The sequence below is a fragment of the Somniosus microcephalus genome, chromosome 21 (genome assembly GCF_052327205.1).
Source record: "Somniosus microcephalus isolate GS21.2 chromosome 21, FLI_Smic_1.0, whole genome shotgun sequence".
Taxonomy (NCBI): Eukaryota; Metazoa; Chordata; class Chondrichthyes; order Squaliformes; family Somniosidae; genus Somniosus; species Somniosus microcephalus.
In genome coordinates, this window is record NC_141007.1 from 69,395,310 (window position 1) to 69,467,398 (window position 72,089).

Genomic DNA, 72,089 nt, shown 5'->3' on the forward strand with positions numbered 1-72,089 from the left:
GATGCTCCTCCTAAATGGTAAATTAACCTACCAGTACTCACTACAGATTTACAGATGAGTGACAATCACTTGGGAAGAGAGAGGAGAGTACCCTTGGAACCAAAGACCAACAAGAAATGCATCAGGCCCCTGGCAACTCAACTAGAACCCACTCCAATGGATCAGAATTTTTTTTTTTTTTTTTTTTAAAGTTAAAAAATAGGTTAGACCTAGTTCTGTCCCCAAACAGAACATGGATAAGCAGGTTAATTACTCAAGGTAAGCTGCTTATCAAATACAGCAGGTACACAAAGAATGGAGTCTTGATGGGGAAATTGTTGGCAAGGAGAGCTAGCTGGCCCATCATTCAATCCAGTGATGATACACTTCACCGATTGTGTTTTCAGGGATGGGATTAAATTAAATTCCTGTTGCAAACACAGGCTTTTATTTTATCCTTCAGACACAAGAAATTGCAACTCATTTCCTAGAGTTTTCCTTTCCTCAAAGACCACAGACTTGGTGTACAGTACTTACTGATGTTGGATATACCAAAGCCACACACGCTGCATGTCCCACATGTAAAATTGAAAGAGTGATAACTGAACAAGTCTCTACATGGCCAGCACAGCCAGAGGCATTGAATCACCACCCCATGGATTGGCCAAAAAAGCCTTCTGGGAACTTGGAAGACAAGTGTATGCTGAATATACAGAGCATTTCAGACCTTGTAATAACTCCCTTCCCCCCCCACCCAACTGAATTGTTCACATGATCTGGCACCATCAGGTTTGCTATGATGCAGTAAAGTATCTTAACCGAGCCCAATTTCATCCTCGTCCACCATTCACACAGGCACTTTCCAGCAAGGGTCACTGGACAAAGTGTGGTCCCTGGCTGACCCAGAGTGCCAGCTGTGGCTCAGTGGGTAGCACTCTCGCCTCAAGTCAGAAAGTTGTGGGTTCAAGTTCCACTCCGGTGACTCTAGCAGAATAATCTAGGCTGACACTCCAATGCAGCGCAGAGGGAGTACTGCACTGTCAGAGGTGCAGTCTTTTGGATGAGACGTTACCCATCTGCTCTCAGGTGGACGCAAGACCCCACAGCACTATTTCGAAGAGCTGGGGGGGGGGGGGGGTGGTAGTTATATCCCTGGTGTCCTGGCCAATATTTATCCCTCTAACAACATTATCTGGTCATTGTTACTTATCACATTGCGGTTTGTGGGAGCTTGTGCGCAAATTGGCTGCCACGTTTCCTGCATTACAAGTGACTACACTTCAGAAAGTACTTAATTTGCTGCAAAGCACAGACGTTTTCAGTGCTCCTGAAAAGGGACTATATAAATGCAAGTCTTTTTCTTTACTTTGCTAGGAGTACAGCGACAATAGTACTACCCTTACTATCCCGAGCACCTGTGAAAAGTCAAATCTTGGATTTTATTCAGGTTTATTCCAGCTTGAGCTCAGAGGTAAACACGGAGGGAGACTCGCCCTCGATATGCCTCCACAGCTGGAACCAAGAATCTTCCACATCAGCTCCAAAGCACTTTCTATGAAGAGAGACGGGACAGGCTGGGGTTGTTTTCCTTAGAGCAGAGAAGGCTGAGGGGGGACCTGATTGAGGTGTACAAAATTATGAGGGGCATAGATAGGGTAGATAAAAATAAACTTTTCCCCTTAGTAGAGGGGTCAATAACCAGGGGGCATAGTTTCAAGGTAAGGGGCAGGAGGTTTAGAGGAAAAACTTTCACCCAGAGGGTAGTTGGAATCTGGAACTCACTGCCTGAAAGGGTGGTAGAGGCAGGAACCCTCACAACATTCAAGAAGCATTTAGATGAGCACTTGAAACACCATAGCATACAAGGCTACAGGCCAAGTGCTGGAAAATGGGATTAGAATAGACAGGGCTTGATGGCTGGCACGGACACGATGGGCCAAAGGGCCTCTTTCTGTGCTGTATAAATCTATGACTCTGACTGGATAACCCTGCAAGCTATTTCCTCAGATAGTGGTCTTGTGGGCAGGTAGCAGCCTGGTTTGGTACTGGTTCTGCTCCAGTAGCGACCCAATCCACCGACTTCTGCTGCAAAGCACATGCGTGAACAAGACTGGGCTCAGCTCCCCTCAGTGAACTAGCTTACTGGGGCAAAGCAGCTGCAGGAATTCGCCCCTTCAAAAAGAAAACTGGCGGGGGAAGTTAAAAGCTAGGATCAGCTGCAATAATGGACAGGGAAACAGGACAAGTCTGCTTAGTTTGTAGGCTGCTTGTACTTCAGCTACCACCAAAATTTCAGACTCCAAAGGCCAGAGCCTACTAGCCCCATGCAGTCTGGATTACGATTATAAAATAATGGGTTAGAATTGTGAATATCACCTCCAGGTCACAGATCTATAAATGTCTTACAGCCCAGGCATTGATTGTTTACACTCAAGTGGTGGAAGTCCAAATGTGTGATGACTGCAGAGCCAAACTCACTGGGAGTTGCACCATAGGAACAGGAGTGGGCCATTCAGCCCCTCGAGAGATTGTTCCGCCATTCAATTCAATCATGGCTGATCTGCATCTCAACTCCATCCACCCACCTTGGGTTCCACAACCCTCAATACCCTTGCCCAAGAAAAGTCCATACACCAGCTTGACAGAATGCAAACAGAAGTCACAGAATGGAAAAGTTTAATTTTTCTTTAATTTCATCCTGGCCACCAAATCTTTGCCTCGGTTTAAACAGGTTGGAATGCTCGAAGAATTGCACAGTTCACTTACGAAGCTTCTGCTCCCCACCCTTCATCTGTTGCACCCCCCCCACCCCCCCCCCCCCCTTTAACCAAAAAAAACCAAAAAAGTTAATCATCTTGGGTCCAGATTCAAAAAAAAAAAATCAGGAAAGAGTTTACTTTGAAACAGGAGAAGAGTCCCTGAGCTACAAAACTAGAAGCCTCTTCCTTTTAACAATACTGCTTCTGAAGGATTCCAATAGCCCGTATGTTTTTTCTTCCCCCTAGCAGTGGCCCCTAGTTCACTCATCTCCAGCTAGGCACGCGGACACACGAAGTGCGCGACAACCTTCCATCACCAGGCAAATACGTAATGTTAATACAAAGTTAAAAATCCTGTACAAAAGTACATTACATGAATCAGTAACAAGAAACAAAAAAAAGTTCCCAAGTGTAGATATCAGTTTGTGGCTTGAACAATTAAGGATGATGATCCCTAATAAATTAACAAATTGATGGCAACTGCAGTGTGCACTGACAATTGGTTGGATATTCCCTGGTTTATCAACTCAGACTTGATGTTAAATATTTCACCTTTACTGCATTTTTGAATTGTACAAAAAACTGTAGTGTTTTTTGGCTGTAATTTATTTTTACAATTCATCTTTAAAATGATCAGCTTCTTCATCCTCTGGCTCCAACTCCTCCTCCTCCTCCTCCTCGAGATCTTCAAGGTCCTGTGCAAACAGACAGAAGCAGGTGTAAGCACAGTACCAATTTCTGGACCATGAGCTGTTTACAGCATTACTTCACCAGCCTCCCCATTTCCAGGAACAGTCCCACACATGCCAATGCAGACAATATATTACTAGCCTTCTGTTAGTGGCATTCTAGAATGGGAAAGGCATCTAGGGACATCACATGCTTAAAATAGGACAGGACCAATAGTTTAATTGCACACTCTTTAGGAGCCAAAACCAGCAGTCAACTTCACCACCTGTTTACAGGGTGATCAATTCATGACATCTATGCGCCTCTGGTAAACCTCAGCATTCTTCGTCTTTCCCACCCTCCCATTAATAGCTCAATGTGTAAAGGCACTGCCCATGTGAAACCGAGTCACGGAAGACCAGAAGGTTCAACTCCAGCCGATCCAGCCTGGGGAACAGTTGTGATACTGCAACTGGCCACAACACGCCAAGAGATGTGGTGGGAAGGGAAAATGCCCAAGGGTACACATCCCCAACTGCTCCCCATCAACTCCTACTGGAACATTTACACACAGCATCAGCAAGGATAGCAATTGGGTTCAGATGGAATACCTCTCCCCACACCCCATGAAGATCAGCTACTTGCATGACATACTAGAGGGCAGCCAGCAGGAGGCAAGGGAACCACACTCCAGAACAATAGGAAGAAAAAGTCAGGGGTCCATGCTCCTGATCACCAAGTTTTCTTGCCAGGCATCTATAGTTTCACTGGACAACTAATACCCCTTTCCCTTCACCGTCAAGACAGTCAACACATTTAGAATGCATCGAGAGGGGTACTAGAAGGCAGCTGGCACCCATCAAACTGTACTCCAGCACAAATCAGTACTTTCAGGAGAGATGGGGCCAAGGAGTTTTATTCTGAAAGTGCTAATCGTTTAACAGACGTGATCTGGTGAAGCCAGCAGGGATTCACAAGCAGCAAAATTGACCAGCATGGACAATATATAGTTGGCAGAGGACACATGCACGTATTTAAAATTGAAACTCAATACACTAAATGGAGAAAGCAACAGACATTTACTGCGAGCTGCCTTCACCAACACGATTAGCTCTGGCTACAGAAAGAGCTTTTAACTATTCTGGGAAGATAAAAATGTCTAAGCATTAAAGAATGCAGTTTGCAAGAACCGTTCAATTTCTAATGAGGCCAAAAATATACTTTGTACTTTTAAAATAGTATTTAAATGGCCATTTCTTTTCTCATCTCTTAAACCACCCCATCTCCCATAGTGGTGCAGAACATAGTCAGTACGCAATATTTAAACAGGACTGACTGCGAAGTTCCAAGAAATTAAGCACATGTGGCAATGTAGCATTACGGCAAATAGTAAGTTTTACGTGCTGCCCACAGCTTAGTGTTTCCCAATGCAATAAAACCTTGTGATGGACACTCAACTAATACTTCTACCTCTGGCACTTGACAAATACTCCAGACTACATGATCTGGTAAGCAGCATCACCTTCCAGCCCCAAGTTCCCACTGAAGTTAATTACATACAGCAGAGTTGGCCAGAAGATTCCTGGATAAACCATCCCACACCCCAGGTTTAAGTACAGAAGCTCAAGATTGCCACCTTTCAGTGTGACTAGCCAGACTGACAAGTGGTCTTTGCCAGTCCTGTATATTCCGATGCTGTACTCACCTCATCAACAGCACCACCATCTTTTCCTCCACTCTCTATGAATTTGATAAAAGATTCAAGTGTCCTCTCACCATTGAAATCTATAATCTGCAAATATAAAAAAACTTAAGTGGAGGCGTTCATGGAGAAATGGTAAACACATTTAAAATATTCAGGTTACCGTTACACACATCATGGTCAGGTGAGGTTTGAACTTTAGTAATTAGAGCATTTATTTAGTAATTAAGTGGCCTTGTCGAGAAACAACTCTAAAGAAAACTGCTTAAAACCACAAGTTAAGATTTCCAAACAAATTGGAATTGTACATGAACTGTCCCTCCCAGCCTAACTCCCTTTTCCAGGGACAAGAATTTGACAACATTATAGGAATGGGAGTAGGTCATTCAGCCAGTCGAGCCTGCTCCGCCATTCAATAAGATCATGGCTGATCTTTGCCCTCAACTCCACCTTCCCGCACTATCCACATATCCCTCGATCCCCCTAGAGTCCAAAAGTCTATCGATCTCAGCTTTGAATATACTCAAAGACTGAGCCTCCACAGCCCTCTGGGGTAGAGAATGTCAAAGATCCACAATCCTCTGAAGGACTTTCTCCTCATCTCAACCCTAATGACCAACCCTTTATCCTGAGACTATGCCCCCTAGTTCTCTACTCCCCAGCATCTACTCTAGCAAGCCCCATACACCTCATTCTTCTAAACTCTTGGGAATATAGGCCTAGTCTACAATCTCTCATTAGGACAATCCCTCCATCCCAGGAATCAGTCTAGTTCATTGAGGTTTGTTAAAATAAATCACCCTACTGCAAAACACTTTTGCATCTCCTGGGAAACAGCAATGCCCCATTTCAAGATTGCCTTGAAGTCAAGGTTTAAATTCTGGATCAACGTCCAATACAATATTGAAGAGGCAACAGCACCAATAACCTCCCTCCCCCTCCAACTAACCTCAGCCCAAGTCAAATGTACCATTCTTAAATATTGGCACAAGAGATGCAGACATGATTTGCAGCAATGTCAACCTGGATAGATATCTAGCACAAGTTTAAAATAAATATTCACTTCTGCAAAGATGCAGAGCAGTTTCGTTTCAGAGTAATTTATAATTCAAAAAGGCGCAACAGGGCTACTTTATTCCAGAAGTCAGTCGCATCCAGATTGAACTAGATGCTATTTATGGGCTGGATCTAGCAATGGTGGTTTAAATAGGATCATGTAAAAACTGCCAGGAATCCAAACTAGGTCATCTCATCTCAACTGTACAGGAGCCAGTGCCCTTTAATGTGTCCTAAAGTAGAATCTGGCAGATGGAAATGATCACATGACTCTACTCACCGTTCGTTCCGAGCCCGCAGGGAAGAACTTCAGGGTCGGGAAACTATGGATCTTCACTGACTCAATTTCATTGGCAGTAGAATCCATCTTTCCAATAATTATTTTGTCATTATCCTTGTACTTTTCTCCCAGAGATTCCCAGATAGGAGCTAGCTGTTTGCAGTGACCGCACCATGGAGCATCTATGTGCAGCAAGAGAATGTTTTACACAGGTAAGCGATCCCAAATTTAAACAGGAAGAGTACAAACATTATACAGGTAGACTACCCTTTATCCGAACTTCCGAAAACCGAAACCCTCTAAAAACCGAAGGTTTTTTCGTTCAGCGTAAGTCGTGTGCACGACATGACCAGAGTGGCGCATGACTTACGCTGAGCAGGGCAGAGGGTCAGAGTTCCCTCCTGGGTAGGAGATTGCAGGCCGAGCCGGGCAGTGTGAAGGAGGTATACCGGGAGAGTGAACCCAACAATACAGCGGCCTGTCCGATACTCTTTTCTCTTCCCCCCCCTCCCTCACCCGACCCCCACCCTTTCGGATAAGGGATAGTGTATCCTTTATCCACACTTCCGAAAACCAAAATCCTCTGAAAACCAAAAGTGTTTTCGTTCAGCGTAAGTCGTGCGCACGACCCCCACCCCCGACAAATTTCCCAGTCTTATAAAATACCTTCCGAAATCCGAAATATTCCGAAAACCAAAACACGGCTGGTCCTGAGGTTTTCGGATAAAGGATAGTCTACCTGTAGTTAAAACAGTATTGCAGCTTCTGCTCTCATGCCCCATGCCACTAATCTCAATCTTAAACCAACCATAGCACATTTTTATAAGGGCCATAAAGGTACACATGTACTGGTCAACATTCAGTGATCAAAGACTATCTAGCAAATTTCAAGATCGCAGACCTTTCAAGAGGCATAGTGAACACAATGAAAGGATCAAAGGTTAACCGAGAGAGAAATGCAGTACATTAAAGCTCAGACAAGCACTCGTCATACTTACAGAATTCAATAAAAACATCCTTCGTTTCATCAAAGGCAACTTCCTCAAAGTTTTTGCCAACTAGGACTTTGACAGAAGTTGTGTCCCAGTCTTCAGGAACGTCTTGGCTCATGAGGTGAGGCTAAAGGTAGTTAGCACAAAAAATAAAAAACTTTGTATGCATTCTGAAGCTAATGGCTTACAATGTGTTGAAGACCAGAGACCAGGACCTCAAACCCGGCACTAAGCTCATGGTCTATAGAGCAGCAGTGATACCCGCCCTGCTTTATGCCTCAGAGACATGGACCATGTACAGCAGGCACCTCAAAGCACTGGAGAGGCGCTGCCTCCGCAAGATCCTGCAAATCCATTGGCAGGATAAGCACACCGTCAGTGTTCTCGCTCAGGCCAACATCCCCAGCATCGAAGCTTTGACCTCGTTTGATCAGCTCCGATGGACGGGTCACATCGTCCACATGCCCGATACGAGACTCCCAAAACAAGTGCTCTACTCAGAGCGCCGACACAGCAAGAGAGCCCCAGGTGGGCAGAGGAAACGCTTCAAGGACACCCTCAGAGCCTCCTTGAAAAAGTGTAACATCTCCACCGACACCTGGGAATCCCTGGCCCAAGACCGCACAAAGTGGAGGTGAAGCATCCGGGAAGGCGCCGAACACAGAGTCTCTTCGCCGGGAGCAAGCAGAAGCCAAGCACAAGGAGAGCAACCCAAGCACCCCACCCACCCGCCCCTTCAACCACCGTCTGCCCCACCTGTGACAGAGACCGTAGGTCCCGCATTGGACTAGTCACCTGCGAGCTCATTTTTAATATGGAAGCAAGTCACCCTCGGTTCCGAGGGACTGCCTAAGAAGGAGCTTACTATAACTTAAGTTAACATTTATTCCACAATATTCATTAGGCAAATTTAGATTTAAACTTCAGCAGCAATCTCCATTGATAACGCACATTAATGAAACCTGCATTTAGCAGTATTTACTGTGACTGCGATGCAATGGGTGGTTGCCCAAAGGACAGAGTCTCCATATAACGCAACTTTTCTTCCTGTAGCCCTACACCTCAAATTATATTGCATGGGGTTTTATATTCAACTTCAGGATAAGATGATAGGAAAACTGCACTGATTGAAGGAGGAATTTGCCTTTAGCCTTATGAACATTGAATGACCTACACAACCACAGGACAGAAGATCAAGTTTCTCAAGTATTCTATTTTAGAATTTAATATTGCATTTTACAATCTTAAAACTGGTTCTCTGTTCCACCTCTCAACACAGGTTTGCATCATCTTGATCCACCATTACTCACCAATACACCCACCTTTGTCCCACTCAATTCCTCCCATTATTAATCCACACTCAGCCACAATTCACTGCCCTCCCAATGTGAATCCTCTTCCAGTTTCTGTTCTGATTTGCTCCAGGTTCACTGGCCCATCACTTTACATCATCTTGCCCGTACCCATCTGTCTTCACACTTCATCCTGGTGCTGTCGGTTCTACAATTGTTTAACTTGCACATTGCATCCTTGAAGGGGCCTGTCCTACATCCTAACTGATCCTGCAGGCTAGGGAGGGCAAGAGCTTTCTGCTCACAAATGCTAAAATGATCACAGCTGGAAAATGGAGCCTGGTAACACTCCAGAATCAATGCTCACTTGAACATGGTAGCAGAAGTCTGCCAGCACCTACAATATACACCCCAGAACCAGGTATTGCCCCCATGATAAGGGGAGATCAATGAGGGGAAAAAAAAAACACTGACTTCTGGTACCAGGAGGAATGCGATACCCAAACAGCTCATCTGCTACAGAAACCCTCGTCCACGCCTTTGTTAACTCTCGACTTGACTATTCCAGTGCACGCCTGGCCGGCCTCCCACATTCTCCCCTCTAAACTTGGTCATCCAAAACTCAGCTGCCCGTGTCCTAACTCGGGGACACCAAGTCCCATTCACCCATCACTCCTGTGCTCGCTGACCTACATCGACTCCAGATTAAGCAACGCCTCGATTTAAAAATCTCATCCTGGTTTTCAAATCCCTCCATGGCCTCACCCCTCCCTATCTCTAATCTCCTCCAGATATTTGCACTCTAATTCTGTCAGAGCATCTGATTTTAAACACTCCACCATTGGCAGCTGTGCCTTCAGCTGAAAACGCTCCAAGCTCTGGAATTCCCTCCCTAAACCTCTTTCCTCCTTTAAGATGCTCCTTAAAACCTACCTCTTTGACCAAGCTTTTTAGTCATCTGCCCCAATATCTCCTTGTGACTTTCAATTTTTGTTTGATAAAGCTCTTGAGGCACCTTTACTACGTTAAAGGTGCTACCAGTTGGCACAGAAACAGGCCATTCAGCCTAACTGGTCTATGCTCCATAGGAGCCTCCCCTCACTACACCATCTAACCCTATCAGCATATCCTTTGATTCCTTTCTCCCTCAGGTGCTCATCTAGCTTCCCCTTAAATGCATCGATGCTATTCGCCTCAACTATCTCATGTGGTAGCGAGTTCTACATTCTTTATCTAGTTTAGTGCTTCTATTAGGACAAATAGTTCATCTAGCAGACTTCCCCAGGTAGTTGGCACTTAGGGATTGGGACGACCCCTCACCTTCAACTTCCCTTCCAAGAACTGGTTGCAGAAATCTCGGACATTCTCGGCAGTGATGTCCTCAGTCCCTGGCTTGTATTTGGTCATCTCCTCTTCGAGGGTGATGAGGCGAATGGCCGGGCATTCCTCTTTCTTCAAACCGAAAAACTCCAGAACTCGTTGGTTGTCCTCAACTTCGCTGTCGATGTAGATGAACAGGACCTGTCGGGAGAGTTTTAAAGGGGCAAATTATTTTGAGCAGTTAGGTAGAAGGAACAGCTCCAAATGCAGAATGAAAAATATTTGTATTTTTAAACTCAAACCTCGAGTTAAAAGTAGAGACTCAGTCATTTCCCCAGGCATATGGAGGGCAGTTCATTTCAAATTCACTGATTTCAGTGGGGGGTTAGCACTTGGGCAATAGAATTAACCTCAGCAGCCCTAGGTTAGGACAAAGGAGGAAAAGAAAAGCACTAGAGCCCCTCACACCTGATCACTATCCAGTGACCTTTGCTGGAAAGCACACACACGCGGGTACAGTAGCAGAGTTATGTTATGGGACTAGTAAGCCAGAGGCCTGGACTAATGATCCAGAGACATGAGTTCAAATACCACCGTGGGGAATTTAAATTCAGTTAATTAAATATATCTAGGATAAAAAGCCAGTACCAGTAATGGTGACCATGAAACTACCAGATTGTCATAAAAACCCCCATCTGGTTCACTAATGTCCTTTAGGGAAGGAAATCTGTCGTCCTTACCGGGTCTGGCTTATGTGACTCCAGACCCACAGCAATGTGGTTGACTCTTAACTGCCCTCTGAAATGGCCCAGCGAGTCACTCAGTTGTACCAAACTGCAACTGTTCAGGAAGATTGATCACCACCATCTTCTCAAGGGCAATTAGGGATGGGCAATAAATGCTGGCCTTGCCAGCAACACCTACATTCCATGAACAAATTTTAAAAAAAATTGGGCTGAAGAGTCTTATTATACTCCACTAGGCTCATGGGGGAGGGTGGATGTCCTTTGGGCTAAGTTTTAGTGGGCTGTCAGCACCTGTGTAACTGCACAGAAACAAAAAGTCATTACCTCAAGCCTGTTCCACCAATTAGATTTGTCCCTCAACTCCCGTTTATCCCTCACTACCGTTATGCAACAAAAAATCAAAATCTATCTTAGCCATGAAAATTTCCATTGGTCCAGCAGCCACAGCCTTTTGAGGGAGAGCATTCTAGATTTCCACTACCCTGTTTTTAAAAAAAAAAAGGGTGCTTCCTGATTTCACTCCCAATGGGCCTGGCTCTAATTATAAAGTTATGCCCCTTTGTTCTGGATTCCCCCACCAGAGGAAATAGATTCTCTGTATCTACACTATTGAATCCCTTTAATCATTTTAAATACTTCGATTAGATCATCTAAACTCGAGGGAATACAAAGCAAGTTGGTGCAACCCGTCTTCATAACTTAACCCTTTAATCCCTGGTATCATTCTGGTAAATCTGCACTATACTCCCTACTGAGGTGCAGTGCCCAAAACTGAATGGCATGGGGTCTGACCAAGCGTCACTTGCTCATTTTTGTGATCCAACCAATTAAGAGAACGGACAATATTCCATTAGCCTTTTTGATTACTTTTGTACCCGTGCACTCAACATCAAGACAACTGTCTTTCTCGGATCCAGAGTGGATGACCTCGCACTTCACCTTCAGATGAAGTGAGAAAATAAGGAAAGAACTATGGATTACGTATAGGAGATATACTGAGGTTTTCTATTTTCGTTAATTGAGTTTTGGTATATAAGCCGCAGATAAAAAGACGCTCAACTTTCCAAGAGCAGGACAAAGATTACCGGCACAGTGCCCACTTACATTTCCCTTGAAGCTTTCTGCTGCTTTCTTGAAGTTGCTCAAATTGTCCTGGAAGCTCGGTGAGCTCTTGGGGATGAACAGCAGCATGTGGGTCTTGATATCACCGCCAAAGATCTTTGGAGCAGTCTGCAAGAGAAGAACCATCATCGACCCAGTTACTGACTTAGTGTTGCAACATAGGATTTCACTGGAATAACAAAATGCTGGAAAAACTCAGCAGGCCAGGCAACATCCGTGGAGAGAAAATAGAGTCGACGTTTCGGGTGAAAACTCTCTCTCAAGACTAAAGAAGCACAGGAAATGAAATAGATTAAGAGGCCAGGCTGGGAGAGAACAAAACATTAAGAGGTATTCAAAACGAGACGAGATGGTGATAGGACTAGTGGAGACAAAAGACAGCTTCACTGGAGCAGCCACCCAACTTTAATGCTTCACCAAAATTACACTGTTAGTTCCAACTGTACGTTATTCAACCCGGTCTAATAGGGCTATTTTCTTGCATCCGCTGACACATCCTCAAAGGACTAGCTGTTGCCAGACAAAAAACACAAATCTGTGCACTAGTGTAATCCACTTAAAGCAACAGTACCGTCACGTGTAATGTCACTAGGCTGCCAACAAGGGAGCGTGTTGATGCTTTCAGACTTTAGTTTAGTTTTATGCTAATACTCAGTACCTCCGTCTCCTCGCCATGGGCTACAGAATTGTCATCTTAAAGTCGTCTCATTCAAAGCACTACAGACATGATAAAAGATTATCTCCCCCCCCCCGGCTCTCAACATACCACGGATAGCACATACACCAAACTGTGTTAGCAGACCAAAGCTCCATTTCTAATGTTGAAGCTGGGCTCGAAGAAATGGATTGCTGGGGAGTCCCTAGTTCAAGAAAGTATTCAAAAAGGTTTGCCTACCTGCTCAGTGAACTCAATAACCAGAGGCAGCTGGTTGCTCTTGATAAATTCGACTAGATTCTCCTTTGTATATTCTCCATCATAGACATTACTACCCTCATCGAACTGAAAAAGAGAAGCGACACAATTAGTTAGCTAAAACAAACATTTCAACGAGTACATTCATCTAAACACCTGGCATCATATAGGCACAGAATAACACCTTCTTCATACAATACCCCATCTATGCAAGTTCCTTTGAATACCAGTGTAAAACGCAGGCACACCGTGCACTAATTGGGCATTACAGGCTATCCAATACACCCGAAAGTCCCAGCAATGCAATGGATTGATGCAACTAATCTGGTGATTACTTTGCCTGCCAAATTCAAACTCCTGTTGTGTGGAAAGTCAAATTCATTTCAGTTTGAATTGTTCAGCCTCTAGAATTTTCCCCCTAGGCTGCATGATGGAAACTGTCCTTCCATCTTTCCACCACCTCTCCCATTCTTTAAACCCACCCACTACACTGCTGCCACATTGAGCTTCAGCCACAAGTAGTAATTTGGGATACAAATTGCTCCACAGCCACCACCCATCATACTTCAACTACTTGAAGACACAAATGTTACTGCATTTCACTTCATTGTAGACACTAAATATATTGAGTAAGAGCATAACTAAAAGGGTAGGGCCTATTAGAGATCATGAGGGCAATTTGTGTGGAGGCGGGAGACGTCGGTAGGGTTCTTAATGAATACTTTGCATCGGTTTTCTCAAAGGAGAGGGGCAAAGCAGACATTGCTATTGGGGGGGGGGGGGGGGGGGGAGGAGTGTGAAATATTAGATGAAATAAACAGAGAGCAAGTATTATGGGGTTTAGCAGCTTTAAAAGTGGATAAATCCCCAGGTCTGGATGAAATGTATCCCAGGCTGTTAAGCAAAGCAAGAGGAAACAGCAGAGGCCCTGACCATTTTCAATCCTCTCTGGCTTCAGGTGTGGTGCCAGAGGACTGCTAATGTGGTACCCTTGTTTAAAAAGTGAGAAAAGGATAGACCGAGTAATTACAGGCCAGTCAGCCTAACCTCAGTGGTGGGAAAATTATTGGAAAGAATTCTGAAGGACAGGATAAATCTTCATTTAGAAATACACGGATTAATCAAGGATAGTCAGCACGGATTTGTTAAGGGAAGGTCGTGTCTGACAAACCTGATTGAATTTTTGAGGTGGTAACAAGGAGGGTAGAGCGTTTGATGTAGTGTATATGGACTTTATGGCAGACTGGTCACGAAGTTAAAAGCCCATGGGATCCAGGGCAAAGTGTCAAGTTGGATTCAAAACTGGCTCGGAGACAGGAAGCAGAGGGTAATGGTTGATGGGTGTTTGTGACTGGAAGGCTGTTTCCAGTGGGGTTCTGCAGGGTTCAGTACTTGGTCCCTTGCTTTTTGTGGTATATATCAATGATCTAGACTTGAATATAGGGGGTATGATTAAGAAGTTTGCAGAGGATACTAAAATCAGCTGTGTGGTTGAGACTGAAGAAGGAAGCTGTAGAATGCAGGAAGATATCAATAAATTGGTCAGGTGGGCAGAACAGTGGCAAATGGAATTCAATCCAGAGAAGTGTGAGGTAATGCATTTGGGGAGGGCTAACAAGGAAAGGGAATACACATTAAATGGTAGGACACCGAGTAGTGTAGAGGAACAAAGGGACCTTGGAGTGCATGTCCACAGATCCCTGAAGGTAGCAGGCCAGGTAGATAAGGTGGTTAAGGCAGCATACAGAAGGCTTGCCTTTGTTAGCTGTGGCATAGAATACAAGAGCCGGGGGGGGGGGGGGGGGTTATGCTTCAACTGTATAAAACACTAGTTAGGCCTCAGCTAGAGTACTGCATGCAGTTCTGGTCACCACATTACAGGAAAGATGTGACTGCACTAGAGAGGGTACTGAGGAGATTTACAAGGATGTTGCCAGGAGTAGAGAATCTTAGCTAGGAGGGAAGACTGGATAGGCTGGGTCTGTTTTCCTTGGAACAGAGGAGGCTGAGGGGAGACCTTATTGGAGGTGTATAAAATTATGAGGGGCCTAGATAGTGGATAGAAAGGACTGATTTCTCTTGGCAGAGGGGTCAAAAACCAGGGGGCACAGATTTAAAGTAACTGGGGGAAGGTTTAGAGGGGATGAGGGGAAATTTCTTCACCCAGAGGGTTGTGGGGGTCTGGAGCTCACTGCCTGAAAGGGTGGTAGAGGCAGGAACCCTAACCACATTTTAAAAATACTTGGATGTGCACTTGGGATGCTGTAACCTGCAGGGCTACAGACCAAGAGCTGGGAAGTGGGATTAGGCGGGATAGCTCTTTGTTGGCCGGTGCGGACATGGGCCAAAATGGCCTCCTTCCGTGCTGTAACTTTCTATGATTCTATGACTTCATTGTAGACAACCAGGAAAAGGTGTCACGCCGTTCAGGAATATACGAACTCAGGAACATGAAACACTGCTTGGCAATAGTGGTACAGATACAAACTCCACTCTAACCTCTTCATGGATGGCTCCCAACTCAAATGAGGAAATTACTGTGATTTTACACACTTAAAGATAACAACCAGAATTCTTGCAGGCAAGACCAGAACTAGGGGCCATAAATTTAAAATAGTCACAAACAAATCCAATGGGGAATTCAGGAGAAACTTCTTTACCCAGAGTGGTTAGAATGTGGAACTCGCTACCATAGGGAGTGGTTGAGGCAAATAGTAGATGTATTTGAGAAGCTAGATAAGCACACGAGGAAGAAAGGAATAAAAGGATATGTTGATGGGGTTAGATGAAGGAGGAGGCTCTTGTGGAGCATAAACACCGGCATAGACCAGTTGGGCCGAATGGCCTGTTTCTGCATTGTTAATACTTTGGGATTAAACAACCGCCTTCTGTACAATATTTGCAGCTACTGACTAAGTTGCTGGACTATCAGGGGCAGGTTCCCAGTTACATTGTTGGGGAGGGAGGAGGAGGAACAGAGAAGAACACAACCTGCCCTCAACTCGGCTCCAACTAGCAGAAGGAACAGGCACGGTCCGAGTTAACTCTTGCTGCCCCGCCACTGCATGATTAGCCCACATCCTCTGCGTTGCCAACAGGCCAAAGTCTGACATTTGCAGTACACAAACCAACATCCAAGCAATCCACGGTGCTGTGTGTAGGCACACAGTACCTGGGGCTACACCAACTTCATGCCGTCATGAACTAGATGCAAACCTGTGGTTAAAGTATTCACCCGACGACGGAGCAGCGCTCCGAAAGCTTGTGGTTTCAAATAAAGCTGTTGGACTATAACCTGGTGTTGTGACTTCTTACATAAAGTATTAGTGGTTCAAGTTGAACGTGTATACAAGTAGACCAACCACTACAATGATCATTTCCAGCCAAAGGGACTTCTGCAGAGCACGTTTGTAACTAGCACCGTGCTCAAATACCGCTTATAGACTCTTCCCCATGTTTGTACATTACACCATGTGAAGTAAAACTACAATTCTCAACATATGCTGCATCCAACACAAGTAACCTACTGCCTCTACATTACAACCCCAAACAGTATCCCCATTAAAAGCAACCAAACAGCAACAATCTACATATAGTTTTCAGCCAGACATTGGTTCCCCAGTTTAGATGGGAAATTATGTACATCAACACATCCCTACAGTGCACTAAATCACGTTAAAGGCGTAAATCTATCAGCGGTGTGAAATTACACACTCTCCACCAGATTTAGCACCGGAGCACAATCTTCATTTAACTCTAAAAATAAAGGCTCATGATACCACCTCTTTACACGTTTCTTATCTAGCATGTTTAAAGAAAAACTCCAGTCACCTTGCATTCTCTACCAGTGGCTGAAGGGCAACAATCCAAGCCTCTCCAGGAACTCTGGATTGAGCACTCCCTGGAACATTGGTGCCCAGACCCAGGAAAGTGCCACCCCTGCATGTTTCTGCATACATGCACCACCTGACAACAAGCGAGTCAGGCAAGGGGAAAAAGTTCAGTCTCCCAATCCCCTCCACCCCTTTAACCCAACACCCCAATGGCTTGTAATTGCTTGAAGACAACAGAAACAAGCCTTTTAAAATGCAACCTTTTGTACAACTCCACCTTGCAGCTCAATTATACACTCAGTCTCTTCACCCAAACAAGTCAACTTGCTAATCAAGAATTTTAATCCCAATTACCTTTCCCACACTCCATACCTGTTCTTGCCCCTTGCAACCCCCACCCCACCATGTAAAATCCTGAATGAAATTCTCAGCTACAATCAAAGATTGAGACCATCGGATCAGCTGCCTCTGCCACTTCCCTTCCTTCCCCTAGCCCACCAGGCCAAAATTCCTCCAAGGTTCCCCCCTGCCCTAGCCCTGAACTCTCCTCTTTCTCCAGTTTCTCTCCGATCTCCCCTCATGACCTCTCCGCGCTCATCTTGTCCATGAGATCCACTTCCTGCTCCCTCGACCCTATTCCCACCAAACTGCTGACCACCCAACTCCTTTTTCTGGCTCCCATGTTAGCTGACATTGTTAACTGCGTTCTCTTCTCCGGTACTGTACCCCTCCCTCACATCTGCCGTCATCACCCCTCAAAAAACCAAACCTTGACCCCTCCGCCCTTGCAAACTACCACCCCATTGCCAACCTCCCTTTCCTCTCCAAAGTCCTTCAACTTCTTGTCTCCTCCCAAATCTGTGCCCATCTTTCCCACAATTCCACGTCTGAATCCCGCCAATCAAGTTTCTTTGCCACAGCACCGAAACGGCCGAGTCACAAGTGACATCCTTTATGGCTGACAAAGGTAAACTATCCCTGTTCGGCCTTCTTGACTAGTCTGCAGCCTTTGACACAGTTGACCACTCCATCCCTCTCCACCGACGTCCAGCTGGGTGGGACTGCACTCGCCTGGTTCCATTCTTATCTATCTAATCGCAGCCAGAGAATCACCTGCAACCACTTCTCCTCCAGTTACCTCTGGTGTCCCCCAAGGATCTATCCTTGGCCCCCGCCTATTTCTCATTTACATGTTGCCCCTCGGCGATATCATCTGAAAACACAGCGTCAGTTTCCACATGTACGCTGACAACACCCAGCTCTACCTCACCACCTCTTCTCTCGACCCCTCCATGGTCTCTAAATTGTCTCACTGCTTCTCAGACAGTTCTGGATGAGCAGAAATTTTCTCCAATTAAATATTGGGAAGACTGAAGCCACTGACTCCGTTCCCTCGCCACTGACTGTTCACTCTCCAACATCCATCCCTCTCCCCAACATCTGTCTGAGGCTGAACCACACTGTTCGCAACCTTGGTGTCATATTTGACTCTGAAATGAGCTTCCGACCACACATCTGCAGCGTAACTAAGAACGCCTATTTCCACCTCCATATCACCCGTCTCCGCCCTTGCCTCAGCTCATCCGCTGCTGAAACCCTCATCCATGCCTTTGTTACCTCTAGACTTGACTATTCCAACACTCCTGGCTGGCCTCCCACATTCTACCCTACTTAAACTTGGTCATCCAAAACTCGGCTGCCCGTGTCCTAACTCGCACCAAGTCCCGTTCACCCATCGCCCCGATACTCACTGACCTACATTGGCTCCTGGTTAAGCAACACCTCGATTTCAAACTTCTCATCCTGGTTTTCAAATCCCTCCATGGCCTCGCCCCTCCCTATCTCTAATCTCCTTCAGACTCAACACTCGAGATGTCTGCGCTCCGCTAATTCTGGCCTCAAGCATCACTAATTATAAATCGCTCCACCATTGATGGCCGTGCCTTCAGCTGCCTAGGCCCTAAGCTTTGGAATTCCCTGCCTAAACCTCTCCACCTCGCTACCTCTCTTTCCTCCTTTAAGACGCTCCTTAAAACCTACCTCTGACCAAGCTTTTGGTCACCTGCTCTAATTTCTCCTTGTGGCTCGGTGTCAAATGTTTTTGTCTTTGAATACACCTGTGAAGCGCCTTGGGGTGTTTTACTACATTAAAGGAGCTATATAAATACAAGTTGTTGTTGCACATTAGCAAGGTGAATGCATGGCCACACCAGCATGCTACCACCTTAGGCAAAACACTTCCTATTTGGTAAAATATCAACTAGAACATGAAAATGCTCTTGTTCACTGACTGACTCAATCCAAATAAAAATTATTAAAACTGGCAACAGAAAAATGAGTGTCTGGTTTCATTTCCCTTTTAAATTATGGCCTGATGTGTCCTGTTAGAACAGATTATCCCTTCTGACTCATTGCAACCAGTTTGAAGCTAATATTCTAAATCTGTACACCTCGGGAGATAAACCAGTGATAAGTGGACCTAACTAATTCAAAGCCGTGGGATCAGCATCTTAAGTCACCGCTCCTCATTCCTCCCTCTGCATGAAACTTAAAACTATAACTGAAGTGATCAAGAATTTAAAGTACTGCCAAAACTTAATGGCCAAATGCATTACTTGTCGTGGCAGGGAGACAGAATCAGGGAAGTTCTAAGTCAAGCAGAGAACGGGAAGGGGATAGGCCCAGATTGGTATCGAGCACCCCTCCTGTGAAGTACTGTTGTGGATTTTGGACAAGGACAGATCCAAGCTCAGCTGTGATGCACTCCACAGTCAAATAACCTGCTGATGCTCACCGCTAACATGAATTGCATCTCGAGTAAAGGTGTTGAATAGTATTAAATGAAGTAATTGCATTAAGCGTCAGGCAGTTGGCAGCCCATCCACCACCGTAAACATTTACTCCCCCACCACCGACACATCATGTCTGCAGTGTGCACCATCTACAAGATGCACTGCAGCAACTCGCCAAGGCTTCTTTGACAGCACCTCCCAAACGCGCAACCTCTACCACCTAGAAGGACAAGGGCTGCAAGCACATGGAAACACCACCACCACACCTCACCATCCTGACTTGGAAATATATCGCTGTTCCTTCATCGGCACTGGGTCAAAATCCTGGAACTCCCTTCCCAACAGCACGGTGGGAGTACCTTCACCACACGGACTGCAGCGGTTCAAGAAAGTGGCTCGCCACCACCTTCAAGTGAAGCGAGGGATGGGCAATAAATGCTGGCCTTGCCAGGGGCGTCCACATCCCGTGAACAAATAAAAAAGTTCCCAGCATATCAGCTACAGCAGAAATGAGAACCAATTAAACTCTGGTCACTGGAAACGCCTAAAATATTAGACGTGGCCAAATCAAAGCTAGCTTTCTGACAGCAACACGCTCAAATGTAGAGATGCCAACATGTAACAATGATCTTAATCTTTATAAAATAACCCTCTCCTGGGGCTCAGCTCAACCAAACCAGGGCTGAGCTTCATTTACTTGAAGCTCAAAGTACAGCAACTTAAATTCTTTTAAAATATCAACAGCCCACAGCAAATATCGGTTCTGTAGTTAGCATCTCGTGGAACTTAGCTCCCTCAAGAGGCCAGTTGCACTTGACAACCCCAGCACATGTACAGTTTAGAGACAGCGCTGTATTTCTACATAGAGGCTCACATTTCCCTGCGACTGACACTACGATTAATTTAAGAGGTAATGAGATGAGAGAACAGACTACCATGAGCTATTCATACGCATGACACGACCATGCACCGCTTTAATACATCATTTTCTGGAGTCAGTTTCTTAAACTAGAACATGTACGCTTACAAAAAAAACTGCTACCCAAGGTCAGATATCACTAACAGTAATGTTATGAAAAGTGCTGTCACAGTCACTAGCATTTTGGTACCAGTAAAGGGGAAGTGGGGGAGGGAGGGGAGAAAGAGCAAGAATGAGAGCAATCAAGAAAACACAAACCACCACAATACTCTGCATAAATTAGTGTTTACATATGTAACAGTAGATTATCAATCATTTCAAACCGTTGCCACCAGATCATCCTTTAATCCAAATAAGAACACAAGAATTAGGAGGAATACAGCCCCTTCGAGCCCACGGCACCATTCAATAAGATCATGGCTGATCTTAGACCACAACTCCACTTTCCCACCCGATCCCCATATCCCTCGATTCCCCCAAGTGCAAAAATCTCTCACTCCAGATATAACCCAAGTTTGGAAGGACAAAAATCCATATTGCATTCCTGGGTGTTTCAGTTCAAGAGGACACAGCATGAAAATTCAGCCACACCTTTACACCGTTCTGAAATCCCAATCTTAGAACCACAGGACTTTACAGCACTGAACCCACCGTGTCTGTGCTTTTCTTCTGCTGGAGTAATTCAAAACTAATCCCACTAGTTCCTCAATTTTCCCATCACACAAAGCACTGCATACCCCAACCCACCAACCCCCAGTAAAGAAACCCCCCCCAACCCCGGTGACTATTTTAAATTGACAACTCTGTTTAACGTTTTAAGATTCGGAGAGGGATTGACAGGGTAGATGCTGAGACTGCTTCCCCTGGCTGGAGAGTCTAGAACTAGGGGGCATAGTCTCAGGATACAGGGTTGGCCATTTAGGACTGAGATGAGAAATATCTTCACTCAGGGTTGTGAATCTTTGGAATTCGACCCCAAAGCACTGTGGATGCTAAATCGTTACGTTTATTCAAGGCTGAGGTCAATAGATGGCCAACTCCTGCTCCTAATTCTTAGGTTATGACACTGACTGCCCAATGAAAGGAAGGTATTTCCCTATTCACCTTGATCAAAACTTTTCCTAATGTTAAAAACCTCAAATCTCCTCTTGGCCTGTCCTGCTGTAGTGGAAATAGCCCCAACATCGGAAGTCTCTACTCGATAGTTGCCCAACCCTGGCACCATCCTCGTGAATCTCTAAAGCTTCAATTCCTTTCCATAATGGGTGCCCAAAACTGTGGGGGGGGGGGGGGGGGGGAGGGGGAGGAGAGAACTGGAGTGCTAACATTTAAACCATCCTCATCTTATCCATAATCAACTGCTGCACACACCTACAATAAAACCATGCTCACCTACACTGCAGTGATTTCCAAACTGACTTTTAAACACAATGATTGAAGCCACTGCAGACAGTACAGAACTGCCTTCCCATCAATATTCAAATACTGCCACCTGCTGCTAACACAAGTTCAAGATCCTAGGCCCCATCCAACCTACAAAACAAGCATCAACAGCTGCACGTTAGATGTGTGGCAATAATGGTTTGCCTGGGTGGGGATTACAGGGCTGTTATGGGTAATTAACTTGGCTTTAAGAAACGAAATCTAATTTAGCATTTAATTTTACACAAATTCAGCCAAATACCAAACATGTTAACTCACTTCCAAATAAGACAGTAAACAGGCCCGAGATATTCATAAACTGCTAGTGGTTCAGGGCCATAACCGTTAGTGATCAGATCATTAGAAGTGAATGCGTCACACCACAAACCAAAATCATTAATACCTGGGGTTCTTTCTGTAACCTAGGGTGGGGCCAGTTATTTACCGTACAACCCATAAATTGGTTAGTCATTGAAGTTATGGACCTGAATTCAGAATTTAGTGCAGTCACTGGATTTAATTAGTTCGTTAGCAACAATATGCGTTGGGAAGGGGCAGGAAGTGCACTTCCAGTATGGTTTTTATGAACACATCACCTCAAACTGCTTCCACCATTTCCAGCGAAAGAAAGACAGACAGTCACTAGATCTTGGAAACGCAGAATGGGAGTAGGCCATTCAGCCCCTCGAGCCTGATCCGCCATTCAATTAGATCATGGCTGATCGACATCGTAGCTCCATATCCATTAATAGCTTTGCCTAACAAAACACCATCAATCTCAGTTTTGAAATTTTCAATTAATCTAGCTTTAACAGCTTTTTGGGGGAAGGGAGTTCCAGATTTCCACCAGTGAGTGTGAGTGCGTGCGTGAAGTAGTACGTCCTGAAGGGCCCAAGCTCTAATGTCAAGGTTCTGCCCCCATGTTCTGAACTCCCTCACCAGAAAAAATAATTCATCTAGTGTTGCAGATAACCAAGTTTAAAAAAACAATTTAACTGCACTGCTGGGCATTTCAGTCTTTATATTGGGCATCAAAATTCCCATTATAAGCTGCACAGGTCGGAGAAGAAACGACAGTCCAACTGCAGCAAATTATCACATGTCCAATGGCCCCTTTCATTTTTTTTGGGTGCGCTGCCCATTCAAATTTTCACACATCTGCAGTTTTTCCATTCAAAAGCCGGCGAGCCAGCTGCGCGGGAGCTCCAGACAGCTGCACGCGACCCGTTACCTTGAATCTTTGACAATATTGCAGCTTTGCATAGACTGCAGCTTGCAATGTTTATTACCAACTCGGGCCAATTGGCAGCAATGAGTGCGATGGGGTCGACAACTAGCAAGCATTTGGCTCCAAAACACACAAGAGCCCAAGGTTGTCGACAATCAAACCCCAGTTGAGGGGTCAAAAAACCAAACTGTTACTCTGCAACTACAAACTGGACCAACTGATCAATGGTCACTTTACCTTCTTAAAAAGGACAACGCCATCCTCCTTCATATCATACTTGGTAAAGATGTCTGCATCTGAAGTGATTCCGAACGGCACCTCGTCAATGGCCTCTGCAGCCTGCAGGAATATTTTGGCATCGTTCCCTTCCACATCCTGAAAGCAGACAAGGCTTTATTCAGACACATTTTCATTCCACTCAAAACATTTGCAAGAGCTGCAAATTTGAGTCTGTTGCACTGAAAGCGAACGGCAAGGTTTACTCATGTCTTGCTGTAATAATCGCGTTTAAATAAACCCGGCACTTTTAGCTTCAAGGGGTTCAAACAAAAATCAGATTCCTCCACTCCAGACTGCAAGAACTACCGATGACCCCATCTAGTGACATCTGCACACACACACACACGTTCCCTCCAGTTACGAGTGTTAAATGCAGAGCCCTTGCACTGACACTTTATATTTAAGAGATAAGTCAAGGGATTTCACGTAAACTATTTTAAACATTACACACTTGGTGCTCAGAACCACCCACTTAAACATCTGGTAGGGAATAAATGTTTTTTTAAACTTGTTTCTTTTACTCCTTGTTCAAATTAGCTTCAGTAAGTGTTGACATCAAAATCTAAAGTCTTCAATTACCATAGTGATCCTATTGTGGTAACGGAACGACAGAGACTCCTGCAAGATATCTCGGAGAAAACTGAAAAGACTCCAGTTCTGCAGCAAGCCAACGTGTCGGGACCAAATTGAGAAACTGGCTTCAAAAAGTTGCAAACTTTCTCAGCACAAATGCAGAGGCAGCCAAAGCAGAGGGATGTACTCGAGGACCAGGACACAGGATGAAGACATCTCTCCCAGGGAGTGCAAACAAGCCACTTCTACACCAAAGGAAGGGGCAGGAAGAGAACGAGCCTAAACAGAACAGCATTGGCAGAAGCAATAAAAACTCTGCTTTCCCATCTGCCCTTTTATCTAAGGGTAGTGCCTAGTCAGAAACTAAATATCTAGCTACTTTTGTAAATTCAGGTCTTAATGTCTTAAAAAGTCAGCTCCATTTGCTGTGTAGGAATTTTTAAAAATCAGAATTCGGCCCGAGCTACAGCAGTTGTGGCGGCTCTACAATGAGCTCTGCCTTTGTGCTAGGTGCAGGGTTTTAAAAGCCAAGCTACCACACAGTAATTAAACAACTTGCATTTCTACAGCATGCCTCACACGCAGGAAGTGCCAAGTGCTCAAAAATGGGAAAAGGAAAGGCCGAGGAATAGGGGTGCGGTCAAAAGCAGGAGGGGAGTTTGAAGGTGGCAACACAGCATGGTCTGACAAGTATGTAGTGGCTCAATGAGCAGCCATCAGGGGGAAAGCTGGGAACAAGGAGAAACACTATTAGTGGAGGATATGTGAAGCGATACAAAGCTGAATGTTCTCAGACAGGATGGGACAAGGTGATGGAGGGAAGAAAGAAACTTTGATGTCAACTTGCTAGCGCACAGGAGCAGGTGCAGATTGGAGAACGGAAGTGACTGGACTGAGATTGTGCGAGGTGCGGGTGAGAATATCAGTTGTGGCGAGTTTTAAAAGTTAGGAGGGTTGCTGCAGAGGTGTCGTTTTGGGAAAGTGTTGAATCAAGACGCCAGGTGACAAAGGCATGACTGCACGCAACCATTTATGTACGGGACAGAGGGGGAAGAAAACAGTCTTGGCAAGAGCAGATTGTGTGGGCTAACAGTGGGGGGGCAGAAGCAGGGATCCCAGTTGAACAGTACGCCCCAGACTCCACAATGCTGAAATTAGTCTGCAGTGGCAGTCTGAGTCATAGCCAGAGGCACATGGACGCTGGCAGGAGCCAGAGAGGATAATTTCAGTCTTGCAGGCATTAAACAATCTAATCATCCAGAAGCTGGTGTCGGGTAGTTGAAGATAGTCAGTGGAAGAGACAGAGGGATAGCACTGGGCCTCAGTGTACACATGGAAGCTGACTGCATATTTCTAGGCAACAAGGGAGGAGGATCCAAAGATGGGAGCCCGAGCAACACTACAGGCAGAGAAGTCGCAATGTTCCATCTACCTGGTACAGACATTTCTTCTAAGCCCTGCTGGAACTTTTGCCGTGATCTTAAATTTGTGGACTTTCATTACCGTGGCAACGAGCAGAACCAAATCAGAATCCTCCACAACCTCGATCTCCACTCTAGTGTGGTTGGGGGGGGGGGGGGGGGGGGGGGGGGGCGGGCGGGTGGAGGAAAGCCCCAACTTAAAGTCTCAATATAACACTTGTTTGGCAATATTTTCCTTTGCCTTCCAAATCCCAATCATTTCTTTACTATCTTGTCCAGCTCACCCTCTCAATTTCCTATACACCCAAGGCTCACTTTTCCTCGCAAGCTGCCTATTCTACTCTTGCTTTTCCCTTCCCCCTGCCACGTTAGATTAATCCTGTCCCACAACGACATTGGTCCCAGCTCTGTTCAACGCCAGGCCCTCCCACCCACAATGCTCACTCGTGCAAATATCCCAAGAATCAGAACAAGTTCCCTCCAACGGCACACCAACGCCTTAATATGGCTGTTCTTGTACTGACTAGTGTATGACGCTGAATCTTGCAATCAGTACCTCAGTTTCTTAATGCTTCACCTAACTCCAGAATTTATCGGAGATCTCCAAATCCTGTGTGTTGTCACCAGTTCACAAATGAAACGAGACTTGCCAGCTGATCCGCTTCCTTAGCCAAGAGCTTTCACCCCCCACCCCAATTGCCCACTTTTGCTGCATTTATATTGCAGCACTGCCATTGGCAACCCCAACTTTGGTGCCAGTTGCTGCCTCCAGCAGCATGCAGTACCCCCTCAAAGGGATTAACCCACTGCAACTTGTGGCTATAAGCCAGAGTCCTCAGCCCACCCATACGCAGCAGCAGTGCAGTTTTCACACTGCCATCTGTCGGCCCATGCCTTATTTTCCCAATTCTGTGCACTAAAACTAAATTACTAACGTAACAGTTCCCATTTGCTTTCAGATCATTTTGCACTTCATTCCACCTGGAAGCCACTTAATTTAAAGTAATGGTTTTGCATTTCATTGGGTTTTTTGGTAAAGTTGTAAAACCCAGTGCTATATTTAGAGGCAATTCTCACTCAGTCTTTTGCTACTGAATGATTCTTTAATTCTTTAATTAAATGTTTATTAAAAAAAAAAAGAATCCCCAAGAGGCTTAATAATCACTTGTTATTCCATTAGCTCCATACCCTACTGGGCTTTAAGTGGCAAAGGACAAGATAATTAGGGTAAATCTTGTTCACAATTACATAAAGCAATAGTCAGTTACCATTACATAAATGATTGGCCATACACTAGTAGTAACATGTAAACAGCAGTGCAGCTGTTGGTTAGCAGCCTGTCCGCCATTCAGGTTCATGTAACTGCATGCAGCAGTTACAATGCACATCGGTCATCGGTGCTGCATTGACAGTTCAATGAAAGGGACTCGTGTCAGTTTTCAACCCATTTTTCCAGAAATAATTCTTTATTCAATTCTTAAACATGGAAAAGAATGGACAATTTTGCCAGTTCTTTGCACAAACACATCACTTGCAGTCAGTGGCTGGTAAGTAGGACTCAAAACACATGGTCCGTTACATACATTGAACACTGGCTTTCACCACTCACGTTACACGAGCAGCCAGAAAAACCACAACTCTCTTGCCCACATTGCCCTCGCTGTGGTAGAGCTGCATTAGTTTGCCCATGTTGCACACAACAAATCTTTAATAATCAGTACCTTGAAAAACCCAATGACAACCACTTCGGATGACTCCACTAGTTTCTCAGCAGCAACTGCTTCAGTGATGGTGTCTGCTGCGGGTCCCGTGCGTTTCTTCAGCCAGTTAACAATATCTTCATGCTGTCTTCCAGCTACCAAAGGAAAGTCAAAGCATTTTTTTTTATAAAAGGGAGGAGTACTTGCTCAAGGTGAAGCTAGCTCATGAAGTAATAAGGGATGTTACTCATCGGGTGACCCTATATCGTGTGCCCTTCACACAGAACAGAAAGATCGCTGGGAAGAGGCGAAACCTTGGCCAGAGATCCTGGTCAAGTGATCCAAACTGCAGAGATTCACATAATTGGGCATCAGTAGGATTGGGATCAGCTGTGATGCCCCCACCCCTCAACATCACAAAGCTACTCACTGCCATGGTTTATACCTAAATAATACTTACTGGGTAAGGCATCAACTATCAACCGGTGCCCATGGGACCACCCCAGCCAAGGAGTCAATTCATTCAGGAGAGGTGGGAAGGAAGTTTCTTGCTGGGGCAGTGCACCGAAGCTTCAATTAGTCTCTGACCCACACAATAAAGAGTGCATTCACTTGGTACAGGCAGTGGTGGAAAAACAGTTCCCACACTTGCAAATTTCATCAAAAAGGAATCAATTCCTGCACAATATGTGGATACATCTATCTACTGCAAAGGTCTATCAGCATTGCACAGTTTCAGTCTGAACCATTTGATGAATGGAATCTGGATCTGAATCAATCATTCAGTAAGTTATCGTCCCCTCAAATGTAGGTTGAAGTTGAATAGAGATATAGGCTTTTACCAAAAAAATTTCTACTTAAAATACAGACCACCACAGATTCCTTTGTTCAGAGGACAGATGTAATTTTTTTTACAAATGTTAAATCATACAGAAGCGTTTAGGGATACAACAATCATGAATGTTATCCAATACCGAAATGATACTTACTATTTTGCATTGAGTTTCATAAGGTATGAAACTGAGGCATCAATTTCACTTTCAGATAGTGACAAAGTCTACAGGAAACCCACAGCAACCAGCCTGTATTTTCCCACCCAGCATTAACCTTCTAACATGTCTTAGCCACAAAAAAGTGAAACAAAGCTTGTTTATACTGGACTAAAATAAGATACAATTCAGTTTTTAAAACACTTCATGAATGAAGGTGCAGGTTGCAAATTCCTCAAAACATCCATACTACCAGACTGAAGAAATACACATGATAAAACAGTGAAGTGCCCAAAAAATGAACTTTGAAATATACTGGCTTATATGGGCAAACACCACAAGTTTGCACTAGCCAGAGCCAACAGCATGAAGAATGACAGGTCTTTTTCGGAATATAAACCAGCATACAGAACTTTTACTTGGAACTTGAGCAAATTACTTTTATTGACTCAATGCTGTGTGGGAGCTTTCATTCAGAAAAAAAAAATTCTTGTTTTATGGGCGTCGCTGGCAAGGCCAGCATTTATTGCCCATCCTAGTTGCCCTCGAGAAGGTGGTGGTGGTGAGCCGCCATCTTGAACCGCTGCAGTCCATGTGGCAAGGGTACTCCCAGTGTTAGGTAGGGCATTCCAGGACTTTAACCCAGCAACGATGCATATCCACATTAAAAAGACAGATTGGACCCAAGTTTAACGTCTCATCTGAAGGACAGGGTGTTGAACAAAGACTAGGTACATCCCGCAGTACAATTGCTATTCCAAGCAGAAAGCTGAACACCAAGTTCAGAAAGCGGCTACTAATTGGTCACTGATGGCAGTAGCAATATGAACGATGAATTAAAGCAAATGGAAATTAATGTATTGCTTTAAATGTAATTTTTGCTATACAATTCACCAGTAAGCCCAGTTACAACACTGAACTACCTACAAGGGCGGTGCAGCCCAATTCTGGTAACCTAGCTGCACTGTCAACTAAGTACTTTGCTCAAGTTCCAAGTCAAAAGGAACAGTTTTTAAAAAAATTAAAGATATGGGGACAGTGCAAGTTATTTATGCATTCAATGTACCGTTAGAACAAGAATCTTCATTACCTGCATAGTCCTTAGGATTGCTCTTGTCTCCATTTTTAAAAAACTTAATGGTCGGGTATCCCCGCACTGAAAACATCTGCGCTAGGTCGGATTCCTCGGTGGCATCTACTTTTGCAAGTCTGATCTCAGAGCCTTCTTCTTTCAGTTTTGCAGCAGCTTTGCTATATTCAGGGGCAAGGGCCTTGCAGTGTCCACACCAGGGGGCATCTGTAAGGAGAACAGTCACGTCAGATCAAAAACTAGCAAATGTGCAACGGGGCAGTGTTTCAGGACAAAGTTGAAAAGTTTACCAATTTTCTCAGATGCTGCATTTACAGCAAATCCCCCCCCCCCCCCCCAAAACAACGTTTCCTCGAATTCCTTTGTGGGGCCGCGCTGTCCGTTCAGGAATCTGCGCAGTTTTTAATATTTAAAAGCCGGCTTACCAGCTGCACAAGACCTCCAGAGCGCTGAAAGGGAACACTGTGGGCTGACCCCCCCGGAGTTTCAAATCTAAAGCCAAAACATCTGCACGTGAGGAATGCACAGGAATTTACCCCAGTCACTGTAAAACACATGCTTATGTTAAAAGCCATGGAAGTTGAAATCAGCCCTTTTCACATTCAAGAAGTGAAGATGGGATAGATACTGCAAGAGATTAATGGCTGTGATCGGTTTATTAGGATGCGTTGAAAGTTAGTTAGATTCAAACCATTTAGATACCAGAATGATTTTACTGAAATGGAGAGAAGATGGTAAATTCACACTACATACTCGAGACACTTACCAGTCTAAAACAACTGTTCGGGTAGGACGAGTTGAATTTTTAACAGCCTCCAGTGTTGCGATACAGTACTGTACATTGCTATGCCAACGTGCAGCAACATAGAACAGCAGGACAAACAGGCACCCAGATATCAGAGACTAGGCACTTGTCATATATCCCTATATTCATATTCTTTCCAGTACAGAACTCAGCAAGAACACCTGCATCACATTCCCATAACTCTGACAGTAAGCTCCTGGAGCAGGGCTTTCCCTCAGACCACCAGCAGAAATAAACAACAAGAAATGTGGAGCAGGCAGTCAGCCCTTCAAAAGGTCACAGGTCCTTTGGCATAGCGGTCACTCCTCTTCCTTGCTGCATTATTTCCCCCCTCCCCCAAAGACACTGGGGTTGGCCCGTGACATGCTTAATAGCATTAATGACAAAGGAGAAACTACATCTGCAGTGTCTACCCAGTTTTCCACCATTGCCAAATTTAGCCCACAGTACAAATGGGGCAGATTTGACAATAGAAACCAGTGCAATATAAAAGGGGGCAGCAATCAGCTAGTCAGCCCCCACAGCCAGAGAAAGAGAAAACTCCAGCAAAAGCCAGGCAATGAAAACAAAAAAAAGCTAGGAACTTCCACTGGAGTAGAGTGGAAAAATTGAGAAAATTCTCATCGATGAGGCAGCCATGATACATTTGAACACCACAAGATTCCAACAAGCATTCAACTATAGCACCAGATAAAGGCATCCTCAGTCAGTGCAGCCATTCCATAAGAACCTCCCCAATAAGCAGCCCACTGCATCGCACACTATCGGCAGCAAATTACATTACTGCACTGACAGTATTGCATATATTCTTCCTGATGATCCTGCACTGACAATCGGGAAACCCAAGTACAGCTCACCCACTTTAAATTCAGCTCACTAACTAGCTACAGTGCAGCATGAAAATGTTAGCCTTCAGGTCAGAAGAAAACAAGCTTGCAAGTCACACTAACCCAACACCTGGACATCTACTGCAATCATTCAGATCCTGACCGACATGTCCTCTGACCAGCAATCACAATACCATTTTAATATGGTTATGAATTAATTCTTTATAAACACGGGCTTGTGCTGGGTGGATAACCTTGTCAAAACATTCCAATACCATACTGCATGTGGGAACAGTCACTAAAAAAGGCCGAGGAATTAAGAGGCAGCCGGCCAGTCAATGCATTAACCAGTGCACAGTGGTCCTTTGCTCAGCAGTGGTGTACAGGCAGGGAAGTGACCTGCGACCGTTTGCTTACACTGGGCTGTGAAAATCTGGCAGCTTCAATGGGAGCATAGAATGACACCCAGCGAGTTGACAGACTGGTTTTAATACGCTACCAACAATTCCTTCACATTACTGCAAGCAGCTGGCAACAGTAAAACCTGCATTTACATTTATTCCCTCTCCTCAACAGTAACTGATGTTAATTATTTCATATCCCCACAGCTCTCCATTCTTCTGAAAGCAGGTGATCTTTATCAGGCAGACTGTCTTACAGGGAAGGGGGGATAAGAGGAGGGGACGAGAATCCTGTCCTCATCAGACATCCATACACATGCACTTTCCAGAGAAGGACATCCGATACTGAAAGGAGCCAAAACACCAGATAACTTTGCCTCCGGCAGACTGCAACGTCTCAACCATTCCCTGACCAAATTAGTCTGCGATACTCTATTGCATCGCATGTGGTGCATTCACCAGTGAGCATTTTCAATTCAATCACTCCAGTGCAGTACTGCGGGAGTGCTGCAATACCGGATCGTCTGGCAGATGAGGCGTTAACCGAGTCTGCTCTCAGGTGGATGTAAAAGATCGCATGGCACTATTTCAAAGAGCAGCAGGGAATTAGCCCCGGTGCCCTGGCCAATATTTATCCCTCAATCAACATCACAAAAACATCTTGTCATTATCACATTGCTGTTTGTGGGACACAAGAAATAGCAGGAGTCGGCCATTCGAGCCTGCTCCGCCATTCAATATCATCTCCACTTTCCTGCACTCTCCCCATATCCCTCGACTCCCTTAATATTCAAAAATCTAGATCTCAGTCTTCAATATACTCAATGACTGAGCCTCCACAGCCCTCTGGGGTAGAGAATTCCAAAGTTTCACCACCAAGTGAAGACATTTCTCATCAGTCCTAAATGGCCGACCCCTTATTCTGAGACTGTGACCCCTGGTTCTAGACTCCCCAGCCAGGGGAAACATCCTCCCTGCATCTACCCTGTCAAGCCCTGTAAGAATTTTGTATGTTTCAATGAGATCACCTCTCATTCTTCTAAATTCTAGAGAATGTAGGCCTAGTCTACTCAATCTCTCCTCATAGGACTATTTCCCCCCCCCCCACATCTCAGGAACCAGACTGGTGAAGCTTCATTGCACTCCTCTACGACAAGTACATCCTCTCTTAGGTAAGGAGACCAAAACTGTACACAATACTCCAGGTGTGGTCTCACCAGGGCCCTATATAATTGCAGTAAGATGTCTTTACTCCTGTACTCAAATCCTCTTGTTAAAGGCCAACATACCATTTGCTTGCTGTACCTACATGTTAACTGTGATTTGTGCAGAAGGATTCCCAATCTCTCACCATTTAAAAAACTCTGCTTTTCCTACCAAAGTGGATAACTTCACATTTCTCCACATTATATTCCATTTGCCATGTTCTTGCCCACTCAGTGTCGAGATCCCCCTGAAGCCTCCTTGCATCCTCCTCAAAAAACTTACATTCCCACCCAGCTTTGTATCATCAGAAAACTTGGATATATTACATTTGATCCCCTCATCCAAATCATTGATGTAGATTGTGAATAGCTGAGGCCCAAGTATTGATCCTTGCGGTGCCCCACTAGTTACAGCCTGCCAACCCGAAAATGACCCATGTATTCCTAGTTTTCTGTCCAATAACCAATCCTCAATCCATGCTAGTATATTACCCCCCAATCCCATGAGCCCTAATTTTGTTTAATAACCTCGTGTGACACCAGAATGCCTTCTGAAAATCCAAATACCCCACATTCACTGGTTTCCCCTTATCTATTTTGCTAGTTACCTCAAAACTCAGATTCGTCAAACACTATTTCCCTTTCATAAATCAGTGCTGACTCTGCCCAATCCTCAAGTGCCCCGTTACCACATCCTTGCTGTGTGCAAATTGGCTGCCACGTTTCCTACATTACAACAGTGACGATACTTCAAAAGTACTTCACTGGTTGTAAAGCGCTTTGGGACATCCTGAGGTAGTGAAAGGTGCTATATAAATGCAAGTCTTTCACCCATTGCGCATTTTCAATTCAATCATGCAATTTAAAAAATAACAGAAAATGCTGGAAAAACTCAGCAGGTCAGGCAACATCCGTGGAGAGAAATTTGAGTTGACGTTTTGGGTCGAACCCTTCTTCAAAGCTGGAAAGAAAAGATAGATCGGAGGCAGGGCTGCGATCGGACAAAAGAAACAAAAGTAGTAAGAGACAATAAAAGGTATTAGAAGCTAGACGAGATGGTAATAGGCTGAGATTGGGTGTAAAGTGTACTGGCAGGGCAAGAGATAGCTGCCAGGTGCGAGAGAAACAAGGTGGGGGGGGGGGGGGGGGGGGGGGAAAGGAGTGGAAAAATTACAGGAAAAAATGAAATAGGGGCCGAGGTGATGATCTGAAATTGTTGAACTCGATATCGAGTCCGGAAGGCTACAGAGTGCCTAATCGGAAGATGAGGTGCTGTCCCTCGAGTTTACGTTGAGCTTCCGTGGAACAATACAAGAGGCCAAGGACGGTGAGGTCCGAGTGGGAATGGAGTGGTGAATTAAAATGACAGGTGACCGGAAGCTCGGGGTCACCCTTACAGACTGAACTATTCATAACTCCATATGTATCCTAGTCAGTTTAATCACAGCAGTCAGTCCAACCTTACAAGTGGCGACCAAACGCAGATTGGGTGACCGCTTTGCAGAACACCTCCGTTCAGTCCATAAGGGTGACCCCGAGCTTCCGGTCGCCTGTCATTTTAATTCACCGCCCCATTCCCACTCAGACCTCACTGTCTTCAGGCTCTTGCATCGTTCCACGGAAGCTCAGCATAAACTCGAGGAACAGCACCTCATCTTTCTTTTAGGCACTTTACAGCCTTCCGGACTCAATATCGAGTTCAACAATTTCAGATCATAACCTCAGCCCCTGTTATATTTTTACTTCTATTTTTTTATCCACACCTTTGTTTTGACCCTTCCCCCCCCCCTTTATTTCTCTCCCACATGGCAGCTGTCTCCCATTCTGCCATCGCATTTCACACCTAATCGAGAGCCGTCTTTTGTCTCCACTAGTCCGATCACCATCTCGTCTCGTTTTGAATACCTCTTAATGTCTCTTCACTTCGCTTTTGTTCTTTCATCCCCATTTCCCAGCCCCCAAACTGGCCTTTTATTTGTTTCACTTCCTGTGCTTTTTCAGTCTTGACAAAGGGTTCCGACCTGAAACGTTGACTATTTCTCTCTCCACAGATGTTGCCTGGCCTGCTGAGTTTTTCCAGCATTTTCTGTTGTTATTTCAGATTTCCAGCATCTGCAGTATTTTGCTATCGTACATAAGAAACTTGCCTCTTGGACAATACTTTTATCAGCAGCATTCCCCAGTGAAGGTGTGAAGCAGAGGTCAAAGAGGGTGACCGAAAGGGACCCAAGCGGTTTGGGTACAATTACTCTTCCAGCCTTGTGTGCAGAATTATGCACAGAAATAGAAACAAACTTTAAAAAGCTGCAATTAAAGTATTAAAGCCACTGTAGAATCTCAATTCAAGATAAACATTAGGAACACTGGCATTTATGATCACAGCAGCAATAATAATTAAACTTTATTGTCATTGCACAAGTACATGAATGACAAAATGTGATCTTGCAAGCTCCCATGACTGGGAGAAGCAAAGCCGCTGCGTGCCGCCATTCCATTTCCACCATTCCTCCTGTCCGACAATCTTCAGCCCACCGCCCGGGCCTGCTCACCAGCCGCTCCTCCAGTGGCTCCCTCCCACCAACCGCCCCTCCTCGGGGCTCCTTCCATGACCTTCTGCACCTGGTCTTCCCTGATGGTCACCCCTCCAGGTACTAACCAGGCCTGGCTCTGCTTAGCTTCCAAGCCTTGCCAGTGGCCCTGTCCCTAGTCCCAGGAACAGGGAGTTGATTATATTTAGAGATTTTGTGTTTGAGAATATGCTATTATCCTGTATCCCTGGTCTACATACTTCCTGTAATGAACATGCCTGTGAGGCTTAAACTAACCACTAGGCGAAACAAACCTCAGCAATAATTCCCCCCTCAAGCCCATGGACGCACCTGGTCCAGTCACCCTTCACCTCAAAGCAGCACAGGGAAGGTCAAAAAAGGTCAGTGCAGCACTGAATTGGCATCTTGCAATGCAGCGAATCAGGCTACATTTAGTTTAGTCCTGGAAATCTAAACACAAATGCACATGGTCCATTTGTATTGGGACCCTTCCTTTAGTACAGGTATAAGCTGCTGGGACAGACATTAGAGTGCCTTATTAAACAGGAAACAAAGTAACTGCCCACCACATGCTTTCACACTAAACATTCTTCCACCAATCCAAGCTTTTTGGGGGGGGGGGGGGGGGGGAAGGAACAGTGCATTTTGATGGGAAAAATGCCAAAAATATAAAGGATACAATCTGTGTTTCATTACACAGCAGACTACTGTTATTGGTGGTTTGGAAAAAAATTAAAATCAAAAACAGTGAAAACAAAGCTTCCTCAAACATTTGACTGGAACGTAGCTGGTCCATGCATCAGGAGAACATGCAGAGATATTTCTTGGGTCTGGTGGAGATCCCAAAATGACACCTGCAAATATTTATAGTCAGTGATAAACACAGGCCGCCCTTTGCCCTTTTCACAAAGAATCACAAATGCCTGCCTATCCGTGCCACTTTACATCAACTTCAGATTAAAGTTGAAACAAAATATCACTGCATTCCAAATGCTTTAAGTCCTGATCCCAGTGTCTGCAGATCAATAAAGCTAAATATTCTACATGCAGCAACTTCAGGCAGAACAGGATAGCATATTGTCCAGTAGGCAACATCTGGAACTGGACAATTAGGTACTCCCTGTGGGAGAAAGATGCCTTCCACACATCTCTCTGCTACCCCACCCCCCACCCCCCCTGGATCACAGGCAAGATCAGTAACTCCGCATGCAGAGAATAGCCAGCATGAGCCCTCATCCCTTAAGCTATCACACTTCACTATCACTCCCATCTACAGCATCACTTGGAATTTAGCTACTCTTACAGCATGCAGCTCCTTTCCAGAGTCCATTCTCCCTTTGAATATTTGAAACAAGCAATTTGAATTTTAAGTATTTAATTACTGGTAAGGCAGAAGCTGTCAGTACTCCAGTCATAAGAATGTTAACACCCACAATGGTTTAGTGGGGAAAAGTATCTAGTTCAGCACAGCCCCCCCGTTTAATCCCCAAGTCTGTGCCAAGTTGGCAGATCTCAGCCATTACTACTGATCTCACCACCCATGGCCTGGAGGAAGAGCCACACAGGGTCCCAAAATCCCAATCCCTTTCCAGTTGCCACTGCTGGGAAGTATGCACGAGAATCAGGACCTGTAGAATTGTCCCCTAGCTACTTTACAACCAGCGAGAGTCTGCACCCTCAGAAGAGGGAGCGCACAAAATGGATGCAAATATCGATTCCAAGGGAAGATTGGGCCTGAATTCGCAGTCAGAGGCTTCCTGCAGGGAAATGCCTCCGATCTGCAAATAAAATCCACGCCTACCTTCTGCCTCGGGATCCAGAGCCTCTACGTGTAGACATGTAGAAGCCCACGCATCCCAGGGGTACAGGCGGTTCGCAAGTGCCCCTGGGATCACGTGGGCCGGCCCAACTAATGAAAGAAGGGGAATCCCCAGAAGCAGGAATGGGGATCACAAACACATTTACGTACCAAATAAATTAAATTATTTAAAAATTAAAAATTTAAACATTTAACAAGTATTTTTAATGGGCTAAATAACTTATTTTACAGGTGTTTTAATGTTTAAATAAAAAATTTTAATGTATTTTTATATTCATTTAAACTCATGCTGGTAAAAGCACGCCTTACACGCCTGCTTTTACCAGGTGTAAGAATTTCAGACATTCGCTGGGCAGTAGTTGAGCAAATAGCCCAACTCACCACCCGCAGATGTCTATGCTTGACAGACTGCAAGTTCCGGGTTTTTGCGCATGCGCTTCGCATGCAGAAGTCTAGAACTTGTGGGGCCCTTATGGATGCACGCGCACCTGTAAAATATGGACCATTGATTCATTCCTGCCCCCTCATTCTGTATAATCAATGGGTGGAGGGATTAAACAAAATGGATCCCAACTACTGGGAAGGAAAGCAATTTAAGAACATAAGAATTAGCAGGAGTCGGCCATTTAGTAAGATCATGGCTGATCTTCGACCTCAACTCTACTTTTCCGCCCGATCCCCACATCCCCCCGATTCCCCTAGAGTCCAAAAATCTATCTCTCTCAACCCTGAATATACTCAACGATTCAGCTTTTGGGGCAGAGAAGTCCAAAGATTCACAACTCACTGAGTGAAGAAATTCCTCATCTCAGTCTTAAATGGCCAAGCCCTTATCCTGAAACTGTGCCCCTTAGTTCGAGTCTCCAACCAGGGGAAACAACCTCTCAGCATCTACCCGGTCAATCCCCCTCAGAATCTTATGTTTCAATAAGATCACCTCTCATTCTTCTAAACTCAATTCTTCTAAACGAGAGTATAGGCCCAATCTACTCAATCTCGCCTCATAGGACAGCCCTCTCGTCCCAAGAATCAATCTAGTGAACCAATTTGTTTTATAATAGCAAAGTCCTCCACAAAGTTACATCATCACTAGCAAATAACCTCAGCACCAGAAATTATGCCAATGGTACAGAACAATGAGAGAAGTAGAATGCTTGCATCTATGAACAAGATAAGCAGAACCACCATCTCTTACAGATTATGCCACTTGTAATTCAGCACTGATTTCAGGCAAACACCATTGTACCAGCCTCCCAGTGCCATTCTCCCACCCGTTCAACACTGTCCAGATGCCAGGCAGAAACAAGGCCACTAAATCCTGCAGCATCTCCTAGGCCCACGTAAAGGGCCTCTGCTGTTGAGAAAATAAAGAGTGTTTACTAACTGCAAGTGATGGCAAGAGAAATGCAGACTTCCCAGTTTCCAACTTTTAACATGAGCTGTCAGATCCAAATTTACATCAAATTATGTACATCAAATGTGCAGCACAAACAGGCCATTCGGCCCAACTAGCCTTGACTGTTTATACGCCCCACGAGCCTCCTCCCACCATTTCAGCATATCCATCTAATCAGCATATCCATCTAATCCTTTCTCCCTCATACTTATCTAGCTTCCCCATAAATGCATCTAAACTATTCGCCTCAACCAATCCACGAGGTAGCAAGCCCCACATTCTAACCCCTCTGAGTAAAGAAGTTTCTCCTGAATTCCCTATTGGATATATTAGTGACTAACTTATTTTATGGACCCTAGTTTTGGTCTCCCCACAAGTAGAAACATCATCTCTACATCTACCCGATCAAACCCTTTCATAACCTTATGTAAGAAGTCACACGACACCAGGTTATAGTCCAACAGCTTTATTTGAAATCAAATAAAGCTGTTGGACTATAACCTAGTGTCGTGTGACTTCTTACATTTGTCCACCCCAGTCCAACTCCGGCATCTCCACACCATTTCATAACCTTAAAAGACCTCCATCAGGTCACCCCTCAGCATTCTCTTTCCTAGAGAAAAAGAGCCCCAGCCTGTTCAATCGTTCCTGATAATTATAACCTCTCAATTCTGGTATTCTAGGAATTTTTTTTTTTTGCACCTTCTCCAGCACCTTTTTATAATTTGCAGTATTACTGACTTTAAACGGATGGTGACTGGACTCATAACCCTTGGATATAGTCCTTCAAGGTTTGAAGAGTGCTTTTCTTTCTCTGCTCTCCTCCCAATCTGTATGCAGTGCAAATGTTAAACATTTGTCATTCAGTAGTCACAGGTACACTTAACAAATGCCAAGAAGCAGCAGAAGCTTCAACACATTCATCTTAATTTAACCTCTACAAGCAAGCGAATGCTAGAAGTTGATCATTTTGCTAACGTGTAAAGTTAGTAGGGCTCAAAATTATACCAGCACATACAAATCAAGTCAAAATTAGAAACTTTGTAACCAGCCATAGACTGCAGCATGTCTGGGCTCTTTAGACAAAGCCTTACCTCATCCTATAATTTAAACATTTTTGCTAACAAACATTTACGTTAGGAATGCAAGCCAAATATTTTCTACCAAAAATGTTTGGACAAGTCATTGAGACCAAGTAATTTTCTCACAAAAAAGCACTATATAAATGCAAGGCTCTCCTTTTTGCTCAGCCAGATTCCACCACACTGGACAGGAAACACTGAACTGAATTGCACAACAGACCAGCTTCACAGTCAGACAGCTAGGCCACATGCAGAAGGAAAGATTTTACATCAGAGTGTGCAGACACACACAGGCAGTATATTACTGGCTCTACTCCATTCTAAAGACTCTCCATGAGCAGTTTATACCCTACCAGGTTCCCTTTTATTTTCAAATATAAAAATGACACTTGCAAACATTCTGCTCAGTGCCTGCTACACTTAAACAGTTCTTCCTTGTAACACAGGATTTACCAATCCTGATTCCAGACTTGAGCAGATTTGGTGCAATGAAGTGTAACAATTGCCAGTCTCTTGATTAACTGTAGGCAGCTGCCGCCAAAAGCATCTAAGGCACAAAAAGCACTTCCCATGCCATTAAGAAATGTGCACTAGAGCTAAAACCAAAAGTCAGATGGCAACCTTTTCCTCCGACAGCAATGGGTCACATATCTTTCCTAACCTGCAGCAGCTGTCCCAATCCTAAGCATGGTCTAATGTGTTTAGGCACAGTTCCAAAACTGGCAGAAACTTTTTTTTTGGGGGGGGGGGGGGGGGGGGGGGGGGGTGGAAGAGAGAGATTTGGGGTAAATCTACACTCAAGTAAAAATCACATGCTCACTACAACTGCCCTAGGAGGTTAAATATTTTATCCACATGCAGCTTGTATACGATTTTGAAAAGTTAACAAATTGCCCAAGCCAATCATTTATCCCAAATACATATCTGAAGCAGACTTCAAAAAATGTACTGTTCTAAAGACATCCCCTTGTCCCTTAAATAGAGACTTGTACCACTACAAGGGATCTTCCTATTCTTGTCATTTCCCTACAGTACAATTTTGAAGTTAATTTTTTTTTTTTTTTTAAAAACAGCATTCACTCTACTTCACTACCAGTGGTCAGACTGCAACCACTGGCAATAGGCAATATTAACATTATTCGGCGCTGGCTATATTTTTGAAGTAAAGGCCTCCGTCTTTGTTTGAAAACCCTCGTCATTCTTGTGGTTTTTCTTTGGTCGGGAATGCGAGGCTCACCCGAACTTTCAAACAACACGTTGGAAGCGGCGCCGAACAAGACACGCCCTTCTCCAGCACCCACCATGCAGTCTGGGGACTGGGAAGCAGAGCCACTCCGGCCACTGGCCCTCGTACACGTCAACTTAAAGTGCTGCAGAAAGCCCGCCTCCTTCACTTTTTCTGCCGGTCGCTAATGGCCGACAGGAGCTGTCAATTAGCCCCGTCCCCGCAGGTTAAACGAACCCTGCGAGCTTTCCTGGTACAGTACGTGTAGCTGGGGGCGTATGCATTGTGTGTAAAGGAACAGGAGGCAAAAGAAATTAAGATAATACTTTGGACTTGCTTTGTAGTAAGAGTCCGAGTTTGAGCAAATTGCAAAACCCACTTGAAAATGGAAGGAAACCTAAATAAGAGTCCAGTTCTGATGAAAGGTCACTGACCTGGAACATGAACTGTTTCTCGTCACAGATGCTGTCTGACCTGCCTGATTCCAGCATTTGCAGTATTTTACTGTCCTCTTCCTAAGTCCCGTTTCTTTTACGATTTGCTCCCACACAATGAAAAACCAGTAACACTCCTCACATGGAGCCACTTCCCCTTTTCAGTAAACTCCGTGAAAACCACAGAGATCCCCTTTTTAGTAAACTCAGTAAAAACCACAGAGATACTATCAGATAAATAGCAAAAGTAACACAAACCAAATGCGAAAAGCTGGAAATCCACAGAACTCAGACTTGCAGTAACTCCACAGACACTGGCCTGGCTCCCTGGGCCGGTGGACAGAGAGCTGGGGGGGGAAGAGGCTGGATCTGCAGCTGGGGATCCGAGTGCGGCTGACAAAATAAAAACCACACGACCAAACTTTGTTAGGGGCAGCCTGAAGGAGGCACTTTGTCTGAGCCGGGTGGAAGGAGCACACAAACCCAGAGCCGGGGACAGGATTCTTCCCCCCCACCCCCAGCAACCTACAGCTGCGTTATTGGGGACATGGGCTGAGCAGCAGCCACCCCCCGTTACTCGTTATCCGAAGGAGGTTAGCACTTGTCTAGGCTTTCAACTGTTGGCTATCTGCTGGCTGGCGACCCCTGGGCTGGCTGCTAGTTAAACACCAGAGTTGTCATCAGTCACACGAGGGTTGTTACTAGTTAGTTGCGAGCTGACTAGTTAGTGCGCGGGTTAGATTGATTCCCCTGGCCCGGTCCCACCCCGCACTCACAGAACTCGACGAGCAGGTGGCGGTGTTTCTGCAGGGCCTCCTCGAAGTTGTCCTTCTTCAGCACCAGCACGTCGTCCTCCTCGACGATCTCGGCGGCCAGGGCCAGGCCGGCCAGACACATCAGACGGACAGGCCACATCGGGGCAGGCGGCTGTAGGTTGTGTGTGGAGTGCGGGGACGGTGGACTGAGCCGGGCTGCGGGCTTTCCTCAGGCGGCCGGGAACGTGGCAATCGGAGCGGGGAGCGGACAAGAGAGAAGGAAAAGTAGCATTGCGCAGGCGCTTAAATCCCCGCTGAGCGGCTCGTGGAGCGCTCTGACTGGCCCGCGCCCGCCGGAAGTGAAACCCCAGAGCGCGCCGCGGGTCAAGGGTCAGCCTCTGCTGCCAGCACTCAGCAGAGCTGCCAGTATTAATCATGGCTGGCAGGACAATCTGTTACCCTTTCCCAGCCCCATAAACTACATCAGACCCACCCCATAGAGAGAGACTCCCCTACACCAGACCCGCCCCATAGAGAGAGACTCCCCTACACCAGACCCACCCCATAGAGAGAGACTCCCCTACACCAGACCCAGCCCATAGAGAGAGACTCCCCTACACCAGACCCAGCCCATAGAGAGAGACTCCCCTACACCAGACCCAGCCCATAGAGAGAGACTCCCCTACACCAGACCCACCCCATACAGAGAGAGAGACTCCCCTACACCAGACCCACCCCATAGAGAGAGACTCCCCTACACCAGACCCACCCCATAGAGAGAGACTCCCCTACACCAGACCCAGCCCATAGAGAGAGACTCCCCTACACCAGACCCACCCCATAGAGAGAGACTCCCTGACACCAGACCCACCCCATAGAGAGAGACTCCCCTAAACCAGGCCCACCCCATAGAGAGAGAGAGACTGCCCTACACCAGACCCAGCCCATAGAGAGAGACTGCCCTACACCAGACCCACCCCATAGAGAGAGACTCCCCTACATCAAGCCCACCCCATAGAGAGAGACTCCCCTACACCAGGCCCACCCCATAAAGAGAGACTCCCCTACACCAGACCCACCCCATAGAGAGAGACTCCCCTACATCAAGCCCACCCCATAGAGAGAGACTCCCCTACACCAGACCCACCCCATAGAGAGAGACTCCCCTACATCAAGCCCACCCCATAGAGAGAGACTCCCCTACACCAGACCCACCCCATAGAGAGAGACACCCCTGCACCAGACCCACCCCATTGAGAGAGTCTCACCTACACCAGACCCACCCCATAGAGAGAGACTCCCCTACTCCAGACCCACCCCATAGAGAGAGACTCCCCTACACCAGACCCACCCTATAGAGAGAGACTCCCCTACACCAGACCCACTCCAGTGGGGGAGTCAGGGGGAGATAGAGGAACAGATATGTAGGCAAATCTCAGAGGTGTAGAAATAATAGGGTAATAATAGTAGAGGATTTCAACTTCCCCAATATTAACTGGGATAGTCAGAGTGTGAAAGGCTTAAAGGGTGCGGAATTCTTAAAGTGCATCCAGGAGAGCTTTTTGAGCCAGCATGTAGAAAGTCCTACAAGAGAGGGGGCGGTACTGGACCTAATTCTAGGGAATGTAGCCGGGCAAGTGGTAGAAGTGTCAGTAGGAGAGCATTTTGGTGACAGTGACAATAATTCAGTGAGATTTAAGGTAGTCATGGAAAAGGACAAAGATGGACCGGAAATAAAGGTTCTAAATTGGGGGAAGGCCGATTTTAATATGATAAGGCAGGATCTGGCCAAAGTGGACTGGGTTCAGCTACTTGTAGGAAAATCCACATCAGAGCAATGGGAGTCATTCAGAAAGGAATTAGAGAGAGTACAGTGCCAACATGTTCCCGTAAAGGTCAAGCGTGGGACCAACAAGTCCAGGGATCCCTGGATGTCAAGGGATATACAAGAATGGATTAGGGAAAAAAGGGAGGCTTTTGGCAGATACAAAGGACTAAGAACAGTGGAAGCCCGAGAGGAGTATAGAAAGTGCAGGGGGGTACTTAAAAAAGAAATTAGGAGAGCGAAGAGGGGGCATGAAAAAACACTGGTGGGCAAAATAAAGGAAAATCCCAAGGTGTTTTATAAGTATATTAAGGGCAAGAGGATAACCAGGGAAAGAGTAGGGCCCATTAGTAACCAAAGTGGCAATCTGTGTGTAAAGCCGGAAGATGTAGGTGAGGTTTTAAATGAATATTTTGCATCTGTGTTCACTATGGAGAAGGACGATGTAGGCATAGAAATCAGGCAGGGGGATTGTGATATACTTGAACAAATTAGCATTGAGAGGGAGGAGGTACTCGCAGTTTTAGCGGGCTTAAAAGTGGATAAATCCCCAGGCCCAGACGAGATGTATCCCAGGCTGCTGTGTGAGACAAGGGAGGAGATTGCACGGGCTCTGACACAAATTTTCAGAACCTCTCTGGCCACAGGGGAGGTGCCAGAGGACTGGAGGACAGCTAACGTAGTACCATTATTCAAGAAGGGTAGTAGGGATAAACCAGGGAAATACAGGCCAGTGAGCCTAATATCAGTGGTAGGGAAATTATTGGAAAAAATTCTGAGGGACAGAATTAGTCTCTGCTTGGAGAGGCAAGGATTAATCAAGGATAGTCAGCATGGCTTTGTTGGGGAGATCATGTCTAACCAATTTGATTGAATTTTTCGAGAGGGTGACTAGGTTTGTGGATGAGGGTAGTGCAGTTGATGTAGTCTACATGGACTTCAGTAAGGCTTTTGACAAAGTCCCAAATGGGAGACTGGTCAAGAAGGTAAGAGCCCATGGGGATCCAAAATTGGCTTAGTGGCAGGAGGCAGAGGGTGATGGTCGAAGGTTGTTTTTGTGACTGGAAGCCTGTGTCCAGTGGTGTACCGCAGGGATCGGTGCTGGGTCCATTGCAGTTTGTAGTGTACATTAATGATTTAGATATGAATGTAGGAGGTATGATCAGTAAGTTCGCAGATGACACGAAAATTGGTGGAGTGGTAAATAGCGAGGTGGGAAGCCTCAGGCTACAGGACGATATAGACGGGTTGGTCAGATGGGCAGAACAGTAGCAAATGGAATTTAACCCTGAAAAGTGTGAAGTGATACATTTTGGGAGGACTAACAAGGCAAGGGAATACACAATGAATGGTAGGACCTTAGGAAGGACAAAGGATCAGAGGGACCTGCATGTACATAGATTCCTGAAGGCAGGTAGATAAGGTGGTTAAGAAGACATATGGGATACTTGCCTTCATTAGCCGAGGCATAGAATATAACAGCAGGGAGGTTATGATGGAGCTATACAAATGGTAGTTAGGCCACAGCTGGAATACGGTGTGCAGTTCTGGTCGCCACACTATAGGAGGGATGTGATTGCATTGGAGAGGGTGCAGAGGAGATTTACCAGGATGTTACCTGGGCTGGAGCACTTCAGCTATGAAGAGAGACTGGACAGGCTGGGGTTGTTTTCCTTAGAGCAGAGAAGGCAGAGGGGGGACCTGATTGAGGTGTACAATATTATGAGGGGCATAGATAGGGTAGATAGAAAGGAACTTTTCCCCTTAGTAGAGGGGTCAATAACCAGGGGGCATAGTTTCAAGGTAAGGGGCAGGAGGTTTAGAGGGGATTTGAGGAAAAACTTTTTCACCCAGAGGGTGGTTGGAATCTGGAACACACTGCCTGAAAGGGTGATAGAGGCAGGAACCCTCACAACATTCAAGAAGCATTTAGATGAGCACTTGAAATGCCATAGCATACAAGGCTATGGACCAAGTGCTGGAAAATAGGATTAGAATAGTTAGGGCTTGATGGCCGGCATGGACACGATGGGCCAAATGGCCTCTTTCTGTGCTGTATAACTCTATGACTCCATAGAGAGAGACTCCCCTACACCAGGCCCACCCCATAGAGAGAGACTCCCCTACACCAGACCCACCCCATAAAGAGAGACTCCCCTACACCAGGCCCACCCCATAGAGAGAGACTCCCCTACACCAGACCCACCCCATAGAGAGAGACTCCCCTACACCAGGCCCACCCCATAGAGAGAGACTCCCCTACACCAGACCCACCCCATAGAGAGAGAGACTCCCCTACACCAGACCCACCCCATAGAGAGAGACTCCCCTACACCAGACCCACCCCATCGAGAGAGAGACTCCCCTACACCAGACCCACCCCATAGAGAGAGACTCCCCTACACCAGACCCACCCCATAGGGAGAGACTCCCCTACACCAGACCCGCCCCATAGAGAGAGAGAGACTCCCCTACACCAGGCCCACCCCATAGAGAGACTCCCCTACACCAGACCCACCCCATAGGGAGAGACTCCCCTACACCAGACCCGCCCCATAGAGAGAGAGAGACTCCCCTACACCAGGCCCACCCCATAGAGAGAGACGGCCCTACACCAGACCCACTCCAATGCAGACTCTCATATACCAGGCCTGTCAGCATTACCTCTTTCCCTATAGAGGTATCCAAATGCAGCAGAATTGTCAGGGTTACGCCATCCTCTATAGTGAGACTTGTATCCACCAGGCCTGTTACCATCGTCTCTTTCATCTATCGAGTCAGGCCTCGCCAATTATCCTATTGTGTAGCACTTTCGCCTGAGTCGGAAGGTTCTGTGTTCAAGTCCCACCCCAGAGACTTGAGCACAAAAAATCTAGGCTGTCACTCTAGTGCAGTACTGAGGGAGTGCTGCACTGTCGGAGGTGCTGTCTCTCGGGTGAGACATTAAACCGAGGCCCCGTCTGCTCTCTCAGGTGGCTGTATAAGATCCCATGGCACTATTTTGAAGAAGAGCAGGGGAGTTCTCCCTTGTGTCCTGGCCAATATTTATCCCTCAATCAACATCACTAAATCAGACTATCTGGTCATTATCACATTGCTGTTTGTGGGAGCTTGCTGTGCGCAAATTGGCTGCTGCGTTTCCTACAATACAACAGTGACTACACTTCAAAAGTACTTCATTGGCTGTAAAGTGCTTTGGGACGTCCGGTGGTTGTGAAATGCGCTATAAAAATGCAAATCTTTCTCTTTTTTTTCACACCCTATAGAGAGAATCACTTCTACACACCAGGCTTGCCAGCTGCTGTTCCCCAGGATTCCAAGGCACTCACTCACTCTTTTCCCATTTTGGCATGTGTCAATATGGGAAACAAACAGATAAATATGTTTAAATAAAAATGGGGGCGAAGAGGAAATTGAAAATAATAACTGAAAGTACTGAAAATAGACATCCAGTCTGTCAACCATCCGAAAGAGAAAGACGGGCTGATGCTTTGGTCTTGACCCTTCATCGGAAGTGGAAATGTGTCGGGGAAGCCCCTTTATGGGTCTTATCAAAACAAAGAGAAGAAGCGACAGCAACTGCAGGAAGAGGCTGCGAACACATGAAAGCAATTACCGAAAATAGTAATCTACTCGCAAAAAAAGTAACTCGTTTTGCTGCATCTCTCTAAATTAAAATACATTTCCAAACATTTAATGGGTTTGCAGTCTATGTCACTCTTGGTGATCGGATCACTTTTAATTCCCCCAACATTGATATCTCTGACGTGTGTGTGTGGATACATGTACAGAGCTATACATGTGTATATATTATACATATATATATAAATACATAATACGTACATAGGCACACATGCACGGAGACGTAAATAAACTTTGTAACCATTGCAATGTCAGATTCGCAGCCCACACATTGCTGCTAAAAGATATTACATCTTTGTTGGCAACTGTTTGAGGCTGAACCAGACTCTTTGCAACCTTGGTCTTGTATTTGACCCCGAGGTGAACGTCTGACCACATATCCGCTCCATCACCAAGACCGCTACTTCCACCTCCGTAACATCGCCCGTCTCCGCCCCCGCCTCAGCTCACCTGCTGCTGAATCCCTCACCTGTGCCTTTGTTACCTCCAGACTGGACTATTCCAACGCTCTCCTGGCCGGCCTCCCATCTTCCACCCCACATAAGCTTGAGCTGATCCAAAACTCTGCTGCCTGTATCCTAACGTCCACCAAGTCCCGTTCACCTATCACCCCTGTGCTCACTGACCTACATTGGCTCCCTTTCCGGTAACACCTCGATTTTAAAATAATCATCCTTGTTTTCAGATCCCTCCATGGCCTCGCCTCCCCCCCTCCCTATCTCTGAAACCTCTTCCAGCCCCACAACCCTCCGAGATCGCTGCACTCCTCCAATTCTGGCCCCTTGCGTATCCCCGATTTTAATCGCTCCACCATTTGCGGCCATACCTTCAGCTGCCTGGGCCCTAAGCTCTGGAATTCCCTCCCTAAACCTCTCCGCCTCTCTACCTCTGTCTCCTTTAAGGTGCTCCTTAAAACCTACCTCTTTGACCAAGCTGTCCTAATATCTCCTTAAATAGCTTGGTGTCAAGTTTTATTTGATAGCGCTCCCGTGAAGCACCTTGGGACGTTTTACTACGTTAAAGCCGCTGTATAAATTGTTGCTGCAGCTAAATTGGGCCTGTTTCCCTTGACCAGGTAGGATCCCTGAGTGCATTTTGCTATCCGATGATGTAATGAACCAGAATTGGGCTTATCTGCAATGCCTCACACGGTTGAATAGCCATTTGGGATGACCGTCTGGTGGCCTCCTAGTACCCATGTAATTGCTCTCCAGCACAAGCCACTGGAGAGCAGGAAAGAAAATCTGAACTAAGCGATGAGTAATCCGGGGGCGAGGGCCAGGTTTGCGTTTTGTCGGAGCCCCAGTGTATTGCATCGCAGGGTAGCAGGTTAAACCATGAGTCTGCACTAAGTACTCCCTGCAGTATTGACTGAGGTGACATCTTCCAGCAACTTGCTACAAGGGGGCATTGGTAGACACTTAGGCTCAGGACCTCTCAGTCTGCCCACTCACCTGGAGAGAAACAAAAATAGGGGGAATAAAACATCAAAGGGGCAACTCTGTCAGTCGTGGCGTGTTCAAGTGTCACTCGGAGATGGATCATTGTTACTGAAGTTCTGACACTTTACTCAGCCTCATCCTGGCGGATGATCAAATCAGGCAGCAAGTTAAACCTGCTGACCTGCTTCTCCACAATGAAAACAAAATCTAAATATGTACGAGAGAAGGGAAACTACAGCCCGGTAGTAACTATCCATTTAGTTGGGATAAGCCAGCAGCTCGGAGGTGTCTTTGAGCTCACCGGTAGTTCAGTTTCACTAGGGAGGCAATTGTGGTCTAATCAGTCTGAGGCTGCGGTGAGATGTTTGGTGTCACTGCTCAACCTGTTCATTAATGTGTTGCAATTCCCACAGATTCAATTAACTCACCAAGGCTTCTATGGCAGCACCTCCCAAACCCGCCATCTCTACCACCTCGAAGGACAAGGGCAGCAGGTGCATGGGAACACCACTGTTAAGTCTGTGTGTTATAGTGAGAATTACTACACAGACCACAAGAGTAAATTCAACAGGTCTTTACTGGTTGGAGGTCAGGACTATACTGAATACAATATTATTACACTGTGCTTATACACCGGTGTGGTCACCACCGGTATTATGTATACAGCAGCCAAAGAAAGTAGTACCTTTCTTAAGGTGGACCAGGCTTCAGTTCTCTTAAGGTGGAACAGGTTACATACACCACAATCCTCCCTTTTTAGCTTAACAGTCATATCCCCAAATAAACATAACATATATACATATATAACTTCAGGTATAACAGTTCAAAGGTTCAGTCTCTCAGGAGGCTTTCTGATTCGGCTTGGATAACGCCTTTCAGTGGTCTCTGATTCTTGTTGTTGAGGTGCCTCCTCTAGTTGGTTGCCAATGTATTGGGTGTCATCATCATCAAGTACATTCTCGGCCGAGGTAGATGCTTCAGGTTCATGAACGTCTTCCACAGCTGTCTCTGTCACAACCATGGGTTCGACCCTTGCTCTCGACTCTACCAGTTGATCCGCATGACGCCTTATCACATTATGACCAATATCTACGGTGTACATCAGAGGTCCTTGTCTGGCCCGGATTGTTCCGGACTGCCATTTTTCGTTTCCATAGCCCCTTGCCATCACTGGTTGTCCTACGTCGAAAGTTCGAGTGGTCTTGCTGTTAATATGCCGAAACTGTTTGTTTTCCACTTCCCTCCGCACATTTGGTTTTAACAAGTCCAACTTGGACCGCAACCTCCTGTTATAAAACATCATAGCAGGACTTTGGTTAGTCACGGCATGATCGGCGTTTCTATATGACATCAGGAACTTATCGACCTTGTGTTGCAGCGGAATCTGATCATCATTCATGGCCTTAATAGCCTTTTTGAATGTCTGGACAAATCTTTCAGCCAACCCGTTTGTCGCCGGATGATATGGGGCAGAGGTATAATGTTTAACTCCATTCTTCTTTAAGAATTGTTGGAATTCTTCCGATACAAACTGTGGTCCGTTGTCCGAACAGATCTGTTCTGGCAATCCGCTCCTTGCGAATATTGTTCTTAACACCGCAATTGTCTTTTCTGAAGTAGTGGTATTCATCTTGATGACTTCTGGCCATTTGGAATGTGCGTCCACCGCGATTAGGAACATGGAGTCCGTGAATGGACCAGCAAAGTCAATGTGTACGCGTTGCCATGGGGCTGAAGGCCATTCCCATGGGTGTAGCGGTGCTATCGGAGGTGCATTTTGCACTTTTTGACACCCAGCGCAGCTTTTCGTTAACTCCTCAATCTGTTGGTCAATACCCGGCCACCATACGTAAGCCCTAGCAAGACTTTTCATTTTAACTCCCCCCAGATGACCTTCATGTAGTTCTTTTAAAACTCTTTCCCTTAACTTGGGAGGAATAATCACTCTTGTCCCGTACATCAAAGTACCATGGCAGACGGACAGCTGGTCTCGCCTTGCCGAGAATGCCGGTAACAGAGGATCACCCCGTGTTGGCCATCCTTTCACTGTCACCTCATAGACTCTGGACAGTGTCGGGTCGTTCCTGGTTTCTCTTTCAATACTTGCATTGGTGACAGGTAAACACTCGATAATGGTCGAATGAAATAACTCAACAGGGTCAACTTTCGTCGTGTCTTCATCTTCAGGTAGTGGCAGGCGCGACAGGCCATCAGCATTGCCATGCTGTTTCGTACCTTTGAATTCTATCTGATATTGATGTGCCCCTAAGAAAAGAGACCATCTCTGGAGACGCTGTGCTGTCATCACCGAAACACCCTTCTTAGGGTTAAAAATGGACACCAACGGTTGATGGTCCGTCAGAAGTGTGAATTTTTGGCCCTGTAGGTAATGATTAAACTTCTTCACTCCCCATACAAGGCTAAGGGCCTCCCTATCGATCTGCACATAGTTGCGCTCAGCGGAGGTCAATGATCTGGATGCAAACGCGACTGGCCTTTCCGTGCCATTTGGCAATTTATGTGAGAGTACTGCCCCAATGCCATATGGAGAAGCATCACAAGCCAACCGAATAGGCAGTGTCGGGTTGAAGTGAGCCAACACTTCCTCTGAGGTGATCAATTCTTTGCTTTTGCGAAATGCCTTCTTACAGTTTTCGCCCCAGTCCCATGGTACCCCTTTCTGTAAAAGAGCGTTCAACGGATGCAGTACCGTGGATAGATTTGGCAGAAATTTATGGTAATAGTTAATTAATCCTAGAAACGACCTCAACTGAGAGACATTCTCCGGAGCGGGAGCCTTTACAACTGCCTCTATCTTGTCAGGAGACTTATGAAGCCCCTCCCGGTCAATGACATGACCACAGTACGAGATCCGCTTCTGGAAGAACTCACATTTCTGCCGATTTACTCTAAGTCCATACTCTTTCAGTCTGTTGAGCACCAGTTCCAAGTTAGCGAGATGTTGTTCATCACCATCACCTGTGATCAGAATGTCGTCCAGGTAACATTGTGTGCCTGGAATTCCCTGTAATACCTGCTCCATGGCCCTCTGCCAAATTGCTGGAGCTGATGCCACTCCAAAAACCAGCCTATTGTACCGGTACAACCCTCGATGCGTGTTGATCGTGAGGTATTGGCGTGACTCTTCTTCAACCTCCATCTGCAAGTACGCCTGCGCCAGGTCTATCTTGGTGAAGTGTTTCCCGCCAGACAGTGAAGCGAAAATATCCTCAATCCGTGGAAGCAGATACTGCACCGTGTGAAGCACCGGATTAACGGTGATTTTGAAATCTCCACAGATGCGAACCTTCCCTGGATCTCCTGGCTTATTGTTCGCAGGACGTTTCATAACGGGAACAATGGGCGTAGCCCACTCACTCCAATCTACTTTAGACAGTACACCTGAACGTTCTAGTGCTTCCAGCTCCGCTTCAACCGCAGGTCGTATTGCATAGGGTACCGGTCTGGCTTTAAAAAATTTTGGTTGTGCATGTTCATCAATCTTGATGTTTGCCGTAATTCCTCTCAGTGTTCCCAGTCCCGGCTGGAACACCTCTTTAGCCTCATCCAATATTCTGGACAATCGTTTAGGTTTGACAGCTGTTTCCCCGGAATCTACCGTTAGTGCTTTCAAGGAGTGCCAGTCCATATTCATTTTCCTAATCCACTCCCGTCCTAGTAGTGGTGGACCTCCTTCAGGTAGCACATATAAGTCCATTACTTGGCTTCCTTCGCCCTTGTGGACCACTTCTACCTCTATTTTTCCGATGGGGTACACTCTTTGCCCCGTGTACATTTTCAATATAATCTCCGTATCCTGTAAGGGAATATGTTGGAATAACCTTCTGTAATCTTTCTTATTCATGACCGTCAATGCCGATCCAGTGTCCAATTCCATTTTTACTTGGACTCCTGCTATCTGAAGAGTGACCCAAATTGTCTGGAGGTCTGTATCCTTACCAACGTTGTGTATGCTTAAGCTATCCAGTTCATTACTGCTAGCGTCTGAATCTGACTTCTGTTCGGTCAAACTGTTCTTTGTCACCTTGTGTACCTTTGCATATTTTCCTTGCGGTGACTTTTTGTTGCTGGTCTTCTTTCCTGACCGGCATACTTTAGCTATGTGGCCAAGCCTGCCACACGTTCTGCATGCTTGGTTTTTAAACCAACACTGGTTCTGATCGTGCGTTGTCTTTCCACAACGATAACATTTGACAGAACTCAAACCCAATTTGTTTGTACCGAGTTCCGGTGGCCGTAGCTGCATTACTGCCGTGCCTCTCGCTGCGGCCTCGTGTGCTGCTGCCATAGTGACCGCCTTCTCGAGAGACAGCTCATTCTCCTCGAGCAGTCGCCTTTGTGTATCCTGTTTAAATAAACCACACACAAATCTATCTCGAAGTGCCTCTGTCAGTCCCGTTCCAAACTGACAATATTTTGCTACCTTACGTAATTCCATCAAATATTCAGCATTGCTTTCATTTTGCAGCTGTCTTCTATCGTAAAATTTAAATCGTTCCGCTAGCATCAGCGGCGTGGGGTTAAGATGATTTTTTAGGACAGTAACAATCTGTTCGAACGTCTTATCCGCCGGTTCATCTGGTGATAACAGGTGTTTCAATTGCCCGTATGTCTTCGCACCCATTAAGTTTAGTAATGTTAGTGCTTTATCTGCATCAGGAATTTTATTTGCCTTACAATAGTTTTGTATGCGTTCTACATACATAGCCCAGTCTTCTATATCACTGTCGAAGGCATTAATGTTCCCATGTTTAGGCATCGTAGCAATTTATTGTATTTTTAATGTTATCCAAGATGGCGGCTTCCCGCTCTTGTCGTCGTCCTCCGCCCACAAAATGGCGGTTTTCCCGCGCTTGGCGGTCTTCACCCGTCCCCCGACGCTGTCTCCGCTTCACCGCGGCTCTCGCGCCTTCAGTTTCCCCAGACGCTGCGCCTTTAGCCCGAATGCGGCCCGGCCCTTATCTCCGGTCGCGATCGACCTCACCGCCCTTATTCCTCCGTCTTCCCAGCCCCGTCTGTACAGCCAACGCGGTTGACTTTCTGTCGCGTCGCTGCCTGGCTTACCCACCACGAGGTAGTAGAAGAAGCTGACAGTCGCTGATGGAGGCTTCGAGGTCAGGATGTCTTCTGCACTCCGGTTGCTCGATGCCTGCTGCTCGACGTGTCTTCCAGTAGGTGATGAGGGTGGAAACCTCTCTTCGACGTCCTGTCTGTGGACGAAGTCGTCGTAGAAATTACTGCAGCAGGGTAAGAATCGGACTCGTCGCCACTGTTAAGTCTGTGTGTTATAGTGAGAATTACTACACAGACCACAAGAGTAAATTCAACAGGTCTTTACTGGTTGGAGGTCGGACTATACTGAATACAATATTATTACACTGTGCTTATATACCGGTGTGGTCACCACCGGTATTACGTATACAGCAGCCAAAGAAAGTAGTACCTTTCTTAAGGTGGACCAGGCTTCAGTTCTCTTAAGGTGGAACAGGTTACATACACCACAACCACCACCTCCAAGTTCCCCTCCAAGTCGCACACCATCCTGACTTGGAAGTATATCGCCGTTCCTTCATCGTCGTTGGGCCAAAATCCTGGAACTCCCTCCCTAACAACACTGTAGGAGTACCTTCACCACACGGACTGCAGCGGTTCACGAAGGCGGCTCACCACCACCTTCTCGAGGGCAATTAGGGATGGGCAGTAAATGCTGGCCTTGCCAGCGATGCCCACATCCCATAAAACAAATTTAATTTTTTTTTAATAAATCTTCTGTGTCACTCCCACGGACTCTTCTCTGATGCATTCAGTGCTGGATGTCCTTGATGTTGAGGCAAAGTGCCTACTGGGTCACCCTCCAGGCTGCTATCTCTGGCCACCAGCGTTGCGATGGGGAGAGAGGGGACAGGGCTACCTACATCGTGATTGGGGGTAAAAGAGAAGACACCTTGCCGGATAGTAACTGGGGAAATAGTCAATGAGAAGGAGGCTGCATAAGGTCACAACTGGCAGAGGTTAGGGAGGAGAAGTTTGTCCCAGCAAAGTCGCAATGTTTTGGAAAGGAGAAAGAACTTGCATTTATATAGCACCTTTCACAATCTCAGGACACCCCAAATGTCTTTACAGCCAGTGAGGTACTTTTGAAGTGGAGTCACTGTTGTAATGTAAGAAACGTGGCAGCCAATTTGCGCACAGCAAGCTCCCACAAAAAGCAATGTGATAATGACCGGATAATCTGCTTTAGTGATGTGAGTTGAGGGATAAAATATTGGCCCAGGACACTTCATGAAGGATGCAAGGCCATTAAAAAATGTTGTTTTGTTTGAATGTTTTAGGTAAAGTCAAGCCTTGGGACCAGGTTGTGAACAGTGAGAGAGCCAGGGTACGTACCAGAGTATTCCGACTGGGAATCTGCTGTTCATTTCAGTTACAGTACCGATTAATTTTAACTACAGTAGACCAGAGAGTGTTAGAAGACAGACTGACTAATGGATTGGACTGGCCAGCTTGTTTTTCACTGTTGAACATGTCCATGTTAACAGGTATCTGGCTATGAAGGTGTAGATAAAGATCAAAGCAGCCTGTGCAAAGGAGATCAAATAAAGTGTACACGTTGCAGCAAATAGAGGAGAAGACTCTAAACCTTCTGCGACTGGGGGTGACGTGACCAACATTTCTCTCCTGCGATGTAGTTAAAGATAAGAAACATAAGAAAAAGGAGCAGGAGTCGGCCATTTGGCCCTTCGAGCCTGGTCCACCATTCAATAAGATCATGGCTGATCTTCTACCTCATCTCCACTTTCCTGAACTATCCCCATATCCCTTGATTCCCTTAATATTCAAAAATCTATCGATCTCTATCTTGAATACACTCAACGACTGAGCCTCCACAGCCCTCTGGGGTAGAGAATTCCAAAGATTCACCACCCTCTGAGTGAAGAAATTTCGCCTCATCTCAGTCCTAAATGGCCAACCCCTTATTCTGAGGCTGTGGCCCCTGGTTCTAGACTCCCCAGCCAGGGGAAACATCCTCCCTGCATCTACCCTGTCAAGCCCTGTAAGAATTTTGTATGTTTCAATGAGATCACCTCTCATTCTTCTAAACTCTAGAGAATATAGGCCCAGTCTACTCAATCTCTCCTCATAGGACAATCCCCCCATCCCAGGAACCAGTCTGGTGAACCTTCTTCGCACTCCCTCTATGGCAAGTATATCCTTGGATATAAGGAGACCAAAACTGTACACAATACTCCAGGTGTGGTCTCACCAGGGCCCTATATAATTGCAGTAAGATGGCTTTACTCTTATACTCAAATCCTCTTGTAATAAAGGCCAACATACCATTTACTTTCCTAATTGCTTGCTGTACCTGCATGTTAACTTTCAGTGATCCGTGTACAAGGACACCCAGGTCCCTCTGAACACCAACATTTCCCAATCTCTCACCATTTAAAAAGTACTCTGCTTTTCTATTTTTCCTACCAAAGTGGCTAACTATGTCTGTTGGTCCTAACCTCCAGCACACTCCCCTCTCTCCTGTGCTAGGAATAATGCTTCAGTCTGTCACTTTTCTGAATTTTGTGCTCAACAAGCTACACGCAGATGAACATACAAGGGTCAGCCCTGGCTCAGTGGGTAGCACTCTCGCCTCTGAGAAGGTCAGAAGGTCGTGGGTTCAAGTCCAGCTCCAAAGACTGTGAGCACATAATCTAGGCTGACACTCAGTGCAGTACTGAGGGAGTGCTGCACTGTCAGAGATGCTACCTTTCGGATGAGACGTCTGCCCTCTCAAGTGGTTGCAAAAGTTTCCATGGGAAAGGCAGGGGATTTATCCCCGGTGTCCTGGCCAATATCCCTCAACCAACATCACTCAACAGATCATCTGGTCATTATCACATTGTCCTTGCTGTGTGCAAATTGGCTGCTGTGTTTCCAACATTATAACAGTGACTGCACTTCAAAAATACTTCCACAAAATCAAAATACTGCGGATGCTGGTAATCTGAAGTAGAAACAGAAGATGCCGGTCAGGCAGCATCTGTGGAGAGAAAACCGGAGCTAACGTTTCAGGTGGATGACCCTTCATCAGAAATACTTCATTGGCTGCAAAACGCTTTGGGACGTCCTGAGAACGTGAAAGGTGCTGTACAAATGCAATTCTTTTTCTTTTTTTAACTGGTTAAGTGGGGAGGTTTGTAGGAAAACTGACCTAAAAAGTATTTCACTCGGCTTAAAAGGCACAATTGTCATGAGAGTAGATACAAGCATAAAAACAGCTGAGGATAACTAAGGCCAATATTGGATATGCAACAAAAAAGGCATTAGAAAAAGAATAGTGTCTCACTGTAGAGTAGCAACAGCCATGCTTTTTTTTTAGTTATAGAATCATAGAATCATTGAATCGTTACAGCACAAAAGGAGGCCATTCAGCCCATTGAACCCGTGCTGGCTCTCTGAAAGAGCACTTCAGCTAGTTCCACTCCCCCATCCTTTCTCCGTAGCCCTGCATTTTCTTTCTCTCAGGTACTTATCTAATTCCTTTTTGAAAGCCACGATTGAGTCTGTCTCCACCACCCTTTCAGGCAGTGCATTCCAGATCATAACAACTCACTGCGTAGAAAAGATTTTCCTCATGTCACCTTTGGACCTTCTGCCAATCTGCTAACAAAAGAAATTAAATCTAGTATTAAGTCAAAGAAGGAAGCTTATAAAGTTGCCAGAAAAAGCAGTCAGCCTGAGGATTGGGATCTTTTTAGAAATCAGCAAAGGGGGACCAAGAAATTGATAAAGAAAGGGAAAATGGAATATAACATAGTAACATAGAGATAGGAACAGGAGTAGGCCATTCGGCCCTTCGAGCCTGCTCCGCCATTCAATGAGATCATGGCTGATCCTCGTCTGAGATCATAGCTGATCTTACCAGTTCAGTACCCCGTCCCCGCCTTTTCTCCGTAACCCTTAATCCCCTTAGCCTTCAGAAATATATCCAATTCTCTCTTGAAAATATTTATTGAATTAGCCTTCACAGCCCTCTGTGGCAGGGAATTCCACAGGCTCACCACTCTTTGAGTGAAGAAATTCTTCCTCATCTCTGTTTTAAATGATTTGCCCGCTATTTTTAGACTGTGGCCCCTGGTTCTGTGCTCCCTGGCCATTGGAAACATTCTCTCTGAATTCAGCCTGTCCAGGCCTGCCATAATTTTATATGTTTCGATGAGATCCCCTCTCAATCTTCTAAACTCCAGTGAGTACAAGCCCAAACTATTTAATCTCTCTTCGTAGGTCATTCCCGCCATTCCAGGTATCAGCCTGGTGAATCGCCGTTGCACTCTTTCCATGGCAAGAACATCCTTCCGCAGATGGGGCGACCAAAACTGTACACAATACTCCAGATGCGGTCTCACCAGCACCTTGTACAGCTGTAGTAAGGTATCCCTATTCCTATACTCGAACCCCCTTGATATGAAGGCCAACATACCATTTGCCTTCTTAATCGCCTGTTGCACCTGCATGCTCTCCTTCAGTGACTGGTGCACAAGAACACCCAGGTCCCTCTGCACTTCCCCATCTCCCAATCTATTGCCATTTAGATAATAATCTACCCTCCTGTTTTTACCCCCAAAGTGGATAACCTCACATTTATCCACATTATAGTGCATCTGCCACGTATCCGCCCATTCCCCCAACCTGTCCAAATCGCACTGTAGCCTCCTGACATCCTCATCAGAGCCCACCCCTCCTCCTAGTTTAGTGTCGTCAGCGAATTTGGAAATATTGCATCCAATTCCCTGATCCAGATCATTTATATATATTGTGAACAGCTGGGGTCCCAGGACAGATCCTTGCGGCACCCCGCTGGTCACTGCCTGCCACTCTGAAAACGAGCCGTTTATTCCAACTCTCTGTTTTCTATCCGCCAGCCAGTTCTCTATCCACGTTAATACTTTGCCCCCAATCCCATGAGCCTTAATTTTGCATGACAATCTTTTGTGTGGAACCTTATCGAAGGCTTTCTGGAAGTCAAGGTACACCACATCCACTGGCTCTCCCCCATCTATTTTACCAGTTACTTCCTCAAAAAATTCCAGCAGATTAGTCAAACACGATTTACCCTTTGTAAATCCATGTTGACTCTGTCCGATCCTTTCCCCATTTGTCAAGTGCTCCGCTATTTTATCCTTAATAATGGACTCTAGCATTTTGCCCACAACCGATGTAAGGCTTACTGGTCTATAATTCCCTGCTTTCTCTCTACCCCCCTTTTTAAATATTGGGGTAACATTAGCTACCCTCCAATCCACGGGTACTGTTCCCGAGTCAATGGAGTTCCGGAAGATGATCCTTAGAGCATCTGCTATCTCCAGGGCCACCTCCTTAAGTACCCTAGGATGTAGTTTATCAGGCCCCGGGGATTTGTCGGCCTTCAGTCCCCTCAACTTACCCAACACCATATCCCTAGAGATACTAATTTCTGTCAGCTCCTCCCTCTCATTAGTCCCTATGTTTGCCGATATTCCTGGGAGGTTATTTGTGTCCTCCTTTGTGAATACAGAACCAAAGTATGAGTTTAATTGGTCTGCCATTTCCTTATTCTCCATTATATATTCTCCCGAATCGGACTGCAGGGGACCGACTTGGGATTTTACCAGTCTTTTCCTCCTGATATACCGATAAAAGCTTTTGCAGTCTGTCTTTATTTTTGCTGCAAGTTTACTTTCGTATTCTATTTTCCCCTTCCTGATTAATCCCTTTGTCCTCTTCTGCTGTATCCTGTACTGCCCCCAATCTTCCGGTCTGGTGCTTTTTTTTGCCAGTTGATATGCCCTTTTTTTTTATTTTATGCTGTCCCTAATTTCCCTCGTTATCCACGGTTGAGTCACCTTTTTAGGTTTATTTTTATGCCAAACCGGTATAAACATGTTCTGGAATTCTTCCATTCTATCTTTGAATGCTTGCCATTGTCTATCCACTGTCAATCCCCCCAGAAACACCACCCAATCAATCTTACCCAATTCCCGTCTCATACCCTTGTAATTCCCTTTATTTAAGTTCTGGACCTTAGTCTCTGATTCAATTTCCTCACTCTCCATCTCGACTGAGAGCTCGATCATATTATGATCGCTCTGACCCAAGGGACCTCGTACAAGAAGATTGGTGATAAGTCCCTTCTCATTGCACAATACCCAGTCTAAAATGGCCTGATCTCGAGTCGGCTCCTCGACATATTGGTCCAGATATGAGCACAAACTAGCAAAAAATATAAAAACGGATTGTAAAAGCTTCTATAGGTATGTGAAAAGGAAAAGACTGGCGAAGGTAAATGTAGGTCCTTTACAGTCAGAGATGGGAGAATTTATAATGGGGAATGAGGAAATGGTAGAGAAATTAAATAAGTACTTTGTTTCTGTCTTCACGGAGGAAGACACAAAAATCCTCCCAGAAATACGAGAAAACCAAGGGTGTGGCGAGAATGAGGAACTTAAAGAAATTATTATTCTTAAAAAAAACAGTACTAGCAAAATTAATGGGACTAAAAGTTGATGGCCTAGAAATTCACTAGCCTTAGCGCCGCTTTTGAGGCGCTAGAGGGACTAGCGCCAGAGTTATGGCCAGTTGAAAAATTCCCTGGGGCCCTAAAGCGGCGTTGCACCGGTAGCGCTGCGCCAGCACCGATGACGTCATCGGTGTGCGCAGCGTCCCGGTTGCCATGCCGACGGGCCCCAGCGCCGAAATTCAGTTGCGGCCGCCTCGCCCGTGGCAGCCGCAACTAAGACTCTGGCAACAGAGTCCAACATGTGTTTGCGCCGGCGCATTAAAGGCCCCGCGGCGGCCAGCCGCTTTCCCGCCGGCCGCCTGCCCGCAGCTCCCTCCCCGGACTTCTCCACCCCCCCCCCCCCCCCGGAACAGATGCAAGCCCGGCACTTGTCCGAGGTGCCGGGCTCATTTTTAAACAGATTTGCGCGGGCCGCGGCCGGGTGCAGGCAGCTCCTCCTTAACGGAAGGAGGAGGCCTGCACTTCCCCAGCCTGCCGCACCGCATCGGGTGCTGCAGCGCCGGAATTGCGGCGCTAAACGGCAGTTAGCGCCCTTTTCCAGGCGCTAAGACCCTTCAGTAGCGCCGGCAGCCGTTTGGGCGCGGCGCTACTGAATTTTTGGCGCGCGCAGGGGGACTTAGCGCCGGCACTAACTTCCGGCGCTAAAGCCCTGGCTAAGCCAAAACCCAATTTCTAGGCCGATAAATCCGAAGGACCGGATAACCTACAAAGAGGTGGCCATTGGGATAGTGGACGCATTGGTTGTCATCTTCCAAAATTCTATAGATTCTGGAACGGTTCCTGCAGATTGGAGGATAGCAAATGTAACCCCACTATTTAAGAAAGGAGGGAGAGAGAAAACGGGGAACTACAGACCTGTTAGCCTCACATCAGTAGTTGGGAAAATGCTGGAATCTATTATACAGGATGCAATAATTGGGCACTTAGAAACTAATAGTAAGATTGGGCAGAGCCAACATGGATTTATGAAAGGGAAATCCTGTTTAACAAACCTATTGGAGTTCTTTGAGGATGTAACTAGTGGAGTAGACAAAGGGAACCGGTAGATGTGGTGTATCTGGATTTTCAGAAGGCCTTCGATAAGGTCCCACACAAGAGGTTGGTGAACAAAATTAGGGCACATGGAATTGGGGGTAATATACTAGCATGGATTGAGAATTGGTTAACAGACAAAAAACAAAGAGTAGGGATAAACGGGTTTTTTTCAGGATGGCAGGCTGTGACTAGTGGGGTACTGCAAGGATCGGTGCTTAGGCCCCAGCTATTCACAATCTATGTCAATGATTTGGATGAGGGGACTAAATGTAACATTTCCAAATTTGCTGATGATACAAAACTAGGTGGCAGTGTCAGTTGTGAAGAGGATGTGCAGAGGCTTCAAGGGGATCTCGACAGGCTCAGTGAGTGGGCGCGAACATGGCAGATAGAATATGTTAAATCTCAAGAGTTTAATAACCTTGCTTGTATAACAATTAAAAGAGTACGCAGGAGACAGAGTTCAGTTAACAGCCAACACTTTCAAGAGAGTCTTCTCAACAACATGCACTCTATTTCCCATAGTGCATTGCACATCACAACTACGGTAAGCTATGTGTGACAATTCAAATACAACATTCAAAATACACAACATCTCCTCCCCTCTTACATTAGATGTCCCAATAGAACCACAAAATTTTTTAAAACACAATAACCTGGGAGTGAGGGTAGACTTCCTCCAACCATGGCTATACCCATGGGGATTATTCTGCCCCAGATAAAGGGTAAGCCTCTGAACTATAAGTTCAAACGTATAGGGGGCCGCCGCTCTCTGGTAGGATACCGGCGGTCAACCTGGCTCTCCAGTTCATTGTCTCTCACAGGTGACGTCAACACAGGTGTAGGCGGCTGAGGTGCCTGTATACAGGTCTCCCTTGCTGATGAGATAGGGGCTGAAGCGGCTGCTTCCTCAGAAGGTGAGCCTCTCGGTGTAGAAGGCGGATGACCCACAGCGTCACCCAATGGCAGATAAACTGCTGTTGGTGGTTCAGTGGGTGTTGCTGCACTTCGTAGAAGCTGATCGGTGTGTCTCTTCCAGACAATGTCCTCGGGTGTCTGTACAGTGTAGGATACTGGACCAGTCTGTGCAATGACAGTAGCCGGAACCCACTTAGGTCCATCACTGTAGTTCCGTGCCAACACATGTTCACCTGGACTGAAGACTCTGTCTTTGGAGCGTTGTTCACGTCACTTGATCTGCTTGTCCTGCTGATACTGTACCACGTCTTTCACCTTTGGCGGTTTCAGCAGGTTGAAGTTGGTTCGTAGCTCTCTTTTGAGCAGTAGAGTGGCAGGTGATGCTTTTGTGGTCGCATGTGGTGTGTTGCAGCCCTGATATGTTGTACGCCATTCACCTGCAGGAATGTAGCCATTTCTTGTGACACCCACTGTGGACCGTTGTCTGAGACAAGTTGCACCAGAGATCCAAATCGGCTGAACACCTCACCTAACTTCTCAATGGTCTTCTCAGCGGTGGTGGACCTCATTATAACAACCTCTGGCCACTTACTGTGCACGTCAACAGCCACCAGGAACATTCTCTCCTCGAATGGACCTGCAAAGTCTACATGAATGCAGTGCCATACTTCCTCCGGAAAGTCCCAGGGGTGAAGAGGTACAAGCTGTGGCACATTACGAACTCTCTGACATGAGGAACAGGTTTTAGCTTTGTCCTCAATCTGTCCATCCATACCCGGCCACCAGAAGTAGCACCTTGCTATTTCTTTCATACGAACCATTCCGCAGTGTCCGGAGTGTAGTTGCTGTAACACTGGTTTCCGTAGCGATGGTGGAATAACCACTCTCCTCCCCCACAGCAAACATCCAGACTGCACCGACAGTTCGTTTCTCCTTAAGAGATATGGTTTCAGGTTTGGGTCATCGCTGTCAAGCTTGCCCCTGACGATAATGTCCAGCACTGCAGACAACACTGGGTCGTTTCTGGTGTTTTGTCGGACCTGTGTCGAAGTAACAGGCGCGTTCTCCACCTGCCTAAAATAGCAGATGTCCATACTACGCGTCATAGGCTTGGTGACAGGCAGCGGCAACCTGGAAAGACCGTCGGCGTTGCCGTGCAGGTCAGACTTGTGATATCTAATGTCAAATGTGTGTGCAGACAACAGCAGCGCCCACCTTTGCATTCTGCTCGCAGCAAGTGACGGAATCCCTGTATGTGGCCCGAAGATGGTCGTGAGAGGGCGGTGATCTGTTAGTAGGGTGAACTGTCTCCCGTACAAATATTGGTGAAACTTGCGAACGCCAAAAACGATGCTCAGTGCTTCTCGTTCTATTTGGGCGTAGTTAGTTTCAGCTCTGTTCAAAGTCCTAGATGTGAATGCTATCGGCTTCTCTTCTCCGTTTGGCATGATATGAGAAACGACCGCTCCCACACCATATGACGATGCATCGCAAGCTAACTGTGTTGGTAATGAAGGGTTAAAATGCATCAAAGCCTCTGACTTCAGGAGCGTGTCCTTTGCTGTCATGAACGCCTCCTGGCACTTGTTAGTCCATTCCCACTTCTTGTCTTTACATAGCAACCAATGCAGTGGCCTCAGCATCGAGGCTAAGTTCGGTATGAACCATCCATAGTAGTTCAGTAACCCTAGAAAAGAACGCAGCTGGCTGATATTTTTAGGTGCTGGGGCATCCACGATTGCCTTGGTCTTGGATGGTGCCTTGTGAAGGCCTGTGGCATCGATCACATGACCGAGGTACTCAACTGATGCCTGAAAAAAATCGCATTTATTCCTGCAAACTCTGAGTCCATAATCCCTCAGTCTCTGTAGCGTTGCGTCCAAGTTACGCAGATGGTCTTGGTCATCACACCCAGTAACTAAGATATCATCTAAGTAGCACTGGACTCCAGGCAATCCACTAAGGATCTGGTCCATAGCACGTTGGAAAAGCGCTGGAGCTGATGTAATTCCGAAAGGAAGTCGACGATACCTAAATAGGCCCTTGTGCGTCACAATAGTCAGCATTGCTCGTGACTGTTCATCTTCATGCATTTGCAGGTAGGCTTGACAGAGGTCGATTGTGCTAAACTTCTGGCCCCCAGCAAGTCCCGCAAACAAATCATCAATATGGGGGAGCGGATATTGCTCCACTGACAATACAGGGTTAACAGTTACTTTAAAATCTCCACATATCCTAACTCCACCCCCTTTCTTGAGCACTGGTACGATGGGCGTTGCCCATTCACTCACGCTGACTGGTTCTAGTACTCCGCTTTCAACTAGGGCTTCTAAGTCAGCCTCGACTTTTGGTCTGATGGCATAAGGTACGGGTTGTGCCTTCATGAACTTGGGTTTGCTATCCTGCTTAATACGAAGCTTCACAGTAATATCTTTCATGCTACCCAGTTCTCCATTAAAGACTTCTGCATGTTTCTTTAAGATGGCAGGTAAGCCTGGATCATTGTGTGACATCATGTAGACTGATGGCCAGTCTAATTTTATTCTCTCCATCCACAAATGTCCCAGCAGGGAGGGGTAGTCTCCTTTAACTACGTAGAGTGGTAACTTCCTAGTTTGTCCATTCAACTGAACTGTGACCTCAGTGATGCCTCTCACGGTTACTCTTTCACCGGTATATGTCTTTAACGCTATGTTAGCTGGCTGAAGTGGAAGGTGCTTTAATGTCTTTTTGTAGACTGTCTCTGACATAAGAGATACTGCTGCCCCGGTATCGATCTGCATTCGCACAGGCTGCCCCTCTAGCAAGGGTGAGACCCAGTAGCCATGCGAATCCCCAGCTACAGTCAGTACGTTCAGTGATAGTTCCTCCTCTGAAGTGTCACTTGCCTCTGTTTTGTCCTGTTCTACAGAGCGGACATGCTTCTTTGTCTTTTGTCTGAATGTTTTTTTTCTTCCTTCCGTCTTTGATGTTTTCTCTGTGTCCTTTTTATTTCTGCATGCGCGCTGAATATGTCCCTTTTTACCACAGCTGTGGCAATCCATGTCCACACACCAGCATGCAGATGCAAGATGCCCCATTTTGCCACAACGGAAGCATGGCCCTTGGCTCTCTGTTCTTACTTTGTGCACTTTTTCTGTTGCACCCAACTGTTGAGCTTCCTTAGCTGCCAATTCCATGGAAATACTGATTTCAATGGCCTTTTGTAGTCTCTTCTGTATGGCTTCAGTTCTCATACCACACACTAGCCTGTCTCTTATAGTATCATTTAGCACGTCATTAAACTCACTGTGCTCTGATAGTCTTTTTAGTGCAGCTACAAACATGGTCACTGTTTCTCCTTTTTCCTAGTTATGCCTGTGGAACCTAAACCTCTCAGCTATGACTAGGGGTTTGGGTGAAAAATGCCCTTTTAGTATCTCCACAATTTCGCTATATTGTTTAGTCCCTGGTTTATCTGGATGCACTAAAGTACGCAAAAGATTGAAAGTCTTTGGTCCCATCACACTTAACAATGTAGGTACTACTTTGTTCCCTCCAATGTCATTTGCTTGTGTGAAGTATTCAAATCGTTCCGTGTATGAGCTCCATTGTTCGACATTCTCATCAAACGGTCCAATGTTACTGATAATTCCAGCCATTTTCCTTCTCTCAGGCTCCTAATTATCATTCACTAAGGATCCTCCCAATGTTGAACTCAACTAAAATCACTATCAGTTATTTAGTGCTCAATTCACAGATCGTTTCACAGTTGAATAAATGTCCTTCCCGATTTACTCACTGCTTTTCCTCCCCTTCCTCAAGTCATTAGTACCTTATACGCCGTCTCGTCTTCCCGCCATTTCAAGCTCCTTTATCCTCGAGCTAGCCTCACTTTAATTAACTGTCCACGGCAAAAATAACAGTTTTAAACACGTAAAACCCGACTATCTTCCTCACAGCAGAGCTACGTAAGTTCAGACGTCCTCGTCGCCACTTTTGTTAAATCTCAAGAGTTTAATAACCTTGCTTGTATAACAATTAAAAGAGTACGCAGGAGACAGAGTTCAGTTCACAGCCAACACTTTCAAGAGAGTCTTCTCAACAATAGGCACTCTATTTCCCATAGTGCATTGCACATCACAACTACGGTAAGCTATGTGTGACAATTCAAATACAACATTCAAAATACACAACAGAATATAATGTGGATAAATGTGAAGTTATCCACTTTGGTAGAAAAAACAGAAAGGCAGAGTATTTCCTAAAAAATTGGTGACTTTTTGGGGAATGCAGATGCTCAAAGGGACCTTGGTGTCCTTGTACATGAGTCACTGAAGATAAATGATATGCTGTCCTTCATTACAAGAAGTCTTACTCCAATTATATAGGGCCTTGGTGAGACCACACCTGGAGTACTGTGTACAATTTTGGTCTCCTTACCTAAGGAAGGATATACTTGCCATAGAGGGAGTGCAACGAAGGTTCACGAGATTGATTCCTGGGATGGCGTGACTGTCGTATGAGAAGCGATTGAGTAAACTAGGTCTATATTCTCTTGAATTCAGAAGAATGAGAGGGGATCTCATTGAAGCATACAAAGTTATTTCAGGGCTTGATAGGATGGATGCTGGGAGAATGTTTCCCTTGGCTGGGGAGTCTAGAACCAGGGGTCACAGCCTCAGGATAAAGGGTAGGCTATTCAGGACTGAGATGAGAAGAAATTTCTTCACACAGAGGGTTGGTGAATCTTTAGAATTCTCTACCCCAGAGGGCTGTGGAGGCTCAGTCATTGGGTATATTCAAAACAGAAGTCGATAGATTTCTGACTAGTAAGGACATCAAGGGATATGGCGATAGGGCCGGTGAATAGAGTTGAGGCAGAAGATCAGCCATGATCTCACTGAATGGCGGAGCAGGCTCGAAGGGCTGAATGGTCGACTCCTGCTCCTATTTCTTATGTTCTTATGTTCTTATTTCTCAGTTGCTTGATTTTGAGGCTCGTAAACACGGTGATAGTTGCCGTGCAGGTCAGACACTCGCATGACCATAAAAGGAAGTAATTATTAACTGATATTATCGTTTTCCTCTGTCAGAAAATTTGTTGCAGGTATTTATATCTGACTATTAATATATCTAAGCATGAAAGGTCAAATCTAAAGATCTCTCTTGACAGATGTTGCCTGTCAACCATGGCTCAGAGGGTAACTCTCTCACGTCTGAGTCTGAAGGTCGTGGGTTCAAGTCTCTCTCCAGAGACATGAGCACATAATCTAGGCTGACACGTCAATACCGTACTGAGAGGGTGCTGCACTATCAGAGGTGCTGTCTTTCGGATGAGACGTTAAACCGAGGCCCCCGGCTGCTCTCTCAGGCAGATGTAAAAGATCCCATGGCACTATTTCGGAGAAGAGCAACCAACATCGCTAAAAAACAGATCATTTATTTCATTGCTGTTTGTGGGAGCTTGCTGTGCGCAAATTGACTGTTACGTTTCCTACATTACAACAGTGACTACACTTCAAAAAAGTACTTCACTGACTGTGAAGAGCTCTGGGGTGTTTTGAGGTCGTGAAAGGCGCTATACCAATGCAATTCTTTTTCTTTTTTTAACTGATTAACTAGGGAGGTGTGTAGGAAAATTGACTTAAAAAAAAGTATTTCACTTGGCTTAAAAGGCACAATTGTCATGAGACTAGAGACAAGCATAAAAACAGCTGAGGATAAATAAAGCCAATACTGGTTATGCAACAAAAAAGGCATTGGAAAAAGAATAGTGTCTCACTGTAGTGTAGCAACAGCCAGGTTTTTTTTTATAGTTATGTTAGAAGTCAGAAAATTATTAAATCCTTTGAAGGATTTATCAGGGCAGATTAACTTTGAAGATCAATTTAAAGATTTAAAGATACAGCATTGGTTTCCCCTTGTAAAGATTAAACTACAGTGCAGTGTACAGCTAAAAATGTTTCAATAGAAGTTATTGCTGAAATAATCTTCACTAAGATTAAGGCACTTTCAGCTGATAAAGGATACGGTAACATACGGTAGCATAGTGCTTATAACAACATCAACAACGGAGTACATTTATATAGCACCTTTAACGTAGTAAAACATCCCAAGGTGCTGCACAGGAGGATTTTAAGACCACAAATAATACGAACAAACATACAAACATACGAATTAGGAGCAGGAGTCGGCCACTCGGCCCCTCGAGCCTGCTCCGCCATTCAATAAGATCATGGCTGATCCGATTACTCCACATTCCCGCCTACCCTCAATAACCTTTCACCCCCTTGCTTACCAAGAATCTATCTACCTCTGCCTTAAAAAGATTCAAAGACTCTGCTTCCACCGCCCTCTGAGGAAGAGAGTTCCAAAGACTCACGACCCTCTGTGAGAAAAAAATTCTCCTCATCTCTGTCTTAAATGGACGACCCCTTATTTTTAAACAGTGACCCCTAGTTCTAGATTCTCCCACAAGAGGAAACATCCTCTCCACATCCACCCTGTCCAGACCCCTCAGGATCTTACATGTTTCAATCAAGTCACCTCTTACTCTTCTAAACTTCTAATGTTACTGGACTAATAATCCAGAGGCCTGGATTACTAGTCCAGTTAATTAAATAAATCTGAAATTGTAAAAAAAAGCTAGTGTCAGTGATGGTGGCCATGAAACTGATTGCCATAAAAACCCATCTGGTTTACAACCTTTAGGGAACCCAGATTGGCCAATGTGACTCCAGACCCACAGCAATATGGTTGACTCTTAACTGCCCTGTGCCACTCGGCTGTATTCACCACCACCTTCTCAAGGGCAATTAGGGATGGGCAATAAATGCCAGCCTTGCCAGCGATGCCCACATCCTGTGAATGAATAAGAAAAAGACACGATTTCACTTACCCCAAAGCGCTACAGGAAATGGGGGATGTCTTATTGAGCCACTGGCTGACATATTCAGTAATTCATTGAGACCTGAACCGGTTCCCATGGACTGGAGGGAGGCTCACCTGATCTCATTATTTTAGAAGGAAAAGAAATCCAACCCCGGGAAAGCTGTTGGAAGCATTATAAAGTGTGGTTTATGATGACTTGGGAATTTCAGCAGTTACTGGGGGTTCCCAGCAGCTTGTAGGTTCTGTCTCACTAACCTGATTCAGTTTTTTGAGAAAGTGACCAGAATGATGGATGTTGATTTTATATACTTTAATTTCCAGAAAGCATTTGATCAAGTATAGCATAAAAGGCACATGGATAAAATTAGGTCCTATTTGAGTTATTGGACTGATTTCATGCTGGATGGGAAACTGATTGAGATCTCATAGGCAGAGGATTGTCATTAATGAAGATGATCTCAATGGAATTCGTTCATGGGATGTGGGCATTGCTAGCAAGGCCAGCATTTATTGCCCATCCCTAGTTGCCCTTGAGAAGGTGGTGGTGAGCCGCCTTCTTGAACCGCTGCAGTCCGTGTGGTGAAGGTGCTCCCACAGTGCTGTTAGGTGGGGAGTTCCAGGATTTTGACCCAGCAACGATGAAGGAACGGCGATATATTTCCAAGTCAGGCTGGTGTGTGACTTGGAGGGGAACTTGTAGGTGGTGGTGTTCCCATGCACCTGCTGCCCTTGTCCTTCTAGGTGGAAGAGGTCGTGGGTTTAGGAGGTGGTGTTGAAGAAAGAGTGGCGTTCCACACCCTTGGGTCTGTTGCTGTTCATCATGATTTAGATGAGGATGTAAATGGTACCATTTCTAAATAACTGGGTGATGTGAAAATGTGTACAGGGGATAGCATTTAGCTCTAACTCTTGGATCTAGACATGTTAAGGGAATGGTCCCCTGTGTGGCAGATGTCCATTAATGTGGACAAATGCAGTGTCCTGTTGGAGTTGAGAAATGTTTATATCGTGCAAGGACAATGGAAATGGATTGCACATTAAAGGTGGCTGCAGGGAAAGCAAGTAGGGTGTAAGGTTGCATTGCTGGGACCATCGAGTATAAATCTGAAGAGTACTGTACTTAGGCTATAAGAGGCTTGTGTTCATCCACACTAGGAATAGTGGCCTAGAAATCGGTGGGCGATCCGGCACACGCATAAAGAGGCTGGTGGGAGGACCACGGCAAATTGGTCCGCCGGCCTCATTAGTGTAGAACCAGCGAGTTGTGCTCATCAGTCACATCCCCAGAGGCCACTCGCCGGTTGTGGGGGGGGTGAGGGGCCAGCGGGGGCAGGGGTGACTCGGTGGGGAGAGACAGCACGATCGGCCAGCTGTCCCTAATTGCTTTACAGCCAATGAAGTACAAACCTGCCCTGATAAATCCTTCAAAGGACACATGTCTTCAATAATTTTCTGACTTCGTTGAAGGTGGCAGGACAGGTTGAGAAAGCGGTTAAAAAAGCATACGGGATCCTGAGCTTCATAAAGAGAGGCATAGAGTGTGGTAAACCACTGTTATCGTTCACTATCGTTACACTATGGTTATCACTGTTTATATCGTTACACTATGGTTATCACTGTTTACACTGTTGTATCACTACACAAGGTTACCTCTTGCCACGCTGTTATACCTGGGCTGACCTCAGCTGACTCCGCCTGCTTGCCCAGGTATAAAGGTGATCGACTGGCTGGTATTCCTCCTTGTTGGAACCGATCACCCACGAGGGTGGGCTCTGTTATTTAGCCAATAAAAACCTATAGTTACAATCTTAACTCGTCGCTTTTCATGGAATGAATTGATAGGTATATCATAGAGTACAAAAGCAAGGAAGTTATGGTGAACCTTCATAAAACACTGATTTGGCCTCAACTGGAGTATTGTGTCCAATTCTGGGCACCACACTTTAGAAAGAATGTGAAGGTTTTAGAGAGGGTGCAGAAAAGATTTACAAGAATGGTTCCAGGGATGAGGGACTTCAGTTACGTGGATAGACTGGAGAAGCTTGGGTTGTTCTCCTTAGAGCAGAGAAGGTTGAGGGGAGATTTGATTGAGGTGTTCAAAATCATGAGGGATCTAGAGAGAGTAGATAGAGAGATACTGTTCCCATTGGCGGAAGGGTCGAGAACCAGAGGACACAGATTTAAGGTGATTGAACATAGGAACATAAGAACATAAGAAATAGGAGCAGGAGCAGGCCATTCGGCCCTTCCAGCCTGCTCTGCCATTCAATGAGATCATGGTTCATCTTTTGCCTCAACTCCATTCACTGGCCCTATCGCCATATCCCTTGATGCCCTATCGACTTCTGTCTTGAATATACCCAATGACTGAGCCTCCACAGCCCTCTGGGGTAGAGAATTCCAAAGATTCACCAACCCTTTGTGTGAAGAAATTTCTTCTCATCTCAGTCATGGCCTATCCTTTATCCTGAGGCTGTGGCCCCTGGTTCTAGACTCCCCAGCCAAGGGAAACATTCTCCCAGTATCCACCCTATCAAGCCCTGTAATAATTTTGTATGCTTCAATGAGATCCCCTCTCAATCTTCTGAATTCAAGAGAATATAGGCCTGGTTTACTCAATCTCTTCTCATACGACAGTCCCGCCATCCCAGGAATCAATCTCGTGAACCTTCGTTGCACTCCCTCTATAGCAAGTATATCCTTCCTTAGGTAAGGAGACCAAAACTGTACACAGTACTCCAGGTGTGGTCTCACCAAGGCCCTATATAATTGGACTAAGACTTATTTACTCCTGTACTCAAATCCACTTGTAATGAAGGCCAGCATACCATTTGCCTTCCTAATGGCTTGCTGCACCTGCACATTCACTTTCACTGACTCAGGTACAAGGACACCCAGTTGTCTTTGAGCATCTGCATTCCCCAATCTTTCACCAATTTTTTAGGAAATACTCTGCCTTTCTGTTTTTTCTACCAAAGTGGATAACTTCACATTTATCCACATTATATTCCATCTGCCATATTCTCACCCACTCACTGAGCCTGTCAAGATCCCCTTGAAGCCTCTTCACATCCTCTCCACAACTGACACTGCCACCTAGCTTTGTATCATCAGCGAATTTGGAAATGTTACATTTAGTCCCCTCATCCAAATCGTTGACATAGATTGTGAATAGCTGGGGCCCAAGCACTGATCCTTGTGGTACCCC

At 45.7% G+C, this 72,089-nt stretch overlaps 1 protein-coding gene across 1 annotated transcript; it reads right to left on the reverse strand.

Annotated features, from left to right (window-relative positions):
- Positions 1-2,650: 2,650 nt before the first annotated feature.
- Positions 2,651-41,858, reverse strand: p4hb (prolyl 4-hydroxylase, beta polypeptide). The gene is made up of 11 exons (XM_085963868.1): positions 41,596-41,858; positions 29,077-29,283; positions 27,019-27,152; positions 23,262-23,399; positions 12,813-12,917; positions 11,900-12,025; positions 10,050-10,250; positions 7,444-7,564; positions 6,446-6,627; positions 5,113-5,199; positions 2,651-3,433 (listed from the first exon to the last, which is right to left on the reverse strand). The coding sequence occupies exons 1-11, from the start codon at positions 41,732-41,734 to the stop codon at positions 3,350-3,352; spliced, it is 1,524 nt and encodes a 507-aa protein (XP_085819994.1). The 5' UTR covers positions 41,735-41,858; the 3' UTR covers positions 2,651-3,349.
- Between the last annotated feature and the right edge of the window lie 30,231 nt (positions 41,859-72,089).

Coding starts and splice junctions, on each gene's coding strand:
- p4hb (XM_085963868.1), bottom strand. CDS start 41,734: ATGTGGCCTGTCCGTCTGATGTGTCTGGCCGGCCTGGCCCTGGCCGCC. Junction 23,400..27,018: donor TTGTCATTGGGTTTTTCAAG/GTACTGATTATT, acceptor GTCTGCTTTCAG/GATGTGGAAGGGAACGATGC. Junction 12,026..12,812: donor TTATTGAGTTCACTGAGCAG/GTAGGCAAACCT, acceptor CTTCTCTTGCAG/ACTGCTCCAAAGATCTTTGG.